The sequence below is a fragment of the Haliotis rubra genome, unplaced genomic scaffold, assembly GCF_003918875.1.
Source record: "Haliotis rubra isolate DU_JTF1 unplaced genomic scaffold, ASM391887v1 Scf462, whole genome shotgun sequence".
In the NCBI taxonomy this organism is placed as follows: Eukaryota; Metazoa; Mollusca; class Gastropoda; order Lepetellida; family Haliotidae; genus Haliotis; species Haliotis rubra.
Genome location: NW_025767149.1, coordinates 2,917 through 75,005, shown reverse-complemented (window position 1 = coordinate 75,005; position 72,089 = coordinate 2,917). Strand labels below are relative to the sequence as shown.

Here is a 72,089-nt window from a genome sequence, read left to right as displayed (position 1 = left end):
AGAAGTTCATGAAACGTCATACAGTCTTGCTGAAAACATGGTATTGCTGGAACGTTGCTAAAACGGCGTAAAATCACACTCACTCACTTAATTACCAATTTAAGTCACGTTCTTGTATGTCGTTCCGGGGAAGTGTAGCCATGGTTACTGTCTAACTTAAAATGACGCCAATACACCGATCGTGAAAATAAACAGTGATTACTATAGAATAATCACAGTGATATTACTAGAATATTGCTAAAACGGAATATAATTATACTCACTCACTCACTCACTTACACAGTTAAAGTTACATTATTTTATGTTGTCCTGGAGAAGTGTAGCCATGGTTACTGTCCAACTTTAAATATCACCAATACACCGAAAATGCAGATGATGGAAATAAACAGTGATTACCATAGAATAATCACAGTGATATTACTAGAATATTGCTAAAACGGAATATAATTATACCTACTCACTCACTCAATTACACGAGCCATTATTTTATGCTGTCCTAAGTGCCGCCATCTGTCCAACTTTAAATATCACCAATACACCGAAAATGCAGATGGTGGAAATAAACAGTGATTATTGTACATAAATATACGTTTCCGAAAGAGCCGTAAGGAGACCGTATATAATCTGACTGGCATCTCCCCTCGAGATTAAACTGATTTATTGGCATATTTTGTTGGCGGTAATAACACGATCCTGAAATATTCAGTGCCGCTGTCATTCCTTTTCTCGTGGATAGCCGGTTCCAAGAAAACATATTTTCCAGACGACTGAATGTAATGCACAGATATATTTGCCGGGCCGACGTATCATGGAAGCAATTTACCTCTCAATACCATGCTATTAACGTTGGGGTATAAATAGTTTCTGGTATGTGGTCGGAATATCGGATATTTATTCCATCACAGGCAACTGCAGGGTTGCATGTTTTCTGTGATGTTAAGAAAAACAGAAAAAGTCATGTGTTTTAAGGTGTTTAATTTAATCAGTAACGCTCACCGATTTAAACATATAGTTCCTAGGTTATGAAAAATGTGTTCGTATGTGAATCTTCGTTATGGTGAAATGTACAAAACGAAGTCGAGGTGCTCGAGACCAGAAAAGCTTGTTTGGTTGGTTATTTTGTTGTAGACGTGTCTGTGTGCATGTGTGTGTGGTGCACGTGTGTGTGGTGCATGTATGTGTGGTGCATGTATGTGTGTGTATACTCTACCAGAATGTCTGTGATAATGACATGTTTGTCTATGTATGTGTGTGTGTGTGTATGTGTGTGTGTGGTACTCTATTAGACTGACTGTGATGATGACATGTGTGTACATATGTGTATGTGTGTGTGCGTACTTGAGTGTGTGTGTGTGTGCGCGTATGTACTCTACCAGGCTTACGATGATGATGACACATATCTGTGTGCGTGTATGTGTGTCGTTTTACAAAGATGCCAGTTTAATGTTGCCATTCACTCCAAGTCAAAGTCAAGTCAAAAGATGTTATTGTATGAAAGGCCTCTGGACCATATACAGTACAACCAGAAATTATTGAGAATTTAAGATTGTAATTTTTAAAAAAAATTTCACTCATTACTCACGTATTAAATGTGAATATTAGCAGAACATAACTCCAGATTCAAAGACAGGTGAACGGTTAGTATTTTGTCAAGTCACCATGGGCAGCAATGCAGGCTTCAAGGCGGCGGGGCATACTACTGATCAAAGAAGTAGAAAGTCGTGGTCCATGCTGTCCCAATATCGGACCACCTCTTCTTTCATTTCAGCAATATTTGTCAGATTTTTTTTATTGACACTTTCCTTCATAAGTCCCCAAACCTTTTCCATTGGATTTAGGTCACGGCTATATTTTGGCCAATATAATAATGTCATATTTTGGGTCCGAAACCAGGCCTGTGAGTGCTTTGAACGATGTTTTTGGTCGTTGTCCTGCTGGAAATCCAAAATTTTCCATAGAACACGTGAGCAGATGGAAGTAAATGTCCTTCGAGAATATCTGTGTACCGCTCACTGTTCATATTCCCTTCAAATACACAGAGGGGCGTTGTCCCTAACACAGATATGCCACCCCACACGTTAAATTTCGGACTGTACTTTGGGCGCTGATACAAAGGTTTTTCAGTTTGTTTGGTCCAGAATTTCAGTGTATAAGAAAAAAGCCACACAGAACTTTCATCTGAGGAAATCACATTGTCCCAGTTAAAATTTCTATGCTGTAAGCACCAGTACAACCTTCGCTCCTTTTGTTCAGGTTTCATGATCGGTGATGGAATTCCTCGACTTTTCTGCCAACCCATTGCATGCAGCTCAGTTCTTATTGTCTCCTTACAGACAGCCACAGTTCCTCTGTCAATCATATCCAGCCTTAAGTTTTCTAAACTCCTTCGTTTGTTTTTAGAAACAAGAATACCAAACCGCCTCCTGTCACCGACAGTCAATTTTCTGGGCCTACCTGTGCCTCCATCTTCTCTAAATCATCCATACTGAGGATCACTGCAAATGTCGTCTGCTAGCAAGTACACAAAGGGGGATAACTCTTCAGAAACTAATGAAAAAGGATTAACGGAGTTGTCTCTCTTGAATGAAACCAAGCACTTGATAGCTGGTCAAAGGTTGTTTATACTAGAAATCCAATAAAACATACATGTATTCCTAAAATTCTCAATAATTTCTGGTCATACTTTGCATGAGGGTTACAGTGATAAAGGAATATTTTGGATATTTACATATATATTTAAGGGTATTCAATTCGCTTTATAAGAAGATACCATGTAGTTTATCAAGAATACCCCTCCCTCATACACAATACAATGACACCGAGCCGAACAGTCCACGTTTTACATTTAATATCCCAGTGTCAGTCAACGAAACAACAATTACCACTGTACACTTCTCTTTGTATCACGAGGCAATCTTCAGACACTCAATACAGACACTCAATCTTCCTGGTCACATAGTCGGTACACACGGTTCCAGAATAACCATGTGCTTACCACCATATGGAGACGGATATGGGATTCGACCTTAGGACTTGAGAGCACCCTTATGTGCGCCTCATACTACTCGGTCACTCATCACTCCATCAAACATGAAAACACAAGTTTTTTTTACCAGTTTCATCAATCATCACCACCACCACCAGGGCTGTCCCTGCATCTGAGCATCAGCCTATCACAAATATGTCAAACCCCACATCAGCATATTCACAGCTGATCACGATGAAAGGCAAAATCACAAGTTTGTCAGCATCCTAACCCACAGTACTTTGCAACAATTACGATATTAGAAAAGACACGAATACCGAAGATAAACACACGCCCCAGGTCACCCGAATCTCTCATCAACTGATGGCATGTGTGTGATGGTGCTGTGGTGATGCTCCCACAGAGTCGAGGCGTCCATCTCTACCAGGTTCCTAACGAGTAACGGTGTTTCAACACACGTGTGTTATCTAACTGTCGACAACGTGTGTGCCCTCGCCAGCTGAAGGCAGCAACATCACTGTGCTATACATCTCCTTATCATTCTAAAGTGGCTGATATATACTGATAATTCTCCTTATGCTGTCAGAGTTGATATACATGGCAACGGAGAGATACGTTTTACTGTGTCAGTATGTAGGTAAGGTTTAATAGACGCTCGTAGGCCCCAGGTGGGCGCTCTGATAGTCACGGGAAATTGACGTGTGTATGCGTGCGGAACAGAGAAACGAGTTAATGCATGCGTAAGAAGTAGGTATTCTTATCTGCTTGCTGCAAACTTAAATACTTGTATCCCTAATAAAATGTGTATGTGTCTGTTTTTCACAGAAATCCCGTGAAATGTTCACATTTAGTTCCTATGAAGCTGCCATGTCTAATTATCATGAGGAGACGATTATGCTGTCAACCACAGACTTAGGTGATTCGAATACAGTCAAACACCATGGTGTCGAAGTCTGATGTGTCGAAGTCTGATGTGTCGAGCTTACAGATTTCTCGAAGTAAAAGCTTGGTCTCTTCGTATTGTTTCATTATTCATTCAGTTTTCGGTTGTGACAAATAGCGTCCCGTTCACGTCCCAGGATCCGCTGATCAGCAGGTATCCGAACACCAAATTGATGTTTCATAAACGTTTAATTTAGGTTAAAAGGTTTTGATGGGAAAAGGTATCTGTCGTCCAGTGAAAACACATTCACTCATAAGTGGACAAATGAATATGAGTGCAATTATGTTGTCAAAGGAACATAAATATTTATTTGTTACTGGACGTATATCTTGTCAACTGGTCATGCGAGGTATCATTTTTATTAATCATCTCGTGGATGCACGATTTTTTGTGGCACACATCATAAAACAGGCACTGGCCACTGTAAAGTGACAATAGTGGGTGTAATTATTGTATTACCACCATCGTCAACAACAACATCATCATCATCATCATCATCATTTTGATTTGAGGTGTGCGAGGTTGCCATAGAATCTCACCTCTTAAATGAACACAACCAAGCTAAAGAAACACAGGTATTAATATATACACAGGGACTGAAGTAAGATGATATTATGTCTAGAAGAACACGACAGCCTTCAATATCAGGCGATGCAGCAATTTCCGGAAACCTTACGGGCGATAATTTCCGCCACGTCTCCTCGGCGTGCCATTCTTTCTATGGAGGTGTCTTTAGCCATTTTCACATTGTCAGTGAATGGGTTCCACTGCCCGTTGGCCTAACTATTATAGAAGCAATTTTCTTGTAAAAGTGCAATGTAATCAATAGTCTGCGTTATAATGGAATAAAAACACAAACCATTACCTAAAGAACATTCTCGTCAAGCAAAATATTGGCATGTTTGTCATTTGTTTCAGAACAGCGTGAAAACAGTTTCCGACAATGTCGATATATCGGCAATGGGTGTAATTACAACAGAGGAATTATTCAATAGATAGTTGCTAAGTTGATACCCTAAGTTGAAAATTCATACCCTGGATACAACATTTTTGTTTCGGGGAAAGTACGGCCTCATATTTGTCTGTTTGATTTATGGACCACTGAACATAAAAATTGAAATTCAGAAGACTGAAATGGGAAAAGGCTGAAGATTTGTATTTTTAAACCCATAGCGAGTAAAGTTCGCTTCGGCAATATATAAAATAATGAAATGTTGCTGCCAAATTTTAGATTATGTTTTTAAAGATTTTGTCAATTATGTCATGACGTTTTTATCACTTACCAATCGTATATATGCCACGTTTGAGGCAAATCGAAAGTGAGAGAACTGTCGAAATAACACAAGGAACTAACCACACCGTCATTGCCAGAACTTTTGGCTGCACCCGAGCAACTGTCATCACACTGATGCAACAACTAAGACAAACAGGCAATACGTCAGACAGGCTGAGGAGTTGTTGACCACGTGTGACAACGCCCGTTGATGATCGCCACGTCCGGACAATTCACCTAAGAGATCGTTTTGTAACGGCGACGTCAACGGCAGTGACGGCACTATGATACCGTATCCGTCGACATACAGTGTACCAGCGGCTAAGAGAACATGGTATTTGAGCACATCGACCCTACCGCGGAGTGCATCTGACTCTTCAAAACCGACGTCGTCGATTGACATGGACCAGGCGAGTTCGACGTGAGCGTGCTTGATTAGCGAAGTGTGATGTTCACCAACAAGAGTAGGTTTTGCCTGTATAGTAATGACGACCGGGCTCGTGTTTACAGACGAGTAGGTGAACGTTTAGCGAAGTCCGACCGTTTGAAGCCGAAGGCGTGATGGTGTGGGGTGGGACCTGTGGCGATCTCAAAACGAGGCTTGTGGTTATTCATGGCAACCTGAATGCTCAGGTACAGGGATGAAGTTTGCGACCAGCTGTGCTGCCATTTATCAAGCAACAACCACGTGGCATTGTCTACCAACACGATAACGAAAGTCCTCATACAGCAATACTGACAAATGACTTTCTGCATAACCCTAACATCGTTGTTTGGTTTGCTGTGGCCTGCATGTTCTCCCGACATGAATCCGATAGAACAGTTATGGGACTACCTAGATCGACAAATCAGAAGACTACCAGCGCCACCTGTCACCGTCCAACTGCTGGAACAATGTCTCCTACAGGAATGGCAACGGATCACGCCTGACGTCATTCGTCGACTTACGTCAACACTATTGATTCAACATTTCATGACATTTTACAGAAAAAAAACCCGCCTTGTTGATTTGTGTAAAAGTTCAGACTATGATACCACGTGTCTTTCAGTGTCAGTCGAATGGTACTTTCGACTTTGTATGAATTGAAATTATGTACATTTGCTGTAGAATTGAATCCTCTATTGAAATTAAACAGATGTTCATTTATATTATGCTTTTCTTTTCTTTTCTGTTTGGTCAAACATACTGTATATTTTCTTTTGAACGCTAGTTTATTTTTACACTGAGTAACTTTGTGATTACTTTTCTTCCGCATTTGAGCTTTTCCTTATCTATGTCTGTTCTTATTATCCAAACATCTTGTTGGTGCCATTCGTTTGACGAGCTTTATCAGTCTCTAGGGTTACTTGTCACCTTCGTATACAATGGTTCACTAAAGACGACCTCTCCCCAACAAATACACACACTGAAATAACCGAATTAGATATCAATGATAAGAAATAACCAGACAAAAGAGCCAATTATACCAAACCTTAGATCAATATATTGAAGTTAATCATTCATTCGAGATATTAAGGAATGGCAAAGAATGACGGTCGGCATTCAAAGGTAAACGTTATTAGCTTTTTGAGGGAAAGATACAAATGAGAAATTCTTGAGGTTCATCGGTCAATGCCACAAAATTATTCATTCGGCCAGATTCCCACTGTATAAAATGAAACACAAAGTCAATACTAAATAATGCAGAATTCCTTTAAAAAGAATCCAATTAACAGGTTAAATGAAAAAAGGAACCTAGTGATTCACGACTTCACACGGACGTCTCGCGAAAATCGTTGACATTGTAATTAGACAGAAAAAGTTCCAATGTGCTAGAAACGCCTTGAAGTGAATTTACCAGGAGCTAATCTGGCTAAAGTGTGTCTTCGGGATGAGAAAAGAACATTTCGGCCACACTGAATACTTCCGTCACGATCTACTCTGGAGGTGTATACCAACATATGTTTACAGAAGCTTTTTTCCTTTGAAGGACACTTTGTTTGTCTTAAGAACGGTTTCCAGTATCAAGGCAGAGTTATTATATTAGCATCTTTTTTTACAGACGTTAGAGAAGTATTATCCAGACTCAAAGTCCACTGGATATATAGGGCAAAGTAGCTATGAAAAGTATATGAGAATGGAAAACTGAACATCAACGCCTCTCGAAGCCATGACCTCAGCCATACACCTGTGAAGATCCGGGTTAGAACCGGTCTTCAATCACCGATGTCCGTAGTAACAGGACTTCTTGGTTCTTATCGTATTTCGACTGGTTACATGCTCCTGCTGTCAACCACTGGATTGTCTGGTCCAGACTCAATTTTTACAGACCGCCGCCATGTAGCTGGAATATTGCTGAGTGTGGCGTAAAACTAAACTCACTCACTCACTCAATATTGACTGATTGAGTGTTATAGCACTATTCCTGATATATCACGGTGGTTTATACAAGAAATGGGCTGGACGCATTATACATATGTGGGGAATCGAACCCAGGATTCGGTGTGACGCAAAAGCACTTTAACTACTGAGGTACCTGTCCGTACCGACTGGAATGTTGATTATGACGTAAAACAACATTCTCTTATAAACTCTAATCACTGGTCTGATTAAAACACCAGAAATATCTACAAAGTCACAAAAGTATGTGAAAAGGCATTCATTAACATGTCTTTCAACGTGAATGATTTGCCTGAAACTGTTGTTATGTTTAATTTAAAGTATTGCTTTATCCATCCCACGTAATGGGGGAAACATGTTCTATGGGGCCACGAGGGAGGATGAATGTTTCTTGGGGGAACACCATCCCTTCCATAGTCACGGTTAATGGTAAATCGTGCATGTATTAAATGTAACAGAACCAGTCTTCCAGACTAATGTGCCACTTGAACGTGAAGAATGACAGCCCAGACTAACATCTGAAATCAGACAAACCTAATCGATGAGTTTTAAACATCCTCTTGGAGTAAAGTCAAGTCATAAATTTGACCCAAAAAAGTAAAATACAACAATAAAACATTAAATTCAAAGCAATCAACTTTAACAATCTCAGACATGAAACGAACCAATTTCCAGCTTAGGATGTCCGAGAAAAAGATCAAATAAAATTTCAAATCGACGTCCACCAGTTGTGAGATCTAACTTGTCATGGGAATTCATGGCTGTGTACACGTTGTTTTAAGTTGAGGCTTGTCTCGCACCAGCGACTCTGAAGATCTGGATTTTTGTGCCCAGTTGGATGTTGGAAAGACCGCCCAACCCTGTTAGCCTCAGTGTCCAAAGAGGAGCCTCATACAGGGATGTTTAATAATACAAGAGGAATGGGTTATATTGCTGGATAACCTCATTGATTAGACAAACACGGTATCTTTCGGAGAAATATTAAGTCCTACCAATATTCAGTAGTCACTTAACATTCACAAGAACGATAAGAAGTGTGGAATATTCATTGTAATATTTTGTGTGTCATTGACTGTGGCTCAGTTTACAGGGAATGATCTTGGAGAAAATTGCCTGTCAGTGCTGGATGCTGGACGAACGTTAGTGTTAATAAAATCATCATTTTGTCCATGTTACAGTCGTATGCCACTGACTTGATTCGGATTCTTGATGTTACCCTGCATGAACCTCGTGTGAACAGCTGTAAATCGTAACCTTTCCTCTACAAATGATTCACACCTTGCACAGAAATGTTCGCTGACTGATATGCTGATTTAAGTGAGCTACAGATCATCAATATTTTGAGGAGTATTACTGCAGTGAAGACTGAGCACATACTTCTAAAGATATCCAACATGGCCCTTAACTTTTGTGTGTTCAGTATTTATCATGACTGTGTATGTTGGGCATGAATTTTGTCTGTTTCCAAACATTCCTCGCTCTATGGTAAAACCACCCTGATACAGGATTAATGTTAAACAACTCACACACAACACACAAGAAAAAAACCGTGAGGATCCTGCTTCGAATTGATCTTCAGAAACCCATGCTTGTGGTAAGAGGCGACTAACGGGATCGGGGGGTCAGGCTCGCTGACTTGGTTGTCACATGTCATCTTGTTGATGGAAGCTCATGATATCCGTCACTGGATTGTATGGTCCAGACTTAATTATTTGCAGACAGCCGTCATATATCTGGAATACTGCTGAGTCCGGCGTTGAACAACAAACAAACAACACAATTGTATGGTAAACAAAGTACATAGTAGAACCACCCAATACACATACTTTGCCACACCGTGGTGACGTGTATAAGCCTACAAGGTGTGTTAGTAATGACCCTATCCTCATCCCATCTGTCCCAGCAGTGAAAGGTCGGATGAACCTGTTGGTCATAGGTGCAATGTCACCACGTAAGGAAATCCATCTACTGCCGATTACATGTCTGGGCATTGGAGTACCGATGAATCTATAATACTAGCCACATAAAGAAACTGTGCATTGTCAAAATATTATCCTAGTTGATAAGTACGATAACAATGTCAAAGGTACATATAAACTTTAATGGAGGGATCATGAGACCATAACAAGTCGGGAGAATTTCAATTGAAAAGTCAATCACAATGACGTCACGAGTCCACAAGCGGGACAGGGGTCAAACAACCATGTCACAAGCTCAATAACGGGTATGTCCACCATTGGCATTGAGAACAGCAGTGCATCGACGACGCATAGAGCCTATCAAACGTGCAAGGAAGGCTTGTGGGATGTCACGCCAGATTCTCTCAAGTTCTGTTGCAAGGTCAAGGACGTTATCTGGCGGATGTGGAAGATGGCGTAGACGTCGATCCATTTCGTCCCAAACATGTTCCATAGGGGAGAGATCCGGTGAATTTGCAGGCCAAGGCAGTAAGTCATCGTTGTGGTGTTGCAAGAAATCCATAGCAACCCTTGCCGTATGCGGGCGGGCATTGTCCTGTTGGAAGGTTAACCCAGGGTCATGACGTTGCAGAAAAGGAATTGCCACAGGTCGAAGAATCTGATCCCTGTAGCCCACACCAGTTAAGTTGCCCTGAACAATAACCAAAGGAGTTCTTTGGCGTGCTGTTATTCCACCCCAAATCATCACGGAACCACCACCAAAGCGATTCCTCTCCAAGACACAGGCCTGTGCAAAACGTTCTCCCACGCGTCTATAGGCACGTTGACGTCCATCACTATGGGAAATGTAAAACCTGGACTCATCTGTAACAACATTTCTCCACCAAAACAAGGGTCTGCGGACATGATTTCGGCACCACATTCGGCGAGCTTGTGGATGACGTTGTGTCAGGATAGGCCGTATGGCGGGACGCCGTGGTCTGATCCTGTGATGACGTAAACGTTATCGAACTGTGTTGGGGTGGATACGGCGAAGTCCTGGGATGGTTCGGGCAGTCATCACTGCAGTCTGAAACCTGTGGCGAAGATGGGTCACCCTTATCCATAAGTCCCGTCTTGGCGTTGTTACACGTGGACGTCCAGAACGTGGCCGATGACGATGACGTCATTTGTGTTCTGGTAGCATCTTACCAGTACAGAAATGGTGTTCTGGTGGCAGTGGAAATGTGCAGCCACTTGTCTTTGAGACATTCCCCCAAGGACCATCCCAATGGCATCATGACGTTGTGCAGACGTGAGCCTTGGCATGCTATGCGTTTCAATAGCCGTTTAATTTTTGGAACGATCTCAAGGGCAGGGGTTGAGCTTTTAGTCCAGGAGGAGAATCTCAAAAGGGGCCTAGAAATAGGATTTCGTAGCCTCCCCAGTACTGATTTTGTTTGACACTATTTTCAGTTAGTATGATGTCTTGGGCTCATGAAAAGGCCGGTAATACTCTCAGATTGTGGCATCAGGTTTTTTTTACAGGCCATTATAGGTGGTGGGGGTCTGCGAGCATTTTCGTCACATTTGGTTTGCTGCCCGACAACACCTCAAAGTTAATCATTAATAGTTTTACTACTATCAATCTGATCACTTTCATTTTGGCTTCTGTGTACTGCTAAAGGATGTAGAAATCATTTGACATAATTTTGTTTTGAAAAAAAATAAAATGGCCGCCATTTGGCCGCCATTTTGTTTTGTCGTGTTTTGCCTTCCCAGCACTTAAATTTACATAAAAATGAACACTGAAAGTTTCCATTTACATCCAAAGTTGATACTTTTGATGTGTTTTGACACATTTTTCTCCTAGAGTGATGGCTTGGGCACAAAACAAGTCATCTTGTATGGCCATAGCATGGTAATTTAATGTTTTACAGCTTATTCTTTGAGACAGGGGTATTTTAGCAATTCTCCGACTTTTCATGGAAATGTGTGAGGGTGATTTATTTAATGGCAGTTGACATTATTTTTGTTACTAAAACAAGTTGTTTTTGTTTTCTCTTTACTTCTAGAGTGACGGCATGTTATTAGGAATGTTTACATATTACCCAGAATTCAAAATGGCCCCCAAAATGGCCGCCATTGTAGTTTAACTACATATACTTAGTGGAGGACTAAATTTGTACTGATATGAAATCCAAACAACTCATATGGTGTCTAATACAGTATAGTAATATAGCTAAATTTCAATGATAGGGTCAATCAAAGCTTCACACTTCTTAAAATATTTGCAGAGACTGTTTCCAAACATGGACTTGGTAGTTTACTCGTTCAATGTGATGTTTTAGACTGTTGGATGTTGGTGGGAGGTTTTCATTCAATATCTTGTGTCATGTACAGACATCACTGGATTATTTGGTACATGCATAGAGCTCACAAACTGGCCACAAGATGTAATGAAACAGTCTCTGCAACCTATCATGAACATTCCTTCACCAGTTGACCATGGTTGGAGCATTTGTGATTCTGATGTCGAGAGATTCTGCTCCCCATGGATTGGTTGAACTGACATCGTGTAAATGCAAAAAGTCAGCATGCCAGCAGAAAGAATGGTATACTGTGCACAGAGGCATGTCTATTTGTATGGCAGATGATTGTTGCCTTAACACCTTTGACTTGTTGCCAGTAGATGACTCCGATTCTGACATGAGTGAGTGAGTGAGGAGTTTAGTTTAACACTGCACTCAGTAATATTCCAGCTATATGGCGGTCTTCTGTAAATAATCGAGTCTGGACCAGACAACCCAGGGATCAACAGCATGAACATCAATCTGCGCAATTGGGATACGATGACATGTGTCAACCCAGTCAGCGAGCCTGACAACCAGATCCCGTTAGTCGCCTCTTACGACAAGCATGGGTTATTGAAGGTCAATTCTAAGCCGGATCTTCACAGGTCTGATTCTGACATGAGGTAACATATGAAATGAAAGGAAGTAAAGAGAAAAACAAACACAACTTGTTTTAGTAACAAAAATAATGTCAACTGCCATTAAATAAATCACTCTCACACATTTTCATGAAAAGTCGGAGAATTGCTAAAATACCCCTGTCTCAAAGAATAAGCTGTAAAACATTAAATTACCATGCTATGACCATACAAGATGACTTGTTTTGTGCCCAAGCCATCACTCTAGGAGAAAAATGTGTCAAAACACATCAAAAGTATCAACTTTGGATGTAAATGGAAACATTCAGTGTTCATTTTTATGTAGATTTAAGTGCTGGGAAGGCAAAACACGACAAAACAAAATGGCGGCCAAATGGCGGCCATTTTAATTTTTTTTCAAAACAAAATTATGTCAAATGATTTCTACATCCTTTAGCAGTACACAGAAGTCAAAATGAAAGTGATCAGATTGATAGTAGTAAAACTATTAATGATTAACTTTGAGGTGTTGTCGGGCAGCAAACCAAATGTGACGAAAATGCTCGCAGACCCCCACCACCTATAATGGCCTGTAAAAAAACCTGATGCCACAATCTGAGAGTATTACAGGCCTTTTCATGAGCCCAAGACATCATACTAACTGAAAATAGTGTCAAACAAAATCAGTACTGGGGAGGCTACGATTTGAAATTTTTGAGCTGCCTCCTCCTGGACTATTTCCAAAGTGACAGTATTGTGTAGTATTCATTTGCTCTGTTTCTCTTTCCCGGAATGCACGTGCAACAACGTATTGCACGTCTCAAGGACGAACCCACTGACGTCACGGAACGTGGCACGTGCGTGCACAGGACCAAAAGCCGGATAGTAAACCATTGAAATAAACGTAAATACAGTAGGAAATACATGCCATGACCGGATTTACGTATGTTTTCAGATATTTCCCAACTTCGGGCATATATTTCATATGAATCTATACCTGTTAAACATATGCTCATCGTACATTTTCGTATGCACAAGTACCTCGTTCATGTATGCCATGACCGGATTGTCAGGTATTTCCAAACATGATTTGCAAAACAGATAGCCCGGTAAATACATAATCATACAGTATTTCCGATGCATTCCTTTGAATTTTAATGGGTAGTGAAATTTCCGATTTCGTTCTAAGTTTACTCAGGTTGGAAACATGTAACTTTACTGAGGTGGGGAAACACATGTAAGTTTTCAAAAATGCAAATGTTTACACACCTTAGATATGAATGTATCATACCAGATATCAGGGGTATGTATATGAACGATTCATACACCTTTATGTTACCTGTGCTCAAGCAAGATGATCATTTGTTTTCATCATGTGAATTACTTGGTTCATGTAATTTCATTTTCACACATTTTAGTACGTTTGAAATCAACGTTCACGTGACCTCATTATTCTTATCATCAAAAGAGCCTGACTAAGAAAGCGGTATTACGCAAGCTAACATGGCTTATTAAGCTGTATCAGTATCAGTTACGCTTTGTGTGCGGTGTTGGCAAATCTTGTGAGTGATGAACCAAAGGGCGACGAGCTGCCCCTTTGTCTTTGCAATTGTTCCCAGCTGTCCCAACAGAATAGCACTTTATCTCTCTTGGAGCAAGGTCAAATACGCTACACGAACCAACTCGTAGTTTCTTCAAGTCTCTTCAGCTCGCGCATCACTACTGTAAAATAGTTTTTGGCAGTACATAATTGGAATATTATTGTGACCGTTCTTAATAGTCTCACAGTGCCTGAACCATGTTATTTCTCCTTCCGCTCAGCCTTTGCTGTAATAACGCCATACATGAACTTAAAGTTGTCCTCATTTGTTTCATTAACACAAACGTATACGATAACAAACAACGCCACATAAAATAATATATTCTGTGAGACATGAAATGAAAAATAGTTCTTATCGTGTAGCGATTATGACCGGATAGCACAGGCGGGTGCGTTCTCTGAGTATACCATAGGCATGTTGGACCTCCGTGCCTTTTGTGAAATTCGTCTTGACTGTCCTGCTTATATTGATGATTCATAAACCCAGATCCCGAAAGCAAATGTCACACAAGTAAATGTGATGTTGCATTGCTGTAATTTTCCATGTCGGAGATGTCCTTCTCACAAGATATATATTCCCTTGGTTGGAGCAGGCCTATGACTATTACGCCCCAGTGTTGCTAAACATCTTGCAGACCTTTAGCCGGACATGGAAGCAGACCTCGCATGTTCAAGTTCAGATCTGACAGGAGCCGAAAATATTGATTCTGACAAGAAAGCAATATCTCAGTGGGTTATTGTTTTCCTAAGTAAGTGGGGTGCTTTCTACAACATTGGATATAACTGTCCTTCTGATATTCCCCCGAACGGAAGCTCTACCCATTTAGGGTACAATATGTATGTTACAGATTTGTAGGGAATAGTCTTAAGACTTTTCTACTTTGACCAGGATTCTTCGAACTTGCAACAGTCGTTTGCGAAGATTAAGAGAGAAAGGGGTAGTATGCGATGTATCTGGCGGACGTATATGGACAAAGTTCGAAGAATGTTGCTTTAGAAATACAATAATAGAAATACCTGTTATGTTCGAAAAGTACCCTCAATCTGATAGATAGCAATATGTATCATCATAAACGGGCCCAGATAAAAGTACTTGTCATTCATTCCCACATTATATCCCCTTTATAGACATGGGACATGGTTGTTACAGGTAGGGCGAACACTTTCTTCTATAGGTATCTGCCGGTTTTACGCTGCATACATGTATTCAGATTATTGAGAAAAGTAGCAAGGCATGTTCTCCTCCATCACACATATAATTGAATAGATACCCAGTGATTAGGGATAGCGCTGCAGCATCTTATTGAAATTTACGATCATCTGCCGTCGTACTGCCATACCTAACATCGTATTTATTACTCTCTTACATAAGGTGAAATATCACAAGGTTGTCATGGTAACTATAATTTGGTATACTATTTATTGTCTTATTGTTTTATCTTCGATTAGAATTTAAATCAGTTTTGACGTGAGCATGTTAAGAGAAAAGAAGCTGTAAAACGAATATTAATGTGATGGAACCTATAGGCCTTTGTAAAAGCGAGTTTCAAGCCACCTACTTAAAAGAAACTTCATGATAAATATTTGCTAATCCGTAGCACGACTCCAACCATATCATGAGCATGTGTTTGTGAATCATAATCAAATAGTGATGTTACAAGGTGCCCATGCCGAGTCAACAACACATGGAAACGCACGAGAATTACAACACGGGCCCCTAAACCACTGATGCTCTGTGACCTGGAGACACAGGTGATTGATCGTATGTTGGGACCCTGAAGCAAATATATCCAAGTCCACGCAGGTCTAGAAAATGTGGCAAGCCTAGATTTCCACAGCTTCTGGAGAAAGCCTCAGGGCTCCTTTTGATTATATTTATTTATTTTTACTATGAACTCAGAGACTAGTTGTTAGTCTAGTAGGGACGGGTAGAAGACAAAAGACAAAATGGATACTCGTGCTGTTATACTTTTGAATTATAAGTAAACATTCGTTCTTGTTACGGGATAAATGTATACTTTCCAGTTTCAACCAAATGTAAATTCGAAAGATATCGAAATAAAGGCTAAGCTATTTGAATCATATTTACAATTAAAAGACCCAAACAATGGTCTGTTGTCCAAATACTTTGTTTCCCATATCTTGTCCCAATCTGTATCCAGAGACCGCATAATAGTCTATTATATGGTCTCTGCTGTATCATAGTCACAGAACGATATTATTTCCCCTTCCGTCCAGCCCTTCCTGTAATGCTTACGCCCTAAATAAAGCATATCTAGATATTCCTTGGTTCACCGTCTGTTATAATCTGCAGGAAAACTCACTGCAGGGTTCGGGTTACAGACTGAACATACCAAACACCCATGGCTGGCGGGGACCAACATCTTGAAGAAAGTCTTCTTTAGAATTTTAGTTGGTAAATATTAGTATTTCACTGACTCAATCACAGTTGAAAACACATAGCAGCCTATAATTCATTGTGACTATGATTCAGCCATCACTGTAAAACACAAGGGTTATTTCCTTTGAGTTAACTGACAGGCTTTCGGTATCTAATATTTGGAACTCTGGCCAAAGGTGATGTTATGCTGTCTGGACATATGGCGTTTTTTTAATGCTTTGGTTGCACTTAATAATAAGTGATTGTTAAATGTACATAAAATTATGATGTTTTTGAAGGATAATCTCAGTTGACTCAGATACTTTGCACGTGTTTTCCCCCACTCTTTCCACACCCACCTTTCAGTTTTTATGTTCGTGACATGATCTGCACACTGATAATTTAAAACGGGTATATAAATAATAACTGTTTGCAATCTTTACCCAATTTAGTTTTCCATTTATTTAGCAATTTTCAGTTTCTATTAATTTCTGGAAATTTTGTACGGAGGTACATGTAACAGTTTCACCCAATAACAGTAAAGCATACAAATAATACGTTTCGGTACTTTGATAGATTAATAAGTTCACATTCTATTCCTTGATATTGGGATGCCAAAATGATTAATATTATTATATAATATATAACAAATAAGACAACAAAAAGCAAAAATTAAAAACGCATGAGCAAGATAAATGATGTCAGGTAGTAAGCTTTCAATAGTTACAGAAACAGCTTAGTTATCTAACTTTATGAACTAATTGCAATCACTAGAGTTTTCTATGATCTACCCAAGAGATGGAATCAAAATGGGTGTACAGTATATTCCGTCGGGTAACTAAAATTTGGATAAAACATTCAGTATCAATGCCGGTATATTCTAATGTCACTGTGACCGTTCTGCTTGACGTGTATAAAAAGTTCGACCGTGTATCGTTTCATGTCTAATTTTATTCGTGAGGACTGATATGCCTTTCCCGAGAATATGTCATTACCTCAACGCCGTCACTGCGCGTGTGCAATTCATACGTGACGCTAACCACCCAAAGTTACATTCACTTTGAATTCTGTCTGAACCACAAGCGGACGTTAAGGTAAGCAGGTCTGTGAACCTGGAAACTTTATAGGGATTTTTTTGTGTACACACTTTGGTTTAAAGGATTTTTGAATATTTCACAGAGGTTAATGTTTACAAATTACTTGCAAGATATTTAAGTAAATTTCAGTATAATCCCGTCAGTCGGAAACCTTAGTTGCCCGGAAACCTTTCTACTCCTGGACTCTCTGTTAAGGAAGACTTATGTTCCATAGGATGTAAAACTTCGAAGTGCATTAATGTTTGTGTTGTATTTGGATCATCAAAGTGAGGGTTGAAGAGGAGAGACACATATACTCATTGAAACGAATAAGGGAACACATGAAAGTGTTCCTTTATTCTTTTCCAGGTTTCTTCACAAGGTATGTATTGCACTGTGAGTGAAATTGTGGAAATATATAAAGGAACACTTGTACTTTCAAGTGTTCCCTTAATCATTTCCATGTGTATATATTACCGGTAGGGTCTGTGTAGTGGATAAACGTTTTAATATATACTGTAAGAAGACCAAGTTGGAATGGTTTACAAAACGAACGCTGTTAGAAATTTTGTACAATGTATGCGTGTTTATAATCGCGACGTCGCCACAGAGAGGCCATGAGCGATACACACAGCCAGCTAACGGCCAGGCATCATGAGGGTTAAAACAGTAGGCTGCGAATCGAGACACAAGAACCATACACATGCAGCATTTACCCTTCAGCTTGCTGGATTAATGTCAGCATAAGGCCCTGAGGTTGATTCTAAACAATTGGGCTTTCATTAAGTAAGAGACAACTGCACGTTAATATACTGATACAAAAGTATACATTTTTATCCCAAAACATCCTCATAGTTTCAAATGTAAATAATGTTTCTTGAACATAGTTTAATTACGTTACTGAATGTGAAATGCATGTAGTACATGTATTAGGAACTAGTATAAATCGTTACATTTGTGCTAAACGATTTCAATATCATGTTTCTAATTTCTAGAGGTTAAATAGTACTTTGTAGAAGTTTCTACCGAGAAGGCAAATAATAAACCATTTCTGAAATAGACAGATTCGATCCTCAAAGTTCGTCGTAACAGATCGTAGTTTTGATGTAATGTTAGGTTTATTCTAACGTGCCATATCCTGACATTGACAGGGAAGGAATGATTTAAAAATATTCCTCATTTTAAGTATTTTTGGATCCGTGAAGGTCCAGGTTAGAACGTTGACACATGTCATCGGTTCCCAATTGCGCAGATCGATGCTCATGCTGTTGATCACTGGATTGTCTGGTCCTGACTGGATTATTTACAGACTGCCGCCATATAGCTTGAATATTGTTGACTGCGGCGTAAAACTAAACTTACTCAAGTATTTTTGTTCTGCAAGTCAAAACTTACATCCCGTGTGACACGCTGTAAGGCATACAGGCTGTATATCTGATCAAACCATTGAGCAAGAATAACGCTCTTTGAAATCTTTGAAGTAACAGCATGCACAATTGTGCTTAAAATTCTGTGAAATGTAGACACCTTGAGGTGATGCTGCTTCGGACTGTTGCTCAACATAAAGTTAAAAGAGACTTTTAGAAAGTTCATGTCATCCTTCTTCTCTGTCTCATGCGGGACGGTGGGGTAGCCTAGTGATTAAAGCGTTTGCGCGTCACGCCGAAGGCCCAGGTTCGATTCCCCACGTGGGTACAATGTGTGAAGCGCATTCCTGGTGTTCTGGTGATATTGCTGAAATATTGCTAAAAACTCAACACACTCACTAACTCTATGTGTTATACAGTCTCGTGCATGTATCATTTCTTGCACCATTTAGATAAATCAGAGGAGTGAGTGAGTTTAGTTTTACGCCGCTTTTAGCAATACTCCAACAATATCAGGACGGGTTAGGTGAAATGGGGTTTAAGGTCGTACTTAACAATATTTCACTCATATGGCGACGTGCATGCGTATGTATGTGTGGCTGCTTGTACTAGCCAAGACTGAAGCTGGTTTTATTGTGCTAGCCCACTGAGAAACCATGCCACAGTTAAGCATGAATACCCCACTCAGACACATTATACTGACTCCGAGCCGACCAGTCCTTGTTGTACCCATTAATGCCGAGCGCCAGGCAGGGACCAACAAGTACTATATTATAAAGTCTTTTGGTATGACGCTGCCGGGGATCGAACCCGCGACCTTCCGCGTCTCCGGGCGGACGCTCTATCCAATACATCACGGAGGCGGTCCTATCACGAGCGACTTTTGCGGATTTTATCTTCTTTTATTCTTATTTATTTATTCATTGATTTATTTATTTATCTCTTGTTTTTTAATTTTAGAATAAAAGGAAGATGAAATCCATAAAATTGTCCATATTCATCAAATTGCGTCTTCTAAAATGCTAATAAAGCGTCCCTTCTGAGATTTCTACGGTCAGACTGGATACGTGACTAGTTTAGAAAGCTACCCTATTTTCAATGCATCATTGTGCGACACGAAAAGACCATGTAGTCCTTTCATTTGCTCTCAAAATGTTTGAATGTGTCACTGAGCGTTTTACTTTTTTCTTGAGTCAGTAGGCTATAGAAAGTGTCACAGCCACTGAGACACTAAAATAGTGTGCCCAAACCAGACGCCCTTTATCACACTCACATTTTTAACTACAGTCCAGGTTTGAATACATATTGACAGCGTGTAATAAATTTTTTTGGATTTATTCTATCAAACAGACAGGTTTTCTAGGGATTGGTAGGCATGTCTTGTCACGCAGTTAGCTCACGCCACGTGTACAGTTTGGACTGCGGTACTTACGGCACGTGACATGAAAACAAACCAATCAGGAGACGGAGCAGAAATCTCTTTACAGGATGGTACATGCACAGATTTTGTTCAATGATGTGTTAAGTACGTGTTTTCTGTTATTGTCCGCAGAGACCCTTCTCACAAATATGAAGCACATGAAGTGCAAAGAAACCTGTTGGGTTGTACTATAAACTTTTCAATAAACATGATTTCATTTTGAAGACACTCGTGAAGACCCGGGTTAAAATTGATCTCCAGTAAGCAACGCTTGAAGCAAGAAGCCACTAACGGGATCGGGTGGTCACATGGACTTGGTTGACACATGTCATAATATTTAAGTGCAGCGGCACTGAACGAAGTAGTGATCAGCACCAGTGTTGTGCGGGAGACTCTCCCTGATGCTGTCACAGGAGAGTTACGAGCTCGAGTATGTCATCGCTGTGAGGAGCCACAATACTGCGTCGCAGAGACAGCTATATTTAGCACAGGTTTATCCGGGTACATTGAAGGTCGTCTCGAATGTGGGCTTGTCATCGTATTTCCTAAAGATAAATACAATCAGTAAGTGACGACGGATTTGGACATGTTTGTAATCTTCACTGTTATTACAATTAAATGTCGGGTTTATCTTGAGAACGACTAGGACAGAGTGTATTACAGAGGGTAGGCGACTGTGGTAACGAAAGTAGCAATAATGATTAATGTCGGGTAGTACAGCCAGAAGTATTATGTCACAGAAAGATATCAGCAGAAGAAATATATTATTGTAGGTTTGAACTGATACCAATCGCGGAATGTATTTGTAATCCTTCTCACACTTTATGCTGGTGGTGGATATACAAGTGAAATCGGGCCGGCCTAGTTCCGTGCTAACACCCCATTAATACCAAAGCCTCATATCATAGGGAATTGGGCGTGGTCGGTCTGTTAGCTCCTAAATTGAACATACGTCTTCTTTTAACCTACTATAATATCAACCGACATATTTCAACACGACTAGACTGTTGGGTGTTACAGCTCTCAACAGACCCCTCGACGTCAGCATAAGGAGAATTGCCATGCAGGAAATTGATCAAACAATGAACAAATATTCCCGAAAATCGAAGGATGGTAAATTCTGTTTTTAATCAGCAGGTGATATTTTGTCATGTAATATTTAATTGTATGTGGAGGGATTTGATTTGATTAGAGCACAAAGTACCAGAAAAAAATATATAGAGAGATAAGACTGTATTGTCCCGCAAGGGACATTTGTCTTGCATTCAAAGAGCCAATACAAAGCATATAACAACAAATAATTTAAAGTATATATACGCAATGTCAAGCTAATCAGACTATAATGATGAATCATAACATAATCAAAGTACATGATATAATAATCACTCGTGCCTAATCATAGATTTCACTATTACAATTTTGGAGGAAGATTTAGAAGTTTTATGCTGTATGGGACAAATGATTTTGAAGTTCTATTAGTTTTGTAATACATGATTTTGAAACGGCGGCCACAAGGCAGAAATTCATAACATTCATTTAAAAAGTGTGATGGATCTGATTGAATGGCCAGAGGTTTCTTCTTAACTTTGACTCATGCTGAAAAGGTAGAGGTTCGAAATTGAAACCACAAATTTTGCTGGATATGTTTACAATTTTGTCAAGTTTGTTTTTCTGTGTAAGAGGAAGATTGCCATACCAGGCATGAAAGCAGAAAGTTAAAATACTATTAATGGATGTTTGGTAGAGTAATTTTAAGATATTAGTGCCTACATTAAATGATCGCAATTTTCGCAGAAAGAAAAGCCTCTGTTGTGCTTTCCTATGTACACGATGTGAATTTGATTTCTATGAAGGTTTATTATCAATGATAGATACCCAGATATTTATACTCTTCTACTGTTTCTACTTCCTGTCCATCAATACAAACAGGTTCCAATTTGTTTATTTTTTTTTGCTTCGGAAGTCAATTATCATTTCCATCTATCTATCTATCTATATATCTATATATCTATCTATCTATCTATCTATCTATCTATATATCTATCTATCTATCTATCTATATCTATATCTCTCTCTCTATATATAACGACTACTCACTTTTTGAGTAGTTTGGCCTATATTATCCTTTATGAATACATTATGAATACATAGAGAGTGATGACACAACCTTATGGATGATGCCAAAATGGTGTGTGCAAAATGGTGTGTGCATTATGCCATTTTAACAATGTCAGTATTCATATGTTATTGTTCGTGTTATGTCATTGGACTGTTTGTTTCGTAGATACCAAGTCACTTGTACAACACATTGTGGGATGTTGTCAGCCAGCACAGGGAGAAACAACATCAGCATCACAGCAACAACAGCAACTCCAACCAGGGTCAGGTGGTGATGGTGATGGAAGAACAGATCAGGCACACCTGTCCACAAGTACAACTTGTGTAGTTCCGAAAACAAGTCCACAGGTCCTGGGAACATCAGCCCTGACACCACCGTCAACATCGTCTCTTCTGCCCCAAATACCAGGATCTCTTGTATCACAGATACAGTCCTCTGGGTTGCCTGAAGTACCAATGACTGGGGACTCTACTGGAGGTGGGTGGGTTTACCCGATATTGTTGACCGCTTTAAAGATAAACTATCATCTTATCGAACCAACCATTAGAATCCTACTTCTCAGCAGATAAGACCATATCACTTACATTTACCAATACCTCATGTTTTGTCTATTCCAAGTATCCCCCACTTTGAAGCTGTGGTATCAATGTCGCCAGTGTTTGGCAGAGTGTCCAAAAACATACACAGCCTCCATGGAAGCTTCTTTGACCTCAGTACAAGTCTTTGTCAAGCTGTGTTCAGTGATATCGAAGCAATTTTTGAACAAACGTAACTTGGCAGTCGCTTTCAAAATTATATGTTGAAGTTATCTCTGTTTTCAGAATCACTAGTGTTATCGGAGTAAAAAATGGAACACATCTGTAAAACCTTCAGTCATATGGCTTCTGTTACAGCAGAGTGATGACACAACCTTATGGATGATCAACTTCTATATTTCAACAGTGGCGACGTTTCGGTAAGAACCTATACCATCTCTATACCAGCAACTGCTAGAATGCCACTCAAACAAATACACAGAGAGTATCGCACACAATCATCTTGTATTTTGAATAATCATTGTATTGCGTAGGTCCCAGCTGATCATAACAACCACAGAGACATTTCTTCTTTATGTCTTGGTGCGTGTGTGTGGGCGGGGCGGGCGGGGAACTTTATAGGCCAACTGACAGTTATCCCTATATTGTCTCCATCTTACTGTATCTCTTTGAGATGAGAGGTTATCATACACTGTCCCCCCATACACCGGAGAGAGAGAGAGAGAGAGAGAGAGAGAGAGAGAGAGAGAGAGAGAGAGAGAGAGAGAGAGAGAGAGAGAGAGAGAGAGAGAGAGAGAGAGAGAGAGAGAGAGAGAGAGAGTAATAAGGGGAATGGTGGAGAAACGGGTTCTGAGAAAATGGGAGGGAGAGAGGGCAGAATGTCAGGTAGGGAGATGCCTACTTCCTACACACAGATAAAATGTAGGACGTTGTACTCATGGGGGCGTTTCTGTTGTAGGGTGATGTTGGTGGAGAGTTCACAGTTGAGACATTGATAACAAGTGAAAAGGGAAGGATGTTTAAAAGATTTGAATTTTCAACAATACCTGGGAGCTGAACAGAAGTAGAATGGAAGACGGTCAAAGACCGACGGATGACAGGGACACACACAGTGGGGGATGTACCCCAGCATACCGCAGAACAGACAGTGATGGAGACACGTCATCAGACGTTGAACATGTAGGTATTGCCAGGGGCAGCCCACAAGGAGCAAGTGAAGGAGCAGGCATGGAGGGTGCAGAAAACAGGGATGTTGATGAAGAGAGTGGCGGATCTAGTGATGGCACAGACGAGGAAGAAGGGGATGGGATACAAGACATGTCACAACTTGGAGCAGGTGCTGTAGCGGTCAAATTCCAGACTGTTCATAAACAGTCATATCAGCTTGTAGGTAAAAGTATGTGTGTCTTAAGGAAATAATTATAGCAAGTGATACTTTCTTGATGCAACACCAGTCACACCTAAATGAATGTTATAGTGACGTATGGCAGACTGTGTTTACCTCTCCATTATAATCACCAAGTTCTCACAACACTGTATTATGCTGGCGATGAATCCCGTTGAACCTGAGCTGAGTGTCGTGCACCAATGTTGCTTTACACATTTTCCACACTTTACACTATAAACCTACTGACAGTTATCCCTGCTATGTTGTACATATCTTTGTAGCAACTTTCTGAGAGGTAATATTCCAACTGACTTTGCTGAGAGAGGTTCAAGATTTGAGTGGTTAGACCTGCTAGGTTTGAGTTCACCAATGTTAACAGAAATTGTATAAACAATCCATGAATACGCATTTGATAAAGATAATTGTATTGTGTCAGCGGTAGATTGTGTCAAAATTAAACCACCGTGTCCCGTGAACCATTGGTCTTTTACCCACTGTAAGCCGTTATGTTATTTCGTACAATTCAGGTGAGTTATAGACATCCGTGTATCTATTTAGCTGACCACTTAGGTTTTGAAAGCCCTGTGGTATCAGGAAATACAGTCAGAAATATGAACTGCCATGAATATGAATACCCATATGAGGAACAAGTTTATAAACGCTCCACTAGGTTTAGTCAAGCAAAACGAAACAATGAATATTTGATGAAATTATACAAAAAATTGGTTACCTGTTACTCTACTGTGGTGAGTGGTGGTGAAAACCAGATTGCCTGACTGAACGTTACAATCCTGATTCCCTGCTGTGTTTATAGACAAACTTAAACTATATGGTGTGTGCATTATGCCATTTTAACAATGTCAGTATTCATATGTTATTGTTCGTGTTATGTCATTGGACTGTTTGTTTCGTAGATACCAAGTCACTAGTACAACACATTGTGGGATGTTGTCAGCCAGCACAGGGAGAAACAACATCAGCACCACAGCAACAACAGCAACTCCAACCAGGGTCAGGTGGTGATGGTGATGGAAGAACAGATCAGGCACACCTGTCCACAAGTACAACTTGTGTAGTTCCGAAAACAAGTCCACAGGTCCTGGGAACATCAGCCCTGACACCACCGTCAACATCGTCTCTTCTGCCCCAAATACCAGGATCTCTTGTATCACAGATACAGTCCTCTGGGTTGCCTGAAGTACCAATGACTGGGGACTCTACTGGAGGTGGGTGGGTTTACCCGATATTGTTGACCGCTTTAAAGATAAACTATCATCTTATCGAACCAACCATTAGAATCCTACTTCTCAGCAGATAAGACCATATCACTTACATTTACCAATACCTCATGTTTTGTCTATTCCAAGTATCTCCCACTTTGAAGCTGTGGTATCAATGTCGCCAGTGTTTGGCAGAGTGTCCATAAACATACACAGCCTCCATGGAAGCTTCTTTGACCTCAGCACAAGTCTTTGTCAAGCTGTGTTCAGTGATATCGAAGCAATTTTTGAACAAACGTAACTTGGCAGTCGCCTTTCAAAAATATATGTTGAAGTTATCTCTGTTTTCAGAATCACTAGTGTTATCGGAGTAAAAAATGGAACACATCTGTAAAACCTTCAGTCATATGGCTTCTGTTACAGCAGTTTTGTACCCGTGAATGTCCGGGTTACAATATTGGCCTTCAGTAACCCATGCTTGTCGTAAGAGGCGACCAACGGGATCGGGTGGTCAGGCTCACTGACTTGGTTGACACCTGTCATCGGTTCCCAATTGTGCAGATCATTTCCCATGGTGTTGATCACTGGATTGTCTGGTCCAGACTTGATTATTATCAGACCGCCGCCATATAGCTGGAATATTGCTGAGTGCGGCGTAAAACTAAACTCACTCACTCACTCACTCACTCACACACTCACTCACTCACTACAGCAGTTTCGAGACGTGACAGTAAATATGTGAATGTCAAATTTCATGCAATGTGCTTTACTTATTCTTTAATAATTTAACTTTTCAAATAATTTTTATCTAATGCAATTTATTTTACTGCAGTTACGTTTTTTCCGTTAGTATATTGAACCTTCACTTATATGACTTCTGTTGCAGTCAAACACTGCAACTTTTTCAAACTAGTGTTTTTGTCTGCAGATGTTATAAGCTGGTTTCAGAATCACTAGTAGAAACTAAGTTCAGATATGGAACATATCTATGTAAGCTTCAGTCATGTGGTTTCTGTTACAGTCACGCAGTACAACCTTATACAAGTACGGCAGGACTTTGGTGATGTGACAGTGAAGGGAGGCAAGAATCTGAACATTGGCGGAACTCAGAATGTCGGTACAGCTCCGACCAACAAAGAGGAAGAAGAGGAACCACTGACTGCAGCACAGAAGATCAGGAGTTAGTTATTTCACAAACTTGTTTTCACAATAATTGTCCATATGGTGGCAATGTACAAACCGGACTGATATAATCTGAGTACACAGCTGTAAAGGAAGTACAGTAATGGATAATAAATTATGCTAAAGTCCATTCAATAGATTTAACTCGGAAGATCCGCGTTAGAACCGGTCTTCAGCAACCCATGCTTGTCTCCCCCGTTAAGATCCGGGTTAGAACTGGTCTTCAGCAACCCATGCTTTTCTCCCCGTGAAGATCCGGGTTAGAACTGGTCTTCAGCAACCCATGCTTGTCTCCCCTGTGAAGATCTGGGTTAGAAATAGTCTTCAGTAACCCATGCTTGTCTCTCTCGTGAAGATCTGTGTTAGAACTGGTCTTCAGCAACCCGTGCTTGTCTTAAATGGCGACTAATGAGCCGGCCATGAATGTCATGGCCTCCCACTATTTTAGATGAATACTTCTGATATCAGTCATAGGGTTGTTCTGCTCAGTCACGCACTCACGCACGCACTCACGCACGGACGCACTCACTCACTCACTCACTCACTCACTTATATAGTATATAATTGTGATACTCCTGAGCATACTTTCTTATCTTAAATGCATCTCATATATTCACCTGAACAGTTTCACATGAAACTCCACAGTATATTTCAGAGTTATTACAGTGAGCCCTTTAGAATTAATGTGTACAAACTGGATTAACACTTGCCAGTGTAAAATGAAGTATGTTGTTTAAAATATATTCAGTTACTAAGACAGAAATTAATACTGACTAAATCAAAAAGAATAACGGGCAGAAAAAGGTTTTACTTATCAACATTATTCAGAAAACATCAACCTGATCAAACAATAGCCTGTCTGTGTAAATGTGTAGGAAAAATTATCCGGTTCAGTTCATCTTCACCTTTTCACAGCTTAGTGACAAGATGAACAGACTCGAAGGTCAACAGTTCTGAATAAGACAAATGTCCAAAGGATTGGTTACAATCAAAAGTCAATAAGAAGAGCGCACCTGGCATATGCAAATTTGTCAGAGCACAAGAGGGGGTACAGAAGCAGCATGTTTACAATGTCTGTAGCGAGTGTGTCCACCTTGTGCATTGATGCAGGCCTTGCACCATTGCCTCACTGAGATCACTAAACGTCCATGACAGTCATTCCGAGAAAGGTGTTGCCTGGACGATTCATATGACGTCGCTCCATTTCATCCCAGGCGTGTTCAGTGAGGAATAAATTAGTGGATCATGCTGGACAGGATAACATTTTAACACTGCTCTGATTAGGATACTGCTAGACAACTCGAGCAGCATGTTTAACTGGTCATCAGGCTGTTCACCTTGCACGGAGGCCGTCGGCACGTTATTATCATTAAACTGTTATCACAGATGCTCTTCTATTGCTGGGTATCGGTACAAACTAAAATGGTTGCTGGCTGGGCCCCGTGTTGGACGTGCACGGTTCAACTTCATCGGTCTTGACATGGGGGCGGCTTTTACGGGGGCAGTCTACATCTTGATTGTTTTGCTGAAAATATCGCCATAATATAGCAAATGGTGTTTCGTTGAATCGACGAGCAACGTCACCCTGCTCTATCTATAACTCTCCATCTGTCACTGTCCCCGAGGCATGACTCTGTTGATATTCGTAATTTGATGGGTGATCTGAGTGATTATTGGCCACGTCTTGTTACTGGCATTGCCTAGCACAACATCGGATTTGTGTTTATTCTGTACGCAATCTTTACGTCTTCTGCTATTTCAACAGATGCCCGAAATTTAGAGCCTTAACACAATTTCAGTAACTTTTGTATAGGGCAGTGGGGTAGCCTAGTGGTTAGAACGTATGCTTGTCCTGCCGAAGACACGGGTTCGATTCCCTTTTCTGGAGTAAGATGTTTAAATCTTAAGTTTTTGTGAACTATTGCAAATATTTCATTCATAAATGTTTTAAATCTGCCTTGTGTCCACAGAGAGGACGGCATCCAGGATACAGTCATGGACGAAAGACATGGTGGAGACAGACGCCCTCAAGAAAGTGAAAGAGAAGCTTGACAGAGGAGCGACATGGGTGACAATTAAAGGAAGACCAGGAGAGGGGAAGTCCACAACAGCCTACATGGCTCTCAAAAACCTTGATAGTCAGGGGAGACAAGTATACCAAGTGGAGTCGCCAGAAGAATACAGCGAGGTCATAATGGCCTGCAAGAACCCTGTAATCATGTTAGATGACATATTCGGTGATCTGGAATTCGATGCAGCTGAGTGGGCAAAGTGGAGACCACGTCTACGACCTATGGTGGATGTTAAACATCCTGACACATATGCAGATAAAGATGTTTTGGGCATTTCTACTAAAAGTGAGAAGGTTTCAGAGATGACAAAAGTTGATCAAACGGAGGTGAAACGAGAAACTATCATTATCCTCGTAGGTCGTGACTATGTGCTGAAATCCTCATTGGCAGACTTGGGAAGGATGGCAGATTACATTTCGAGTCCCCAATATGTGGTGGAAGTTTCCTCACAGAGAACCTCTTATGAGCGAAGGAAGATATGGCGTGTTCATTCTGAAGCAAAAAACATAGACATCGAAGAGTCAACTGTGTCTCAGATATATGAAGCAGACTGTCCACACGGCTTCCCCCATGTCTGTAAAATGTTTATCACAGCATATGAAAAGGATTGGACTCACTTTCAAATGCAAATGTTTTTTCAAGCGCCACTGGATTTCCTCAGCAAAACTTTGAATAGACATTTGACAGATAAGATAAAGCGTTCACTGTTCATGGCTATGATTAAAAGAGATGGAAAGATTAGTGGACAAGAAATGGAGGAGGATGAAAACTTCGGTTATGAATACATAGCAGCTGCTGATAATATGGTTGGATCTTACCTCAAGAAGGAAGATGACACCTACGTGTTTGATCATCCGTCTATATATGACAGTGTTTCCTTTATTCTCAGTACAAAACAACCAAAGTTTGTCATTGAAAATTGTAGTTTGCCCTTTATAAATCAGCGACTTCGTCTTACGCCCTCCAGTAAAGAGAAAAAAGAGAAAAACGTTGCTGGTGAGACAGATCTTGTTGCAAACGTCTCATGGACTTATGCTAAACTTTTGGCCAGAAGATTTGCAAGTGAAATGCAACGGAGCAATTTGTCGCATGTTTTATCACACCAGTCACTTTGTTATTCAGACTTTGTCGACTTGCTAATGGACTGCCTGAAGACCCGGTTTCACATGGGTGCATCTGACATTGTGAAACTAACTGATAACTCATCAAACAAGTCATTTAGTGAATTACTTTCCAGCAACAAGTCACATCATCTCATCAAATATATGATGGAGACAGAAAATATCTCATTCACCAAGAGTGAAGGTAGGGACATGTTACTGGGTGTGTGTACGAATGCTGCATGCGGTATACTGAAATACATCAGTGGACATATGAAACTTGAGGTAAATGCTACATACGGTCCGTTTGAAAAGACGCCGCTTATGTTGGCAGCAGAAACCAGGGACAGTGAGTTTGTCAATCAGATTTTGTCTCTAGACCCCAACCTAAATGCAACAGACATTCGAGGCCAAACTGTTTTTAGTTATCTTTGTGAAAATGGCCTTACATCAGCTGTGAAGCATGCGATTAACAAGGGAGTGGAAGTTAATCAGTATCGTGGACCCAGTGTGTACACTGTCATATTGAAAGGTCACTTAGAGGTTGTGGAACTATTGGTTAACAGAGGATATGATGTAGAAAACCAGACAGGTCTTACATGTGCTGCATGTAGCCTGAACGCGAACATGGTACGTTATTTTTTAGACAGAGGAGCAGTGGTTGACGGCAGTGCTGTGGGCAGAACTTGTGAGGTCGGGAACAGAAATATAGTTGAGATGTTGTTTGAGAAGGGTGCTACTGTTGATATGGTGTCACCTGATGGAAGATCTCCTCTTCTCAGTGCATGTAATGGAAACCCAGCAGTTGTCTCGTATTTGCTGAAGAAAGGAGCAAGTGTCAACCAAGCTTCAAATGTTACAGGTGACACGCCACTTCATATAGCAGCAGCAATATGGGGATCTACAGAGTGTGTTGATTTGTTACTGAAGGCTGGAGCTGATGTAAATGTACAGAATAATACAGGTGACACACCACTTCATGTACCAACAGGATGGGGATGTCCAGACTGTGTTGATGTGTTACTGAAGGCTGGAGCTGATGTTAATGTACAGAATAATACAGGTGACACACCACTTAATAGAGCAGCTGCACAAGATTGGGAATCTACAGAGTGTGTTGACGTGTTACTGAAGGCTGGAGCTGATGTTAATGTACAGAATAATACAGGTGACACACCACTTCATACAGCAGCAATATCCAAATCTACAGAGTTTGTTGATGTGTTACTGAAGGCTGGAGCTGTTGTTAATGTACAGAATGATACAGGTAACATACCACTTCACATAGCAGCAGTGTGGGGATCTACAGAGTGTGTTGATATGTTACTGAAGGCTGGAGCTGATGTTAATGTACAGAATAAAAGAGGTGACACACCACTTCATATAGCAGCATTAGTACGCGGATCTACAGAGTGTGTTGATGTGTTACTGAAGGCTGGAGCTGATGTTAATGTACAGAATAATACAGGTTACACACCACTTCATACAGCAGGAGCAGCAGGACGGGGATCTACAGAGTGTGTTGATGTGTTACTGAAGGCTGGAGCTGATGTTAATATACAGAATAATACAGGTGACACACTACTTCATACAGCAGTAATATGGGGATTTACTGAGTGTGTTGATGTGTTAGTGAAGGCTGGAGCAGATGTTAATGTACAAAAAAATACAGGTGACACACCACTTCATAAAGCAGCAGGACGGGGATCTACAGAGTGTGTTGATGTGTTACTGAAGGCTGGAGCTGATGTTAATGTACAGAATAAAACAGGTGACACACCACTTCATACAACAGAAGCAATATGGGGATTTACTGAGTGTGTTGATGTGTTAGTGAAGGCTGGAGCAGATGTTAATATACAGAATAATACAGGTGACACACCACTTCATATAGCAGCAGGAGAGGGATCTACTGAGTGTGTTGATGTGTTACTAAAGGCTGGAGCTGATGTTAATGTACAGAATAATACAGGTGACACACCACTTCATACAGCAGCAGCAATATGGGGATCTTCTGAGTGTTTTGATGTGTTAGTGAAGGCTGGAGCTTATGTTAATATACAGAATAATACAGGTGACACACCACTTCATACAGCAGCCGGACAGGGATCTACAGAGTGTGTTGATGTGTTACTGAAGGCTGGAGCTGATGTTAATGTACAGAATAATACAGGTGACACACAACTTCATATAGCAGCAGGAGTGAGATCTACAGAGTGTGTTGATGTGTTACTGATGGCTGGAGCTGATGTTAATGTACAGAAAAATACAGGTGACACACAACTTCATACAGCAGCAGCAATATGGAAATCTACAGAGTGTGTTATGGGGTTACTGAAGGCTGGAGCTGATGTCAATGTACAGAATAATACAGGTGACACACCACTTCATATGGCAGCAGGACTGAGATCTACAGAGTGTGTTGATGTGTTACTGATGGCTGGAGTTGATGTTAATGTACAGAAAAATACAGGTGACACACAACGTCATACATCAGCAGCAATATTGGGATCTACAGAGTGTGTTGATGTGTTACTGAAGGCTGGAGCTGATGTTAATGTACAGAATAATACAGGTGACACGCCACTTCATACAGCAGCCGGATCTACAGAGTGTGTTGATGTGTTACTGAAGGCTGGAGCTGATGGTAATGTACAGAATAATACAGGTGACACACCACTTCATATAGCAGCAGGAGTGAGATCTACAGAGTGTGTTGATGTGTTACTGATGGCTGGAGCTGATGTTAATGTACAGAATAATACAGGTGACACACCACTTCATACAGCAGCCGGACAGGGATCTACAGAGTGTGTTGATGTGTTGCTTAAGGCTGGAGCTGATGGTAATGTACAGAATAATACAGGTAACACACCACTTCATATAGCAGCAGGAGTGAGATCTACAGAGTGTGTTGATGTGTTACTGATGGCTGGAGCTGATGTTAATGTACAGACTAATACAGGTGACACACCACTTCATACAGCAGCCGGATCTACAGAGTGTGTTGATGTGTTAGTGAAGGCTGGAGCTGATGTCAATGTACAGAATAATACAGGTGACACACCACTTCATATAGCAGCAGGAGTGAGATCTACAGAGTGTGTTGATGTGTTACTGATGGCTGGAGCTGATGTTAATGTACAGACTAATACAGGTGACACACCACTTCATATAGCAGCAGGACGGGATTCTACAGAGTGTGTTGATGTGTTACTGATGGGTGGAGCTGATGTTAATAAACGGAATAATACAGGTGACACACCACTTCATATAGCAGCAGGACGGGGATGTACAGAGTGTGTTGATGTGTTACTGATGGCTGGAGCTGATGTTAATGTACAGAATAATACAGGTGACACACCACTTCATATAGCAGCAGGACGGGGATCTACAGAGTGTGTTGATGTGTTACTGATGGCTGGAGGTGATGTTAATGTACAGAATAATACAGGTGACACTCCACTTCAGATAGCAGCAGGAGTGGGATCTACAGACAGTGTTGATGTGTTACTGATGGCTGGAGCTGATCTTATTGGCTCAGAATAATACAGGTGACACACCACTTCATATAGCAGCAATACGGGGATCTACAGAGTGTGTTGATGTGTTACTGAATTTAAGAGGTGATGTTAATGTACATAATAATACAGGTGACACACCACTTCATAGTGCAGCCATTTGGGGATCTACAGAGTGTGTTGATGTGTTACTGAAGGCTGGAGCTAATGTTAATGTACAGAATAATACAGATGACACACCACTTCATATAGAAGCAATACGGGGATCTACAGAGTGTGTTGATGTGTTACTGAAGTCTAGAGGTGATGTTAATGTACACAATAATACAGGTAACACACCACTTCATAGAGCAGCCATGTGGGGATCTACAGAGTGTGTTGATGTGTTACTGAAGGCTGGAGCTAATGTTAATATACAGAATAATACAGGTGACACACCACTTCATAGATCAGCCACGTGGGGATCTACAGAGTGTGTTGATGTGTTACTGAAGGCTGGAGCTGATGTTACTATACAGAATAATACAGGTGACACACAACTTCATACAGCAGAAGCAATATGGGGATCTACAGAGTGTGTTGATGTGTTATTGATGGCTGGAGCTGATGTTAATGGCACAGAATTATACAGGTGACACACCACTTCATACAGCATCAGCAATATGGGGATCTACAGAGTGTGTTGATGTGTTACTGAAGTCTAGAGGTGATGTTAATGTACAGAATAATACAGGTGACACACGACTTCATATAGCAGCCACGTGGGGATCTACAGAGTGTGTTGATGTGTTAATGAGGTGTAGAGGTGATGTTAATGTACAGAATAATACAGGTAACACACCACTTCATAGAGTAGCCTTGTGGGGATCTACAGAGTGTGTTGATGTGTTACTTAAGGCTGGAGCTGATGGTAATGTACAGAATAATACAGGTGACACACCACTTCATAGAGCAGCCATGTGGGGATCTACAGAGTGTGTTGATGTGTTACTGAAGGCTGGAGCTGATGTTAATGTACAGAATAATACAGGTAACACACCGCTTCATATAGCAGCATTAGTACGGGGATGTACAGAGTGTGTTGATGTGTTACTGAAGGCTGGAACTGATGATAATGTACCGAAAAATACAGGTGAGACACAACGTCATACAGCAGCAGCAATATGGGGATCTACAGAGTGTGTTGATGTGTTACTGATGGCTGGAGCTGATGTTAATGTACAGAATAATACAGGTGTCACGCCACTTCATACAGCAGCCGGATCTACAGAGTGTGTTGATGTGTTACTGAAGGCTGGAGCTGATGGTAATGTACAGAATAATACAGGTGACACACCACTTCATATAGCAGCAGGAGTGAGATCTACAGAGTGTGTTGATGTGTTACTGATGGCTGGAGCTGATGTTAATGTACAGACTAATACAGGTGACACACCACTTCATATAGCAGCAGGACGGGATTCTACAGAGTGTGTTGATGTGTTACTGATGGCTGGAGCTGATATTAATAAACAGAATAATACAGGTGACACACCACTTCATATAGCAGCAGGACGGGGATCTACAGAGTGTGTTGATGTGTTACTGATGGCTGGAGCTGATGTTAATGTACAGAAAAATACAGGTGACACACCACTTCATACAGCAGCCGGACAGGGATCTACGGAGTGTGTTGATGTGTTACTTAAGGCTGGAGCTGATGGTAATGTACAGAATAATACAGGTAACACACCACTTCATACAGCAGCAGGAGTGAGATCTACAGAGTGTGTTGATGTGTTACTGATGGCTGGAGCTGATGTTAATGTACAGACTAATACAGGTGACACACCACTTCATATAGCAGCAGGACGGGATTCTACAGAGTGTGTTGATGTGTTACTGATGGCTGGAGCTGCTGTTAATAAACAGAATAATACAGGTGACACACCACTTCATATAGCAGGAGGACGGGGATCTACAGAGTGTGTTGATGTGTTACTGATGGCTGGAGCTGATGTTAATGTACAGAATAATACAGGTGACACACCACTTCATATAGCAGCAGGACGGGGATCTACAGAGTGTGTTGATGTGTTAGTGATGGCTGGAGGTGATGTTAATGTACAGAATAATACAGGTGACACTCCACTTCAGATAGCAGCAGGAGTGAGATCTACAGAGTGTGTTGATGTGTTACTGATGGCTGGAGCTGATCGTATTCGCTCAGAATAATACAGGTGACACACCACTTCATATAGCAGCAATACGGGGATCTACAGAGTGTGTTGATGTGTTACTGAAGTCAAGAGGTGATGTTAATGTTCATAATAATACAGGTGACACACCACTTCATAGTGCAGCCATTTGGGGATCTACAGAGTGTGTTGATGTGTTACTGAAGTCTAGAGGTGATGTTAATGTACAGAATAATACAGGTAACACACCACTTCATATAGTAGCAATACGGGGATCTAGAGAGTGTGTTGATGTGTTACTGAAGTCTAGAGGTGATGTTAATGTACAGAATAATACAGGTAACTCACCACTTCATAGAGCAGCCATGTGGGATCTACAGAGTGTGTTGATGTGTTACTGAAGGCTGGAGCTAATGTTAATATACGGAATAATACAGGTGACACACCACTTCATAGATCAGCCACGTGGGGATCTACAGAGTGTGTTGATGTGTTACTGAAGGCTGGAGCTGATGTTAGTATACAAAATAATACAGGTGACACACAACTTCATACAGCAGAAGCAATATGGGGATCTACAGAGTGTGTTGATGTGTTATTGATGGCTGGAGCTGATGTTAATGGCACAGAATTATACAGGTGACACACCACTTCAAACAGCATCAGTAATATGGGGATCTACAGAGTGTGTTGATGTGTTACTGAAGTCTAGAGGTGATGTTAATGTACAGAATAATACAGGTGACACACCACTTCACAGAGCAGCAGGACGGGGATCTACAGAGTGTGTTGATGTGTTACTGAAGGCTGGAGCTGATGTTAATGTACAGAATAATACAGGTAACACACCGCTTCATATAGCAGCATTAGTACGGGGATCTACAGAGCGTGTTGATGTGTTACTGAAGGCTGGAACTGATGTTAATGTACAGAATAATACAGGTGACACACCACTTCATATAGCAGCAGGAGTGAGATCTACAGAGTGTGTTGATGTGTTACTGATGGCTGGAGCTGATGTTAATGTACAGAATAATACAGGTGACACACCACTTCATATAGCAACAAACTTGGTATCTAGAGAGTGTATTCCTGTGTTACTGAAGGCTGGAGCTGATGTTATTGGTACAGAATAATACAGGTAACACGCCACTTCATACAGCAGCAACAATATGGGGACCTACAGAGTGTGTTGATGTGTTACTGTAGGCTGGAGCTGATGTTAATGGCACAGAATAATACAGGTGACACACCACTTCATACAGCAGCAGCAATATGGGGATCTACAGGGTGTGTAAATGTGTTACTGAAGGCTGGAGCTGATGTTAATGGTACAGAATAATACAGGTGACACACCGCTTCATATAGCAGCAGGACGGGGATCTACAGAGTGTGTTGATGTGTTACTGAAGGCTGGAGCTGATGTTAATGTACAGAATAATACAGGTGACACACAACATCATACAACAGCAGCAATATGGGGATCTACAGAGTGTGTTGATGTGTTCCTGAAGGCTGGAGCTGATGTTAATGGTACAGAATAATACAGGTGACACACCACTTCATAGAGCAGCCATGTGGGGATCTACAGAGTGTGTTGATGTGTTACTGAAGGCTGGAGCTAATATTTATATACAGAATAATACAGGGGACACACCACTTCATAGAGCAGCCATGTGGGGATCTACAGAGTGTGTTGATGTGTTACTGAAGTCTAGAGGTGATGTTAATGTACAGAATAATACAGGTAACACACCACTTCATAGAGCAGCCATGTGGGGATCTACAGAGTGTGTTGATGTGTTACTGAAGTCTAGAGGTGATGTTAATGTACAGAATAATACAGGTGACACACCACTTCATACAGCGGCAATATGGGGACCTACAGAGTGTGTTGATGTGTTACTGAAGGCTGCAGCTGATGTTAATGGCACAGAAAAATACAGGTGACACTCCACTTCAGATAGCAGCAGGAGTGAGATCTACAGAGTGTGTTGATGTGTTACTGAAGGCTGGAGCTGATGTTAACGTACAGAATAATACAGGTGACACACCACTTCATACAGCAGCAGCAATATGGGGATCTACAGAGTGTGTTGATGTGTTACTGAAGGCTGGAGCTGATGTTAATGGTACAGAATAATACAGGTGACACACCGCTTCATATAGCAGCAGGACGGGGATCTACAGAGTGTGTTGATGTGTTACTGAAGGCTGGACCTGATGTCAATATACAGAATAATACAGGTGACACACAACATCATACAGCAGCAGCAATATGGGGATGTACAGAGTGTGTTGATGTGTTACTGAAGTCTAGAGGTGATGTTAATTTACAGAATAATACAGGTGACACACCACTTCATAGAGCAGCCATTTGGGGATCTACAGAGTGTGTTGATGTGTTACTGAAGTCTAGAGGTGATGTTAATGGTACAGAATAATACAGGTGCAACACCACTTCATATAGCAACAGGGCGGGGATCTACAGAGTGTGTTGATGTGTTACTGATGGCTGGAGCTTATGTTAATGTACAGAATAATACAGGTGACATTCCACTTCATATAGCAGCAGGAGTGAGATCTACAGAGTGTGTTGATGTGTTACGGATGGCTGGAGATGATGTTAATGTACAGAATAATACAGGTGACACACCACTTCATATAGCAACAAACTTGGTATCTAGAGAGTGTATTGCTGTGTTACTGAAGCCTGGAGCTGATGTTAATGTCACAGAATAATACAGGTGACACACCACTTCATACAGCAGCAGCTATAAGGCGATCTACAGAGTGTGTTGATGTGTTACTGAAGGCTGGAGCTGATGTTAATGGTACAGAATAATACAGGTGACACACCGCTTCATAGAGCGGCAGGACGGGGATCTACAGAGTGTGTTGATGTGTTACTGAAGGCTGGAGCTGATGTTAATGTACAGAATAATACAGGTGACACACAACATCATACAACAGCAGCAATATCGGGATCTACAGAGTGTGTTGATGTGTTACTGAAGGCTGGAGCTGATGTTAATGGTACAGAATAATACAGGTGACACTCCACTTCAGATAGCAGCAGGAGTGGGATCTACAGAGTGTGTTGATGTGTTACTGAATGCTGGAGCTGATGTTAATGGTACAGAATAATACAGGTGACACACCACTTCATAGAGCAGCCATGTGGGGATCTACAGAGTGTGTTGATGTGTTACTGAAGGCTGGAGCTAATATTTATATACAGAATAATACAGGTGACACACCACTTCATAGAGCAGCCATGTGGGGATCTACAGTGTGTGTTGATGTGTTACTGAAGTCTAGAGGTGATGTTAATGTACAGAATAATACAGGTGACACACCACTTTATAGAGCAGCCATGTGGGGATCTACAGAGTGTGTTGATGTGTTACTGAAGTCTAGAGGTGATGTTAATGTACAGAATAATACAGGTGACACACCACTTCATACAGCAGCAATATGGGTGACCTACAGAGTGTGTTGATGTGTTACTGAAGGCTGGAGCTGATGTTAATGGTACAGAATAATACAGGTGACACACCGCATCATATAGCGGCAGGACGGGGATCTACAGAGTGTGTTGATGTTTTACTGAAGGCTGGAGCTGATGTTAATGTACAGAATAATACAGGTGACACACAACATCATACAGCAGCAGCAATATGGGGATCTACAGAGTGTGTTGATGTGTTACTGAAGGCTGGAGCTGATGTTAATGGTACAGAATAATACAGGTGACACACCGCTTCATATAGCAGCAGGACGGGGATCTACAGAGTGTGTTGATGTGTTACTGAAGGCTGGAGGTGATGTCAATATACAGAATAGTACAGGTGACACACAACTTCATACAGCAGCAGCAATATGGGGATGTACAGAGTGTGTTGATGTGTTACTGAAGTCTAGAGGTGATGTTAATGTACAGAATAATACAGGTGACACACCACTTCATAGAGCAGCCATTTGGGGATCTACAGAGTGTGTTGATATGTTACTGAAGTCTAGAGGTGATGTTAATGTACAGAATAATACAGGTGACACACCACTTCATACAGCAGCAATATGGGTGACCTACAGAGTGTGTTGATGTGTTACTGTAGGCTGGAGCTGATGTTAATGGCACAGAATAATACAGGTGACACACCACTTCATACAGCAGCAGCAATATGGGGATCTACAGAGTGTGTTGATGTGTTACTGAAGGCTGGAGCTGATGTTAATGTACAGAATAATACAGGTGACACACAACATCATACAGCAGCAGCAATATGGGGATGTACAGAGTGTGTTGATGTGTTACTGAAGACTAGAGGTGATGTTAATTTACAGAATAATACAGGTGACACACCACTTCATAGAGCAGCCATTTGGGGATCTACAGAGTGTGTTGATGTGTTACTGAAGTCTAGAGGTGATGTTAATGTACAGAATAATACAGGTGCAACACCACTTCATATAGCAACAGGGCGGGGATCTACAGAGTGTGTTGATGTGTTACTGATGGCTGGAGCTTATGTTAATGTACAGAATAATACAGGTGACCCTCCACTTCATATAGCAGCAGGAGTGAGATCTACAGAGTGTGTTGATGTGTTACTGAAGGCTGGAGCTAATGTTAATATACGGAATAATACAGGTGACACACCACTTCATAGATCAGCCACGTGGGGATCTACTGAGTGTGTTGATGTGTTACTGAAGGCTGGAGCTGATGTTACTATACAGAATAACACAGGTGACACACAACTTCATACAGCAGAAGCAATATGGGGATCTACAGAGTGTGTTGATGTGTTATTGATGGCTGGAGCTGATGTTAATGTACAGAATAATACAGGTGACACACCACTTCATATAGCAACAAACTTGGTATCTAGAGGGTGTATTGCTGTGTTACTGAAGGCTGGAGCTGATATTATTGGTACAGAATAATACAGGTAACACGCCACTTCATACAGCAGCAACAATATGGGGACCTACAGAGTGTGTTGATGTGTTACTGTAGGCTGGAGCTGATGTTAATGGCACAGAATAATACAGGTGACACACCACTTCATACAGCAGCAGCAATATGGGGATCTACAGAGTGTGTTGATGTGTTACTGAAGGCTGGAGCTGATGTTAATGGTACAGAATAATACAGGTGACACACCGCTTCATATAGCGGCAGGACGGGGATCTACAGAGTGTGTTGATGTGTTACTGAAGGCTGGAGCTGATGTTAATGTACAGAATAATACAGGTGACACACAACATCATACAACAGCAGCAATATGGGGATCTACAGAGTGTGTTGATGTGTTACTGAAGGCTGGAGCTAATGTTAACGTACAGAATAATACAGGTGACACACCACTTCATATAGCAACAAACTTGGAATCTACAGAGTGTATTGCTGTGTTACTGAAGGCTGGAGCTGATGTTAATGGTACAGAATAATACAGGTGACACACCGCTTCATATAGCAGCAGGACGGGGATCTACAGAGTGTGTTGATGTGTTACTGAAGGCTGGAGGTGATGTCAATATACAGAATAGTACAGGTGACACACAACTTCATACAGCAGCAGCAATATGGGGATGTACAGAGTGTGTTGATGTGTTACTGAAGTCTAGAGGTGATGTTAATGTACAGAATAAGACAGGTGACACACCACTTCATAGAGCAGCCATTTGGGGATCTACAGAGTGTGTTGATGTGTTACTGAAGTCTAGAGGTGATGTTAATGTACAGAATAACACCACTTCATATAGCAACAGGGCGGGAATCTACAGAGTGTGTTGATGTGTTACTGATGGCTGGAGCTTATGTTAATGTACAGAATAATACAGGTGACACACCACTTCATATAGCAGCAGGAGTGAGATCTACAGAGTGTGTTGATGTGTTACTGATGGCTGGAGCTGATGTTAATGTACAGAATAATACAGGTGACACACCACTTCATATAGCAACAAACTTGGTATCTAGAGAGTGTATTGCTGTGTTACTGAAGGCTGGAGCTGATGTTATTGGTACAGAATAATACAGGTAACACGCCACTTCATACGGCAGCAACAATATGGGGACCTACAGAGTGTGTTGATGTGTTACTGTAGGCTGGAGCTGATGTTAATGGCACAGAATAATACAGGTGACACACCACTTCATAGAGGAGCCATGTGGGGATCTACAGATTGTGTTGATGTGTTACTGAACTCTAGAGGTGATGTTAATGTACAAAATAATACAGGTGACACACCACTTCATACAGCAGCAATATGGGGATCTACAGAGTGTGTTGATGTGTTACTCAAGGCTGGAGCTGATGTTAATGGTACAGAACAATACAGGTGACACACCGCTTCATATAGCGGCAAGACGGGGATCTACAGAGTGTGTTGATGTGTTACTGAAGGCTGGAGGTGATGTCAATATACAGAATAATACAGGTGACACACAACTGTATACAGCAGCAGCAATATGGGGATGTACAGAGTGTGTTGATGTGTTACTGAAGTGTAGAGGTGATGTTAATGTACAGAATAATACAGGTGACACACAACATCATACAGCAGCAGCAATATGGGGATCTACAGAGTGTGTTGATGTGTTACTGAAGGCTGGAGCTGATGTTAAGGTACAGAATAATACAGGTGACACACCACTTCTTATAGCAACACACTTGGAATCTACAGAGTGTATTGCTGTGTTATTGAAGGCTGGAGCTGATGTTAATGGTACAGAATAATACAGGTGACACACCACTTCATACAGCAGCAATATGGGGACCTACAGAGTGTGTTGATGTGTTACTGAAGGCTGGAGCTGATGTTAATGGTAGAGAACAATACAGGTGACACACCGCTTCATATAGCAGCAGGACGGGGATCTACAGAGTGTGTTGATGTGTTACTGAAGGCTGGAGCTGATGTTAACGTACAGAATAATACAGGTGACACACCACTTCATAGAGCAGCCATGTGGGGATCTACAGAGTGTGTTGATGTGTTACTGAAGGCTGGAGCTGATGTTAATGTACAGAATAATACAGGTAACACACCGCTTCATATAGCAGCATTAGTACGGGGATCTATAGAGTGTGTTGATGTGTTACTGAATGCTGGAGCTGATGTTAATGTACAGAATAATACAGGTGACACACCACTTCATACAGCAGCAATATGGGGACCTACAGAGTGTGTTGATGTGTTACTGAAGGCTGGAGCTGATGTTAATGGTACAGAATAATACAGGTGACACTCCACTTCAGATAACAGCAGGAGAGATCTACAGAGTGTGTTGATGTGTTACTGAAGGCTGGAGCTGATGTTAATGGTACAGAATAATACAGGTGACACACCACTTCATAGAACAGCCATGTGGGGATCTACAGAGTGTGTTGATGTGTTACTGATGGCTGGAGCTGATGTTAATGTACAGAATAATACAGGTGACACACCACTTCATATAGCAACAAACTTGGTATCTAGAGAGTGTATTGCTGTGTTACTGAAGGCTGGAGCTGATGTTATTGGTACAGAATAATACAGGTAACACGCCACTTCATACGGCAGCAACAATATGGGGACCTACAGAGTGTGTTGATGTGTTACTGTAGGCTGGAGCTGATGTTAATGGCACAGAATAATACAGGTGACACACCACTTCATAGAGGAGCCATGTGGGGATCTACAGATTGTGTTGATGTGTTACTGAACTCTAGAGGTGATGTTAATGTACAAAATAATACAGGTGACACACCACTTCATACAGCAGCAATATGGGGATCTACAGAGTGTGTTGATGTGTTACTCAAGGCTGGAGCTGATGTTAATGGTACAGAACAATACAGGTGACACACCGCTTCATATAGCGGCAAGACGGGGATCTACAGAGTGTGTTGATGTGTTACTGAAGGCTGGAGGTGATGTCAATATACAGAATAATACAGGTGACACACAACTGTATACAGCAGCAGCAATATGGGGATGTACAGAGTGTGTTGATGTGTTACTGAAGTGTAGAGGTGATGTTAATGTACAGAATAATACAGGTGACACACAACATCATACAGCAGCAGCAATATGGGGATCTACAGAGTGTGTTGATGTGTTACTGAAGGCTGGAGCTGATGTTAAGGTACAGAATAATACAGGTGACACACCACTTCTTATAGCAACACACTTGGAATCTACAGAGTGTATTGCTGTGTTATTGAAGGCTGGAGCTGATGTTAATGGTACAGAATAATACAGGTGACACACCACTTCATACAGCAGCAATATGGGGACCTACAGAGTGTGTTGATGTGTTACTGAAGGCTGGAGCTGATGTTAATGGTAGAGAACAATACAGGTGACACACCGCTTCATATAGCAGCAGGACGGGGATCTACAGAGTGTGTTGATGTGTTACTGAAGGCTGGAGCTGATGTTAACGTACAGAATAATACAGGTGACACACCACTTCATAGAGCAGCCATGTGGGGATCTACAGAGTGTGTTGATGTGTTACTGAAGGCTGGAGCTGATGTTAATGTACAGAATAATACAGGTAACACACCGCTTCATATAGCAGCATTAGTACGGGGATCTATAGAGTGTGTTGATGTGTTACTGAATGCTGGAGCTGATGTTAATGTACAGAATAATACAGGTGACACACCACTTCATACAGCAGCAATATGGGGACCTACAGAGTGTGTTGATGTGTTACTGAAGGCTGGAGCTGATGTTAATGGTACAGAATAATACAGGTGACACTCCACTTCAGATAACAGCAGGAGAGATCTACAGAGTGTGTTGATGTGTTACTGAAGGCTGGAGCTGATGTTAATGGTACAGAATAATACAGGTGACACACCACTTCATAGAACAGCCATGTGGGGATCTACAGAGTGTGTTGATGTTTTACTGAAGGCTGGAGCTAATATTTATATACAGAATAATACAGGTGACACACCACTTCATAGAGCAGCCATGTGGGGATCTACAGTGTGTGTTGATGTGTTACTGAAGTCTAGAGGTGATGTTAATGTACAGAATAATACAGGTGACACACCACTTCATAGAGCAGCCATGTGGGGATCTACAGAGTGTGTTGATGTGTTACTGAAGTCTAGAGGTGATGTTAAAGTACAGAATAATACAGGTGACACACCACTTGATACAGCAGCAATATGGGGATGTACAGAGTGTGTTGATGTGTTACTGTAGGCTGGAGCTGATGTTAATGACACAGAATAATACAGGTGACACACAACTTTATACAGCAGCAGCAATATGGGGATGTACAGAATGTGTTGATGTGTTACTGAAGTGTAGAGGTGATGTTAATGTAAAGAATAATACAGGTGACACACCACTTCATAGAGGAGCCATTTGGGGATCTACAGAGTGTGTTGATGTGTTACTGAAGGCTGGAGCTGATGTTAATGGTACAGAATAATACAGGTGACACACCGCTTCATATAGCGGCATGACGGGGATCTACAGAGTGTGTTGATGTGTTACTGAAGGCTGGAGCTGATGTTAATGTACAGAATAATACAGGTGACACACAACATCATACAGCAGCAGCAATATGGGGATGTACAGAGTGTGTTGATGTGTTACTGAAGGCTGGAGCTGATGTTAACGTACAGAATAATACAGGTGACACACCACTTAATATAGCAACACACTTGGAATCTACAGAGTGTATTGCTGTGTTACTGAAGGCTGGAGCTGATGTTAATGGTACAGAATAATACAGGTGACACACCACTTCATACAGCAGCAATATGGGGATCTACAGAGTGTGTTGATGTGTTACTGAAGGCTGGAGCTGATGTTAATGGTACAGAACAATACAGGTGACACACCGCTTCATATAGCAGCAGGACGGGGATCTACAGAGTGTGTTGATGTGTTACTGAAGGCTGGAACTGATGTTAATGTACAGAATAATACAGGTAACACACCACTTCATATAGCAGCATTAGAACGGGGATCTACAGAGTGTGTTGATGTGTTACTGAAGGCTGGAGCTGATGTTAATGTACAGAATAATACAGGTGACACACCACTTCATACAGCAGCAGCAATATGGGGATCTACAGTGTGTGTTGACGTGTTACTGAAGGCTGGAGCTGATGTTAATGGTAAAAAATAATACAGGTGACACACCACTTCATATAGCAACACACTTGGAATCTACAGAGTGTATTGCTGTGTTACTGAAGGCTGGAGCTGATGTTAATGGTACAGAATAATACAGGTGACACACCACTTCATAGAACAGCCATGTGGGGATTTACAGAGTGTGTTGATGTGTTACTGAAGGCTGGAGCTAATATTTATATACAGAATAATACAGGTGACACACCACTTCATAGAGCAGCCATGTGGGAATCTACAGTGTGTGTTGATGTGTTACTGAAGTCTAGAGGTGATGTTAATGTACAGAATAATACAGGTGACACACCACTTCATAGAGCAGCCATGTGGGGATCTACAGAGTGTGTTGATGTGTTACTGAAGTCTAAAGGTGATGTTAATGTACAGTATAATACAGGTGACACACCACTTGATACAGCAGCAATATGGGGACCTACAGAGTGTGTTGATGTGTTACTGTAGGCTGGAGCTGATGTTAATGGCACAGAATAATACAGGTGACACACCACTTCATACAGCAGCAGCAATATGGGGATCTACAGTGTGTGTTGACGTGTTACTGAAGGCTGGAGCTGATGTTAATGGTAAAAAATAATACAGGTGACACACCACTTCATATAGCAACACACTTGGAATCTACAGAGTGTATTGCTGTGTTACTGAAGGCTGGAGCTGATGTTAATGGTACAGAATAATACAGGTGACACACCACTTCATACAGCAGCAATATGGGGACCTACAGAGTGTATTGCTGTGTTACTGAAGGCTGGAGCTGATGTTAATGGTACAGAATAATACAGGTGACACACCACTTCATACAGCAGCAATATGGGGACCTACAGAGTGTGTTGATGTGTTACTGAAGGCTGGAACTGATGTTAATGTACAGAATAATACAGGTAACACACCGCTTCATATAGCAGCAGCAATATGGGGATCTACAGTGTGTGTTGACGTGTTACTGAAGGCTGGAGCTGATGTTAATGGTAAAAAATAATACAGGTGACACACCACTTCATATAGCAGCAGGACGGGGATCTACAGAGTGTGTTGATGTGTTACTGAAGGCTAAAGGTGATGTTAATGTACAGAAAAATACAGGTAACACACCACTTCATAGAGCAGCATGAGTGAGATCTACTGAGTGTGTTAAGGGGTTACTGAAGGCTGGAGCTGATGTTAATGGTACAGAATAATACAGGTGACACTCCACTTCAGATAGCAGCAGGAGTGAGATCTACAGAGTGTGTTGATGTGTTACTGAAGGCTGGAGCTGATGTTAATGGTAAAAAATAATACAGGTGACACACCACTTCATATAGCAACACACTTGGAATCTACAGAGTGTATTGCTGTGTTACTGAAGGCTGGAGCTGATGTTAATGGTACAGAATAATACAGGTGACACACCACTTCATACAGCAGCAATATGGGGACCTACAGAGTGTATTGCTGTGTTACTGAAGGCTGGAGCTGATGTTAATGGTACAGAATAATACAGGTGACACACCACTTCATACAGCAGCAATATGGGGACCTACAGAGTGTGTTGATGTGTTACTGAAGGCTGGAACTGATGTTAATGTACAGAATAATACAGGTAACACACCGCTTCATATAGCTGCAGCAATATGGGGATCTACAGTGTGTGTTGACGTGTTACTGAAGGCTGGAGCTGATGTTAATGGTAAAAAATAATACAGGTGACACACCACTTCATATAGCAGCAGGACGGGGATCTACAGAGTGTGTTGATGTGTTACTGAAGGCTAAAGGTGATGTTAATGTACAGAAAAATACAGGTAACACACCACTTCATAGAGCAGCATGAGTGAGATCTACTGAGTGTGTTAAGGGGTTACTGAAGGCTGGAGCTGATGTTAATGGTACAGAATAATACAGGTGACACTCCACTTCAGATAGCAGCAGGAGTGAGATCTACAGAGTGTGTTGATGTGTTACTGAAGGCTGGAGCTGATGTTAATGGTACAGAATAATACAGGTGACACACCACTTCATAGAACAGCCATGTGGGGATCTACAGAGTGTGTTGATGTGTTACTGAAGGCTGGAGCTAATATTTATATACAGAATAATACAGGTGACACACCACTTCATAGAGCAGCCATGTGGGAATCTACAGTGTGTGTTGATGTGTTACTGAAGTCTAGAGGTGATGTTAATGTACAGAATAATACAGGTGACACACCACTTCATAGAGCAGCCATGTGGGGATCTACAGAGTGTGTTGATGTGTTACTGAAGTCTAAAGGTGATGTTAATGTACAGTATAATACAGGTGACACACCACTTGATACAGCAGCAATATGGGGACCTACAGAGTGTGTTGATGTCTTACTGTAGGCTGGAGCTGATGTTAATGGCACAGAATAATACAGGTGACACACCACTTCATACAGCAGCAGCAATATGGGGATCTACAGTGTGTGTTGACGTGTTACTGAAGGCTGGAGCTGATGTTAATGGTAAAAAATAATACAGGTGACACACCACTTCATATAGCAACACACTTGGAATCTACAGAGTGTATTGCTGTGTTACTGAAGGCTGGAGCTGATGTTAATGGTACAGAATAATACAGGTGACACACCACTTCATACAGCAGCAATATTGGGACCTACAGAGTGTATTGCTGTGTTACTGAAGGCTGGAGCTGATGTTAATGGTACAGAATAATACAGGTGACACACCACTTCATACAGCAGCAATATGGGGACCTACAGAGTGTGTTGATGTGTTACTGAAGGCTGGAGCTGATGTTAATGGTACAGAACAATACAGGTGACACACCGCTTCATATAGCAGCAGGACGGGGATCTACAGAGTGTGTTGATGTGTTACTGAAGGCTGGAACTGATGTTAATGTACAGAATAATACAGGTAACACACCGCTTCATATAGCAGCAGCAATATGGGGATCTACAGTGTGTGTTGACGTGTTACTGAAGGCTGGAGCTGATGTTAATGGTAAAAAATAATACAGGTGACACACCACTTCATATAGCAGCAGGACGGGGATCTACAGAGTGTGTTGATGTGTTACTGAAGGCTAAAGGTGATGTTAATGTACAGAAAAATACAGGTAACACACCACTTCATAGAGCAGCATGAGTGAGATCTACTGAGTGTGTTAAGGGGTTACTGAAGGCTGGAGCTGATGTTAATGGTACAGAATAATACAGGTGACACTCCACTTCAGATAGCAGCAGAAGTGAGATCTACAGAGTGTGTGTTGATGTGTTACTGAAGGCTGGAGCTGATGTTAATGGTACAGAATAATACAGGTGACACACCACTTCATAGAACAGCCATGTGGGGATCTACAGAGTGTGTTGATGTGTTACTGAAGGCTGGAGCAAATATTTATATACAGAATAATACAGGTGACACACCACTTCATAGAGCAGCCATGTGGGAATCTACAGTGTGTGTTGATGTGTTACTGAAGTCTAGAGGTGATGTTAATGTACAGAATAATACAGGTGACACACCACTTCATAGAGCAGCCATGTGGGGATCTACAGAGTGTGTTGATGTGTTACTGAAGTCTAAAGGTGATGTTAATGTACAGTATAATACAGGTGACACACCACTTGATACAGCAGCAATATGGGGACCTACAGAGTGTGTTGATGTGTTACTGTAGGCTGGAGCTGATGTTAATGGCACAGAATAATACAGGTGACACACCACTTCATACAGCAGCAGCAATATGGGGATCTACAGAGTGTGTTGATGTGTTACTGAAGGCTGGAGCTGATGTTAATGGTACAGAATAATACAGGTGACACACCACTTCATAGAGCAGCAATATGGGGATCTACAGAGTGTGTTGATGTGTTACTGAAGGCTGGAGCTGATGTTAATGTACAGAATAATACAAGTGACACACTACTAGTAGTATATACAATGGGGGTACGAAATCACTTTCAACAAAAGCCTCTGCAAAGCCTTATTTCCCAAATAAGGCTTTTGTTCAGGCCCTTAGATATCGCCCCATTACCCCTACTATAAAAAAGTTTGAGACGCTAGCGGGATACGAACTCCCGGGTATACCTAACAGCCGCACCACTTAACTACCGGGGACTCAGCTGAAGTATCTCTGTTTAGCGGGTCTATCCTGGGATTTCATCATCGCTCCGTCTCCATGTGCCGCTATGTCACGTTGATCTCAATAAAACAGTTTAATGTGAATCGCCTATGATCTCTTTGGTGTTCGTAATAAAGGCTTGCCGGGCTTTTTGTACTACCTGTTCTATGTACTTTTTTTGCTCATCCTCGCTGATAGCTGACTTACGAGACTTGGATCGAATCTCTTGTTTCATTTTGTTATATTTTTCGAGTTCAGAGAGGATTGAACGAAACTCCTCCTCCGAGATCTTGTTTTCAGTAAGTACCGTGGAAATACGCTCACTTACTGTGTTAAGCTTTGCTTCTGCTAGAACCCTGATCTCGTCGTGTTTCAACGCCTTACGATGCAGTCTGCGTGATGCAAACTTAAGCGCCAACCCTAACACCCCTGCCACCCCAGCTGTTATTTCAATGCCTAGCACTACGGGGGTAGCCACGATGGTAGCTAACAACCCAACACCTGCCGCTCCTAGCCCCATGCTGGTTGCCATAAGGGCAGTATCAGTCCCATCCACGATATTGAAAGCTCTATGGTACTTCTTACATGGTGCTTTCCGCGTGTCGCGGTCTTGTTCTAGTTGGCGTTTTACATCACATAACTGTCTCAAACGGAACCCGTCTACAGTTTCCAGGGTCTTCGCTACTTCCTCTACGACTGGGTACAGACCCATCCTGTGTGCCTATAATATATCTTATTAGATATTTTTTAATTGGGCTTCAGGTAATAACCGATCAATGTTCTTGAGCCTTATAAGGCTTATATTCTCGTATGTGGAGATATCGGAAGGATCAATAGGTAAAAACTGAGATATATCAACATTCTGGTCGTCTATTAAGGGAGGCAGTAATCTCAGTGGATGGGCCCCCAATCGTATAACGATACGGCAACGTGTGTAGGTGTCTTTGGGGAAAGTTATTCTCACCCCACGTAAAAGTTCCAGGTTTGAACCATCAAACTCGCCCTTATAAGCAATTTCTATGATGAGTGTGGAGTCTGGGGCCATAGTCTTAAACCCTGCTATGGCATCGGATCTGCTGGCTGTGAACTGTGACCGCCCGGGTGAAACTAACATGTTGCCCGAGTAAAATGGTATTTTAGAAACTATAATTTCGTGAGTTGGAAGGAAAGACGTGAGGATGAAGCCATTGTTATTAATTTCGGAGACATAGCCATCTTTGTCTAATGAGATATAAGGTGCGGTGAGGGTTATGTTGATCAACCATTCGGGTTCTTTATAGTCTGCTAGGGGCACCCGCCTATACACATTGCCTTTCAAGTGTAGGACATATGAGCCACCTTCCCCACCAAGCTGATCGAATCCCTCTAGGTCCCTGAGTGTGATTTTTGGTAGATGATCGGCCATTGCTGCCCGCCTATACACGTTGTCTTTCAAGTGTAGGACGTATGAGCCTTCCTCACCAGGCTGATCGAATCCCTCCATGTCCCCTAGATTGTTAAGCGTGGCGTTGGGACGATGACTGGTCATTGCTATAATAATATTACGATATAGTTTCCAACTGGTTTTCTGATAATAGCTCAGGGGTTAATTTCACCCCCATGAAGTGTATGTTGTCGGGTAGGAAGATCTTGGTTAGTGATATTGTGTTTTCCACGATCACGGTCACTCCCTGCAGACTGGTGTTGGAGCCGACACCCACCCGTACGTAAACTGTGCAAACGTGATACTGGTGTTGTTTCGCCCACCCGAGTTTGATCCCCTTCACGATCTCGACATCACCCCGCGATGGTTCTCCTAGGTAGACTTTGATGATCAGTGTTGAGTTCACCGGTAGACTCTCCAGGATGGTGACCACGCCTTCGAATTCAGACACCAACTGCAATGTCACGTTTTGCATTCCCGGTTTACTCGATAGCATGTGGGCTGCCATACTGGCGACTGGGCTGATGATTACGCTACGTCTCTGAGTCGGGACGTAAGACACTAGCAGGGTTCCATTGTTCACGACTTTGTTTAGGTGGTTGTCTTTGTTATCCGTGAACACATAGGGGGAGCCGAGCCTAATATTGAGAAACCAGTCGTCTTTATCGGGTAACAACACCCACTTGTCATCTTCATTGAAGACGAGCGTATATTGCTTGTTTCGGGCGACAGTAGTGCTCTCAACATCGTCTAAGTCGAACAGTTTGCCCCCGAACGATGGGTATATTATCCGTTTATCATCACCGGTGTTGACTAGGGTGTACTTAGTGTTGACGACCGCTCTTGAGGTATCTACTATATCACCTAGGGCTCCACCGGAGGGGACTTCAACGCGTTTGTAAATGTTGTTTTTCAGTTGCAAGGCGTACAATTTACCATCTACTCCGGGAACGTCGAAACCACGTGTGTCCCCGAGGTCGGAGATCCCCACATTGATGCATTTTTTCAACCCGGGTCCTTGTGCGCTGGTCATTTTATGTGAAGCGTTATACTGAGGTATCCTATATTCACGGGATTATGATTTATATCTAACACCGATATCATCAGCTCATGGATGTTGCCCTGAGTCAACCTCTTATACTGCCGCGGTGAAAACGACTCGGTTCTACTGTCGTTGTATTTCTCCATTTTCACCGGCACTGCTCTCAGTATAGTGGAATGGTGACCCCCTTGAATGTTGTACGTTGTGCTCACCTGGCCGAGATGAATGTACAGCTCTCGGTACAGTACTAGGTCGGGTAACTTCATGCCTGTGACGGTAGTTGTTGGTTTTATCTCGTCAGGCGACATACCAAGTGTCCTCGCCAATGTCCGGCCGAGTCTCAAGGAGTTTCTTCCGTTGTTGATTAACACCACTGTGCCGTTTGAGTCGTTCATCTTGAGTTCGGCTCCCAGGGGCTTGAAGACCTCGTCGCTTAGTGAGCACACGCTGTAGTAGCCATCAGTTATCTGGCTGCGAGCTCCACTGACGAACAGCTTATTGTTGCTGGCGTTGATATTAGTCTATTGCGGTAGGTAGGTGATATCGCAGAGTGCGACTTCGAGTTGACCCAACGTGTTATCGACCGCGTGCGTCAGCTGAACAGCCTCACCGCTCGTTATTCCTGGAAGTGTCATGTACATGTTAGAGTATATATACTCATTATATAATATTTTTAAAATGTACTCCCCTGGAGTGTTTTACCGTAAATTGGACGTAGATTTCTCACCCATGAAGATCGTACTCGCTGATGGGATGCATTTCGACTACCAGCTTTTAGAGGTGTTCAGCCTGTATAAGCTTTTGGTGACTAACGTCAAGGCAGTCCACACTTGGTTCAACAACCCGATGCAGTTCTGGCCGAATCAACTCAACTTCGCCGTGTGGTGCGCTACAACGGGGTGTGGTGTGACATTGACCGACACTCGGTGCGGACCGCTGAGTCAGTCTGTATTCACGTTCCACGTGTACTACCAGGTCAGGCGTATCCTTAAAGAGATCAGCGCCCCGCTCCCACAGGACAAGGCGTGGAACGCAGTAAACAACCAGTACGATAGACGGGCCTACGAACGTATTTGCAACGAATTCGAACTAAACCCGAAGACGGATTGGCGTTTGCCGGGGCCGAACCATGGGTTGGGTATTCCATATGATGGGGGGGGACCCGTGAAAGAAGTCAGTGATGATTTACTGAAACGAGATGTACTACGCCAGGACTTTGCTTTGTCGAGTAATGAATGGAGGGATGACCGTATGAATTTTAAAGGTGGTGTTGCTTTCACCGTCCAGAAAGTGGAGCAGTCAACCGCAGACGGTTGGAAAAAGTTTATGTTGGACACGTCGAAAGGGTTTACTCGTGCCGGGTAATCAGGTTGAACGACTCGATTCGAACGTACGTGTGGGCGCTGTTGGGTGCGCAGACGCAAACGCGTTCCAACATCCTGGGTAAGGGGACTGCTTACGACGCTCAGAAACAGTTCGTTGTCAACGTTGAGGATGCTATCAATGCTCCAGTTGATCTCCCGAGTGCCATCACCGTGTTGGAATACGCCAGGTCGAAAGTCGACTACGTGTTCGACGTGGGACTGTACATGGCTCCGAGTGATATGCAACTGAGAGTAAAAAAAGTGACGGGATACAACAACGAAATAGTCAAAGCCACGGCGGACCAAAAGTTGGGCGTCAACCCCGATGTTAACACCCCTCACGTCCCGCCACCCACGACGGTTGAAACGGATATAGTGGCGCCACCCCCGGAGCCTAGGGTTCAACACACACACCCTGTGGGGTCACACACACCTGCACAGCAGCAGCACATCGATAGTAAAACAGCCCTGGTGGTTGGTGGGGTAGCTTTGGGACATATTTGGTTAAAAATTCCTTAGCCGCTACGTACAACAGACCCACCATGGCGACGATGGCTGCCCACAGGTTTTGGCTAAGCCACGTGGCAGTTTTAGCCAGAACGCTCAGCAACCACGAGACGATGCTACCCAGGATGCTGGGTAGGGCTTCGGCGGCCTTACCAGCCAGTTTAGCCAGGTCCTCCCCGAGTTTTTTCATCCAGGATTTGACGCCCCCACCACTTGGTGGTGTGCCAGCAGGCGTGGGGGTACCCCCTGTCAACGACACCACCAGGGTTGATATGATGAAGCCCAATGCAGTCAGAATGCTGGCGATGGTGATGCCTTGCTCTCGGAAGAGGATCCAAATCCTGTCAGCTAGCGTGGTGTCTTCATTTAGGACTCGATCGATGGTTTCCCGTACTCTACTGATCTGTGATCGGAGGGCTTCCCGGTTAGAGGAAGCGGATTCCCACCGAGTCCCTCTCTCGTCTTCCAAGTTTTTTATTCTCTCCTCAATACGCCGTTTCATATCACCATCCGCTTCGGCGAGTTTTATTTTCTCGCGAGCGATGTGCTCCTCGATTTCATTCAGTTTCCCCATGTTGTTCACTAGTTCTCCGCGTACATGTTTCAAGGCTTCGTCTAGACCGTACAGTTCCCTCAGGGGAAATTCGAGCCCCGGCAAGGGGTTGTCATGGTACGTAGCCAATATTTTTTCGATACTGTCCGACGTTTCTTTAGCACGTTGGGGTATATCACCTTCATCACCTTTGGGGCTGGCTGCTTGCAGATCTTGGACGACCTTCGGGGGAAGCTTAGGCCGCGCGCCACCTTAATCTATGAAGCTTAGTTCATAGTTCATCACGGATCAGCTGACCCCCACCAGGGCGACTGGTGAGTGTTGACAAAGCATACGGCTTCCCGTCTTTTTTTATGATATCGAACCCCGGGTGAGCCTTCAATCGCAGCGTGCCCTTCTTATCGACGGTAAACTTAGCATAATCCCTTCCCAACGGCTGGATGTTGTCTCTATTTTCAACTGCGTCGTAATAATCATCGACAGCCGGCTGTACAAGTTCAGTACTTAAGGGGAGTGAGGTTTCATCCTCGAATGAGGTTTCATCCTCCAGGGCACTCATATCATCCATAGGTATGTATTCAGCCATTATTTAGTATTAAAACTTATATATTTCATTTATATAACAATGTATGGTAGAAAACTAGATCCTTTTTCAGAAGATCAAGAGAGCCTCTAGGCGTCAGAGCCGTGCGCCAGTCGGTGACCATCACCAACAATCCCAGCAAGATAGATCAAAACCAAACGCTGCTGGTTAGATTCCCAAACCTTGGAGAGAATGACCTCATTGTACCAGGCACGGTTCGACTGGCGTTCAACCTCACGATGACCTCCACCAACGACAAACGCGAGCTAGTGCGGAACGTAGGTCGAGCCATCATCAAGAAAACCACGATCAAGATCAGCGGTAATGAGGTGTTGAGCATCGATGACAGCGACGTGTTTCACTGCTACGGGGACCTCTGGAAAAGCGAGGGAGAACGCGTCAATGACGTGTACCAAGGTATCAGCAAATCGACTCGGTTGCACATAGGGTATGGCTTCACGCAAGAACAGCTAGACAAGATATCGGACGGTGAAAAGGCCATCGCCCAAGCGTACGGGAACAGGTTCTGCGTGCCGCTCGACTTCGAGTTGCTCACGGGACACGCGCCGTTTTACCAGGCCGCACTGGGTGATAGGCTTGAATACGAGCTAACGTTTAACGACTACAGCAAGGTAGTGCGTACGCCGAACGGTGATGAGGCCAGTTACGTCATCGACAACATCTCTCTGGAGTTCGACATGGTCACTAGACCGGAGCTGGAAAGGCAGGTACGAAGTCAGTACTCGGGGAAGGTGGCCATCCTGTACGATCGTATACTTCGGCATTGATTGGTCGTGCGAGATAAGAGCGACACTGTGTGGAATATCAACCTGAACATGCCGGCGCGATCGATGAAAGGCATCCTGGTCGTCCCCGTGGAGGATTATGAGCCGTTCCGGAGGGACAGCGAGAAGATTTTTCAACCCCGAGATTGAAAAGGTGGAAGTGACCATCGAGGGCGTGCCCAACCAGCTGTTCAGTCATGGTATGAGGGCATACCAGCTGTGGGATGAGATAAAAAAGCTACCGGCCATCAAACAACACCCATACATTACCAAAGACCTGGACCTATCCTCCGTGCATATCGGTGAATACTTGACCAACAAGTACGTGCTGTGGTTGGACATGCGATCCACGGATGACGATAAACTGCACGGTAGCGGTCGCCGCATAGACAACGGCAGTGAGGGGATAACAATCCAGATTACCAAGAAGGCTCAACCCGCGGGCAAGTTGAAATTATATCTGTACGTGATTATGGACGCGCAACTTAACATAGACAATGGGAGATTCGTGCAAGCCATCTATTGACGGCCGCAAGCCATTTTTGATTTGCCCCGCGACCCACACTGCGCCATAGTGTGCGGGCAGACTGGTTGTGGGAAGACCGTTTTCGTGTTGGATATGTTGGAGGGGTACTACAGGGATGTGTTCGACGACATCGTTATCATGTGCCCTACTCTGAGCATGAATAAAACGTACACGGAAAGACCTTGGTTGATGACGGACCCGGACGTACACAGAGTCGACCCGGGAACACGTCTGCAGGACTGGTTGAAAGCTCTTCACGGGAAATTTAAAGGGGAGTGACACTGCTCATACTGGACGACTGCAGCGCTAATCGTGAGATAACAAAAAAGAGAGATATGCTATCGTACCTGGCCTTCTCCGGCCGGCACACAATACACAGCGTCTGGGTGCTAACGCAGAAGTTCAACTCGGTGTTGAAAGACCTCAGGGAGCAGACGCGATGGGTGGCCCCATTTCACTGCAAGGGCAGGGATTCGTTCGACGAGTGTTTGAGAGAGAACGATGTGATGAGTAAATTAGAACGGGAACGGGTGAAGAAACAGCTCGCTGAAACTAAACATGCTAAGCTAGTGCTCAAGACCGACCAACCAGTGGCCTATAGGGTGTTTTAGCTAAGCAAAGCTAAGCAAAGCTTAGCAATGCTAAGTAAAAGCTAAGCAAAGCTTAGCAATGCTAAGCAAATGCTAAGTAAAACTTAGCTTTTAGCATGAGTAGCTATGGTATTTGAAGTGTTCGTCGTGTGCAACTTAACCTTCATTTCTCTGTGTTTTGCCTGCATAGGGTATTATATTGTTAAAACTAAAACTTACTTGTTACATTATAAGATGGAGTGTGATGAATTGCTAGAGCAACTGTTGGTGCCACAATCACCACAGGTGAGTGACGACAAGCGAGAGAAACTGGTGGCGTTGGCTGTTGGTGGCAAAGCCAAACATTACTTTGGGGAGTACACTCCCGATAAAATTCACAAAATGTCAGCCGAAGAAATCGATAAGCTGTACGCGAGATACGAAGCTAGACTCGGTGCCGAGATGACGAAGACAATAGGATCAGCTATGACCCAGATATACACTGGTATTGCGTCATTCTTCCTTCCCATCCCCCCGGAGCGTCGACTTTACCTGTGGGAGGACCTCGAGAAAGACCCTTTTATTGAACACGCCTTGAGCTCCATCAGCTGCGAGCTGTACCACAAATACGGTATGTTGTTAGCCCCGGTGACAGCGGCGATTAATTTCTTCTTCTCGAAACTACGAGAGTCACACGCGGCTGAAATACAGGCAGAGAGAAAGCGGCATGACCTCGCTATTGAGAAATTACAGACGGCACAGACCGAGTACGCTAAAAAACGTTTCCAGAGGATCGATTACATTAAAGAACAACTCAGGCGTGAGAGCCATGCCGTTAAAACATTCCATGATGTCGACGACGCAGCAAGAGAATACTACCTACTAACAGGTAAACAGCTGAAACCCCTACATAAGCCCACACTCGCTCAGTACTACACACCATCCAAGGGGCAAATGGACCGTGAACTGGTCTTCATCACGGTGGGTATAGCAGCGACTGCGTTGGTTGCAAAACAATTAGACTAAATACTCGTATAAATATGCTAAAGATGAGACCTGCTCCCTACATATGCAAATACATACTTATGGGGAAGAAAGAAGCCTGTGGTAGGAAATGCAGGACTGAGGGGTACTGTTGTTTCCACATGGGAAGCCCTAACTACACGTGTTCTGTGTGTGGTATAGGGGTTAAAGGGCACTACTGCCTATGTAAAGCTCACGGGGCGAACATAGTCAGACATCACCTCATCTACGAGAATATAAAGGCCTACATAAAAGAACGTAGGCGACTTCTCAGGATAAGTCCCCAATTAGAGACTGTGCACACCTAAGGATAACTATGTTTGAGGAAATTGAGATCGAATCTCTGGTCAAAAACATACTCAAAGATGAACTGAACTTATGGGGACGCTTCAGATTTCAGGTCATATTGGAAGTGGCATGGATTGAGGAGGGTGTTAAGTATACTCGCCCCTTCACATGTGGGCGGGACATCACGACTCAATACCAAATAAATTGTTTTACAAGTATACAGGAATACCTGTTCAACTTCAAGGAATACTATATCCAACAGTGTAAGTACTGGATTGAAACGGCCCATCTAAGTATAGAGGTGCCTCAATATTTTTTACCTTTACGGTGGCCCAATTAGAGATTGATATTCTTAGGTGTGTATGCAACTATGACTACTATCCGTGAGCTCAAGCAGATCGCGAGACAGAGAGGGGTGATCGGTTACTCTAGAATGAGGAAGCCAGCCTTGTTGAGATTACTTAACATACAAGCCCCTCCTACGGTAAAACAATTAAAAGTCCAAGCAAAACAGCTTGGGCTCACGGGTTATTCCAACCTGGGGAGAGCTGGGTTAGTCGCATTGTTATCACATGCCCCCGTAGCGCAACCTCCCACTGTAAAACAATTAAAAGCTGAGGTACGCAATTTGGGTTTGGGTGGTTATTCCCGTATGAGGAAACCACAGCTTGTAGAACTATTACGGCAGAATAGAGCTATTGACCTACAGTTCATGCGCACTGAGCGTGCTGTAGGCAACTATTTGAGAGGCTGGCGCATGCATGTTGATAGGAACATAGACATAACAGATATCAAGCCTCTGATAGCTGATAAAGTCAACCAGGAACTAAACAATCTGGGAAGTATCAAATTTCAGATCACAGTGAAAATGTCACTCGATAAGCAGGTGGGAGCGGGGGGAACCCCCACTGCGGTCACTGAGTACGTTCAGCCTTACTTCCGAGGTAAACAAGAAATCGCCACGCATACAGAGACCATAGACGCATCAATCGATACCAGTTTTCAGCAGATACGAGAATACCTAGAATGCTACACACACTTGGGGTCCGGGTCGGCTGTAGATTAAATTGATAATGTCTATCTAGACATAGCTAACTACGTGCCGTTCAGAGGCGGGTCATACCTAGACTTGCCCCCCTACTATAAGAAAAAACAGGCCATGGTCAACGTCAAGAATAGAGGAGACGATTGCTTGAGGTTAGCTATCAGGTCAGCCTTGTTTCCAGCTGACACTAATTCGAACAGGCCTTCTAGTTATCCCCAAGACGATGGGCTCAACTGGGATGGATTAGATGAACCCACCCCCATATCTCAGATCACTAAAATAGAAAAACAGAATAATATAGCCATAAACGTCTTTAGGCACGAAGGCAACACAACAATAGTACACAGGGTCAGCCCAGCATTCGGGGAACCCCAACTGGGGGGACCCCACCGCGTTATCAATATATTCATGATCCAACGACGCGACAAGTACCACTATGTGTGGATAAAACACTTTAGCAGGCTGTTGTATGACCAATCGGCACACAGAGAAAAGAGCCACTTCTGCGAACGGTGCCTACATGGCTTCACACGAGCTGATTTATTAGAATCCCACAGGGAGGATTGCCAAGGTGTGGGGCAGACGGCCATACGAGTCGACATGCCTAAGGAAGGTGACAATATCCTAAAATTCGGCAACCACAAGAACCAAATGTCTGTGCCTTATGTCATATACGCCGACTTTGAAGCCTTGGTCAAACCTGTTGAGACTGCCGGGGGTACTCCCACCACACAGAAAACACAGGAGCATGAGGCTTGTGGGTTTGGATACATTGTCGTCCGTTGTGATGGGGAAACGAAAGCTCCCGTAGTGTATAGGGGTCCCGACACGGCTGAAAGGTTTTTAAAGTGTTTGCAGGAGGAAGAAAAAATTATTAGGAATGCACTGTATACAGTCGCTCCCATGCGTATGACTAAAGCCGACCGGCTAGCTCACGCCTGTAGCACTAATTGTCACGTGTGTGACTCACCACTTAACGGTGATTCGGTGAGAGATCACTGCCACATAACCTGTAAGTAAAGAGGCGCCACTCACAGCGCGTGTAACCTCAAGCTTAGAATCACCCCTAAGACAATAAACATCCCCGTGGTCTTTCACAACTTGAGAGGGTACGACTCTCACTTAATCATGCAGGCCATCGCGAAAGTCGATGGCAACCTGACGTGCATCCCCAACAACATGGAGAGATACATTTCCTTCAGCTTAAACGGCCTGAGGTTCATCGACTCGGTTCAGTTCCTCCTGTCGTCACTCGACAGTCTGGTCAAGGCCAACGATACCTTCCCTATTACCGATCGATACACAGACGCCGAGACTAAACCCCTGCTGATGAGGAAGGGTGTGTACCCCTATGAGTACATGGATAGTTGGGCCAAGTTCGCTGAGACCAGACTACCCCCCATCAGAGAATTTTACAGCAATCTGACAGACTCGGCAATATCCCAAGACGATTACTCGCAAGCGATTAACGTATGGAATAAACTGGGTTGTAAGAATCTGGGTGACTATCACGACCTGTACTTGAGGACAGATGTACTGCTGTTAGCTGACGTGTTTGAGACCTTTAGGCGGACGTGTTTCAAACAGTATAAACTCGACCCCGCATGGTATTACACCAGCCCAGGTCTGTCGTGGGATGCCTTGCTGAAAAAGACCGAAGTTAAGTTGGAATTGCTCACAGATTATGACATGCACCTATTCATTGAGAAAGGCTTGCGAAAAGCGGGATTTCCATGGCAACTAAACGATACGCGAAAGCAAATAATCAATACGTGAAAGGCTACGACCCGAGCAAGCCAACCAATCATATTCTCTACCTCGATGCCTACAACCTGTACGGCTGGGCCATGAGCCAGTATCTACCCACAGGGGGATTCGAATGGGCATCACATGAGGTCGATGTTATGAGCATCGCACCAGATTCGAACAAAGGTTATATCCTCGAGGTTGACTTGGAATACCCCAAGGCATTACACACATCACACAACAGCTACCCCCTGGCCCCCGAACGTATGAGGGTTAACCTAGACTGGATGTCTGAGTACCAACATAACTTGTTAGGTGGGCGGGTGGCAGACGTTGAAAAACTCGTGCCCAACTTAATGAATAAGACCAAGCACATCGTTCACTATCGCAACCTACAGCTGTACCTGTCGTTGGGTATGAGGCTGACCAAAATACACAGGGTGCTCGTGTTCAACCAGAGCCCATGGATGGAACCTTTACATCAGAATGAACACAGACCTCCGAAAGCTTGCCACCAGTGACTTTGAGAAAAATCTCTACAAGCTCATGAACAACTCGGTGTTTGGTAAGACTATGGAGAACCTGAGGAAACGCGTGACCGTGAAGCTGGTTCGGTTGAATGAGGAAGACAAGCTCAGGAGACTGATAGCCAGTCCGGCATTCAACCGTAGAAAGATATTCACAGATGACCTAGTTGCCCTACACAAGATGAAAAGCCACATGGGGATGAGCATCCTCGATTTATCCAAACACCTGATGTACGACTTTTACTACAACGAGCTGAAGAAACAGTACGACGACAGGTGTGAAGTGCTGTACACTGACACGGATTCCCTGCTGATGGAAATTCGAACCGAGGACGTGTACGAGGACATGAAAAAACACCTCGATTTGTACAACACCAGTGACTACCCCAAGGACCATGCCATACACAGCATGGTAAATAAAAAGGTCCTAGGTAAGATGAAGGACGAGTGTGCTGGCACGCCCATAGCCGAGTACATAGGTTTGAGGCCTAAGATGTACTCCATCCTGAAGGCCGACAATGGTGAGATCCGGAAGGCTAAGGGTGTTAAGAAGTACGTGGTTGAACAACACATCAAACACGCCAGAGTCAAGGAAGCCCTGTTCAAGACCCGTACCTTTAGACATAAAATGAACACACTTAGAAGTGATGGGCATAGGATATACAGACTTACTATAAACAAGACGTCCCTGTCGCCGATGGACACTAAACGTTGGATAGCTATTGATGGGATAAACAAGTACGCGTACAGGCATGAGAAAATTGAACCAAGAACATAGATGTATATAAACAGGATACCCTGTCTAGGTGACATGTCACGGAACCAGAGAAAGTTTGAGGCTATTTACTACAGCCCGCGTGGGTACTGGAAAGGAGCTAGCGCTGTAGATAAGCTGGCTAAAATGGCGCGAGTACCCCCGGAGGAGGCCAAAGCGTGGCTTGAAAAACAAGCCCTTTGGCAGATCTATTTACCGCCACCACGCTACGTGCCTAGAAGGAAGTTTGGTATTAACATACCCAATAGCGTTCACCAGGCCGACCTCCTATTCCTACCCCATGACAAGAGGTACAAGTATGCCTTAATCGTAGTGGACGTAGCCAGTCGCTACAAGGAAGCCGAACCCTTGACTGCGAAAGATTCTGCCCAGGTAGCCAGAGGATTCGAACGCATATACAAACGCAGTCCACTGACGTGGCCAACAGAGCTGCAAGTTGACCCCGGGCGGGAGTTCATGGGTGTCGTGTCACACCTGTTAGACAAACACGATACAAAGGTCAGTCGTGGCACGGCAGGAGCCCATCGCAGCCAAGCCATAGTTGAGAGATTCAATAGAACTTTGGCTGAGCGCTTATTCGGGCATCAGTATGCGAGGGAGATGGCCAACCCAGGGAAGCGATCGACTGAATGGGTCGCGAGGTTACCTAAGGTGGTGTCGGCAATCAACCATGAAGCCACCAGTCTCACCGACAAGAAACCGGCAGACGCTATCAAACTAAAATCAATAGTGGCAGAGTCTGCTGCTCCATTGCATGGGAAAGAGAAACAGATACCAGATAGGGCCCTAGTGAGGTATCTATACCAGCCGGGGGAACACGAGGGTGATAGCCGTAAGCGAGCCACTGACCCAATATGGTCAGTCAAAACTTACAACATAGATAAAGTGGACATGAAAGCTGACGAGCTGAACTTGTACTATTTGAGAGATGGGCCAGGGAGAGGGCTCGTTAGACAGGAATTATTGATCGTACCGTATGGCACAATGTTACCCCCCAAGCAAAATATTTAACACTTACCAAGTAATCCCAATATAGTATCCTGTCAACACTACATGTCACATGATCAGGAAAGTGCTAGTTCGCTATCTAAGGATAGACCCGTTAAACCGACATACTTCACCCATGTCCCCGGTAGTTAAGTGGTGCGGCTGTGAGGTATACATGTGGAGTTCGTATCCCGCTAGCGTCTCAAACTTTTTTATAGTAGGGGTAATGGGGCGATATCTAAGGGCCTGAACAAAAGCCTTATTTGGGAAGTAAGGCTTTGCAGAGACTTTTGCTGAAAGTGATTTCGTACCCCCATTGTATATACTACCCTACTTCATACAGCAGCAATATGGGAATCTACAGAGTGTGTTGATGTGTTACTGAAGGCTGGAGCTGATGTTAATGTACAGAGTAATACAGGTGACACACAACTTCATACAGCAGCAGCAGTATGGGGATCTACAGAGTGTGTTGATGTGTTACTGAAGGCTGGAGCTGATGTTAATGTACAGAATAATACAGGTAACACACCACTTCATACAGCAGGAGCAGCAGGACGGGGATCTACAGAGTGTGTTGATGTGTTACTGAAGGCTGGAGCTAATGTTAATATACAGAATAATACAGGTGACACACCACTTCATACAGCAGCAGCAATATGGGGATCTACAGAGTGTGTTGATGTGTTACTGAAGGCTGGAGCTGATGTTAATGTACAGAATAATACAGGTGACACACCACTTCATATAGCAGCATTAGTGGAGGGATCTACAGAGTGTGTTGATGTGTTACTGAAGGCTGGAGCTGATGTTAATGTACAGAAAAATACAGGTAACACACCACTTCATACAGCAGGAGCAGCAGGACGGGGATCTACAGAGTGTGTTGATGTGTTACTGAAGGCTGGAGCTAATGTTAATATACAGAATAATACATGTGACACACAACTTCATACAGCAGCAGCAATATGGGGATCTACAGAGTGTGTTGATGTGTTACTGAAGGCTGGAGGTGATGTTAATGTACAGAGTAATACAGGTGACACACAACGTCATACAGCAGCAGCAATACGGGAATCTACAGAGTGTGTTGATGTGTTACTGAAGGCTGAAGCTGATGTTAATGTACAGAATAATACAGGTGACACACTACTTCATACAGCAGCAATATGGGAATCTACAGAGTGTGTTGATGTGTTACTGAAGGCTGGAGCTGATGTTAATGTACAGAATAATACAGGTAACACACCACTTCACATAGTAACAGGTTGGGGATGTGCAGACTGTGTTGATGTGTTACTGAAGGCTGGAGCTGATGTTAATGTACAGAGTAATACAGGTGACACACAACTTCATACAGCAGCAGCAATATGGGAATCTACAGAGTGTGTTGATGTGTTACTGAAGGCTGGAGCTGATGTTAATGTACAGAGTAATACAGGTGACACACAACTTCATACAGCAGCAGCAATATGGGGATCTACAGAGTGTGTTGATGTGTTACTGAAGGATGGAGCTGATGTTAATGTACAGAAAAATACAGGTAACACACAACTTCATACAGCAGGAGCAGCAGGACGGGGATCTACAGAGTGTGTGTTACTGAAAGCTGGAGCTGATGTTAATGGTACAGAATAATACAGGTGACACACCACTTCATATAGCAGCAGGACGGGGATCTTCAGAGTGTGTTGATGTGTTACTGAAGGCTGGAGCTGATGTTAATGTACAGAATAATACACTGACTGACTGACTGACTGAGTTTGGTTTTGCGACGCTTTTAGCAATATTCCAGCAACATCACGGCGGGGGACACCAGAAATGGGCTTCACACATCGTGTCCATGTGGGGATTCGATCCCGGGTCTTCGGCGTGACGAGCCAAACAGAATAATACAGGTGACACGCCACTTCATATAGCAGCAGCAGTATGGGGATCTACAGAGTGTGTTGATGTGTTACTGAAGGCTGGAGCTGATGTTAATGTACAGAATAATACAGGTGACACACTACTTCATACAGCAGCAATATAGGAATCTACAGAATGTGTTGATGTGTTACTGAAGGCTGGAGGTGATGTTAATGTACAGAATAATACAGGTAACACACCACTTCACATAGCAACAGGTTGGGGATGTGCAGACTGTGTTGATGTGTTACTGAAGGCTGGAGCTGATGTTAATGTACAGAGTAATACAGGTGACACACAACTTCATACAGCAGGAGCAGCAGGACGGGGATCTACAGAGTGTGTTGATGTGTTACTGAAGGCTGGAGCTGATGTTAATGTACAGAAAAATACAGGTGACACACCACTTCATATAGCAGCATTAGTAAGGGGATCTACAGAGTGTGTTGATGTGTTACTGAAGGCTGGAGGTGATGTTAATGTACAGAAAAATACAGGTAACACACCACTTCATACAGCAGGAGCAGCAGGACGGGGATCTACAGAGTGTGTTGATGTGTTACTGAAGGCTGGAGCTAATGTTAATGTACAAAATAATACAGGTGACACACAACTTCATACAGCAGCAGCAATATGGGGATCTACAGAGTGTGTTGATGTGTTACTGAAGGCTAGAGGTGATGTTAATGTACAGAGTAATACAGGTGACACACAACGTCATACAGCAGCAGCAATACGGCAATCTACTGAGTGTGTTGATGTGTTACTGAAGGCTGAAGCTGATGTTAATGTACAGAAAAATACAGGTGACACACCACTTCATATAGCAGCATTAGTAAGGGGATCTACAGAGTGTGTTGATGTGTTACTGAAGGCTGGAGCTGATGTTAATGTACAGAATAATACAGGTGACACACTACTTCATACAGCAGCAATATAGGAATCTACAGAATGTGTTGATGTGTTACTGAAGGCTGGAGCTGATGTTAATGTACAGAATAATACAGGTAACACACCACTTCATACAGCATAGCAACAGGTTGGGGATGTGCAGACTGTGTTGATGTGTTACTGAAGGCTGGAGCTGATGTTAATGTACAGAGTAATACAGGTGACACACAACTTCATACAGCAGGAGCAGCAGGACGGGGATCTACAGAGTGTGTTGATGTGTTACTGAAGGCTGGAGGTAATGTTAATATACAGAATAATACAGGTGACACACTACTTCATAGAGCAGCAATATGGGGATCTACAGAGTGTGTTGATGTGTTACTGAAGGCTGGAGCTGATGTTAATGTACAGAATAATACACTGACTGACTGAGTTTGGTTTTGCGACGCTTTTAGCAATATTCCAGCAACATCACGGTGGGGGACACCAGAAATGGGCTTCACACATTGTGTCCATGTAGGGATTTGATCCCGGGTCTTCGGCGTGACGAGCCAAACAGAATAATACAGGTGACACGCCACTTCATATAGCAGCAGCAGTATGGGGATCTACAGAGTGTGTTGATGTGTTACTGAAGGCTGGAGCTGATGTTAGTGTACAGAATAATACAGGTGACACACCACTTCATATAGCAGCAGTAGTGAGATCTACTGAGTGTGTTGATGTGTTACTGAAGGCTGGAGGTGATGTTAATGTACAGAAAAATACAGGTGACACACAACTTCATACAGCAGCAGCAATATGGGGATCTACAGAGTGTGTTGTCGTGTTACTGAAGGCTGGAGCTGATGTTAATGTATAGAATAATACAGGTGACACACCACTTCATACAGCAGCAATATGGGAATCTACTGAGTCTGTTGATGTGTTACTGAAGGCTGGAGCTGATGTTAATGTACAGAATAATACAGGTGACACACTACTTCATACAGCAGCAGCAATATGGGAATCTACAGAGTGTGTTGATGTGTTACTGAAGGCTGGAGCTGATGTTAATGTACAGAATAATACAGGTGACACACTACTTCATAGAGCAGCAATATGGGAATCTACTGAGTGTGTTGATGTGTTACTGAAGGCTGGAGCTGATGTTAATGTACAGAATAATACACTGACTGACTGAGTGAGTTTGGTTTTGCGACGCTTTTAGCAATATTCCAGCAACATCACGGCGGGGGACACCAGAAAAATGGGCTTCACACATTGTGTCCATGTGGGGATTCGATCCCGGGTCTTCGGCGTGACGAGCCAAACAGAATAATACAGGTGACACGCCACTTCATACAGCAGCAGCAGTATGGGGATCTACAGAGTGTGTTGATGTGTTACTGAAGGCTGGAGCTGATGTTAGTGTACAGAATAATACAGGTGACACACCACTTCATACAGCAGCAGTAGTGAGATCTACTGAGTGTGTTGATGTGTTACTGAAGGCTGGAGCTGATGTTAATGTACAGAATAATACAGGTGACACACCACTTACATATAGCAGCAGCAGGATGGGGATCTACAGAGTGTGTTGATGTGTTACTGAAGGCTGGAGCTAATGTTAATATACAGAATAATACAGGTGACACACCACTTCATACAGCAGCAGCAATATGGGGATCTACAGAGTGTGTTGATGTGTTACTGAAGGCTGGAGCTGATGTTAATGTACAGAGTAATACAGGTGACACACAACTTCATACAGCAGCAGCAATACGGGAATCTACAGAGTGTGTTGATGTGTTACTGAAGGCTGGAGCTGATGTTAATGTACAGAATAATACAGGTGACACACTACTTCATAGAGCAGCAATATGGGAATCTACAGAGTGTGTTGATGTGTTACTGAAGGCTGGAGCTGATGTTAATGTACAGAATAATACAGGTAACACACCACTTCATATAGCAACAGTAGGGATCTACAGACTGTGTTGATGTGTTACTGAAGGCTGGAGGTGATGTTAATGTACAGAGTAATACAGGTGACACAATGTACAACTTCATACAGCAGCAGCAATATGGGGATCTACAGAGTGTGTTGATGTGTTACTGAAGGCTGGAGCTGATGTTAATGTACAGAATAATACAGGTGACACACTACTTCATAGCAGCAGCAATATGGGGAATCTACAGAGTGTGTTGATGTGTTACTGAAGGCTGGAGCTGATGTTAATGTACAGAATAATACAGGTGACACACAACTTCATACAGCAGCAGCAATATGGGGATCTACAGAGTGTGTTGATGTGTTACTGAAGGCTGGAGCTGATGTTAATGTACAGAATAATACAGGTGACACACCACTTCACATACAGCAGCAACAATATTGAAATCTACAGAGTGTGTTATGGGGTTACTGAAGGCTGGAGCTGATGTTAATGTACAGAATAATACAGGTAACACACCACTTCATATAGCAGCAACAGGACGGGGATCTACAGAGTGTGTTGATGTGTTACTGAAGGCTGGAGCTGATGTTAATGTACAGAATAATACAGGTGACACACCACTTCATACAGCAGGAGCAGCAGGACGAGGATCTACTGAGTGTGTTGATGTGTTACTGAAGGCTGGAGCTGATGTTAATGTACAGAATAATACAGGTGACACACAACTTCATACAGCAGCAGCAATATGGAATCTACAGAGTGTGTTGATGTGTTACTGAAGGCTGGAGCTGATGTTAATGTACAGAATAATACAGGTAACACACTACTTCATAGAGCAGCAATATGGGAATCTACTGAGTGTGTTGATGTGTTACTGAAGGCTGGAGCTGATGTTAATGTACAGAATAATACACTGATTGACTGACTGAGTTTGGTTTTGCGACGCTTTTAGCAATATTCCAGCAACATCACGGCGGGGGACACCAGAAAAATGGGCTTCACACATTGTGCCCATGTGGGGATTCGATCCCGGCTCTTCGGCGTGACGAGCCAAACAGAATAATACAGGTGACACGCCACTTCATACAGCAGCAGCAATATGGGGATCTACAGAGTGTGTTGATGTGTTACTGAAGGCTGGAGCTGATGTTAATGTACAGAATAATACAGGTGACACACTACTTCATAGAGCAGCAATATGGGAATCTACTGAGTGTGTTGATGTGTTACTGAAGGCTGGAGCTGATGTTAATGTACAGAATAATACAGGTAACACACCGCTTTTAGCAATATTTTAGCAACAGGCGGGGGATGGGCTTCACACATTGTGCCCATGTGGGCTGGAGCTGATGTTATTTGATGTGTTACTGAAGGCTGAGCTAATGTTGATATAAACAGAATAATACAGGTGACACACAACTTCATACAGCAGCAGCAATATGGGGATCTACAGAGTGTTTTGATGTGTTACTGAAGGCAGGAGCTGATGTTAATGTACAGAATAATACAGGTGACACACTACTTCATACAGCAGCAGCAATATGGGAATCTACAGAGTGTGTTGATGTGTTACTGAAGGCTGGAGCTGATGTTAATGTACAGAATAATACAGGTGACACACTACTTCATACAGCAGCAATATAGGAATCTACAGAGTGTGTTGATGTGTTACTGAAGGCTGGAGCTGATGTTAATGTACAGAATAATACAGGTAACACACCACTTCACATAGCAACAGGTTTGGGATGTGCAGACTGTGTTGATGTGTTACTGAAGGCTGGAGCTGATGTTAATGTACAGAGTAATACAGGTGACACACAACTTCATACAGCAGCAGCAATATGGGGATCTACAGAGTGTGTTGATGTGTTACTGAAGGCTGGAGCTGATGTTAATGTACAGAATAATACAGGTGACACACTACTTCATACAGCAGCAATATGGGAATCTACAGAGTGTGTTGATGTGTTACTGAAGGCTGGAGCTGATGTTAATGTACAGAGTAATACAGGTGACACACAACTTCATACAGCAGCAGCAATATGGGGATCTACAGAGTGTGTTGATGTGTTACTGAAGGCTGGAGCTGATGTTAATGTACAGAATAATACAGGTGACACACTACGTCATATAGCAGCAGCAATATGGGAATCTACAGAATCTGTTGATGTGTTACTGAAGGCTGGAGCTGATGTTAATGGTACAGAATAATACAGGTGACACACCACTTCATAGAGCAGCAATATGGGGATCTACAGAGTGTTTTGATGTGTTACTGAAGGCTGGAGCTGATGTTAATGTACAGAATAATACAGGTGACACACCACTTCATACAGCAGCAGTAGTGAGATCTACTGAGTGTGTTGATGTGTTACTGAAGGCTGGAGCTGATGTTAATGTACAGAATAATACAGGTGACACACCACTTCATAGCAGCAGCAGCAATATGGGGATCTGTTACAGAGGCTGTTGATGTGTTACTGACAGGTGACACACTGGAGCTGATGTTAATGTACAGAATAATACAGGTAACACACCACTTCATATAGCAACAGGTTTGGGATGTGCAGACTGTGTTGATGTGTTACTGAAGGCTGGAGCTGATGTTAATGTACAGAGTAATACAGGTGACACACAACTTCATACAGCAGCAGCAATATGGGGATCTACAGAGTGTGTTGGTGTGTTACTGAAGGCTGGAGCTGATGTTAATGTACAGAATAATACAGGTGACACACTACTTCATATAGCAGCAGCAATATGGGAATCTACAGAGTGTGTTGATGTGTTACTGAAGGCTGGAGCTGATGTTAATGGTACAGAATAATACAGGTGACACACCACTTCATACAGCAGCAATATTGGAATCTACAGAGTGTGTTGATGTGTTACTGAAGGCTGGAGCTGATGTTAATGTACAGAATAATACAGGTAACACACCACTTCACATAGCAACAGGATTGGGATGTGCAGACTGTGTTGATGTGTTACTGAAGGCTGGAGCTGATGTTAATGTACAGAGTAATACAGGTGACACACAACTTCATACAGCAGCAGCAATATGGGGATCTACAGAGTGTGTTGATGTGTTACTGAAGGCTGGAGCTGATGTTAATGTACAGAATAATACAGGTGACACACCACTTCATAGCAGCAGCAATATGGGAATCTACAGAGTGTGTTGATGTGTTACTGAAGGCTGGAGCTGATGTTAATGGTACAGAATAATACAGGTGACACACCACTTCATATAGCAGCAGCATATGGGGATCTACAGAGTGTGTTGATGTGTTACTGAAGGCTGGAGCTGATGTTAATGTACAGAATAATACAGGTGACACACCACTTCATACAGCAGCAGCAGCAATACGGGATCTACAGAGTGTGTTGATGTGTTACTGAAGGCTGGAGCTGATGTTAATGTACAGAATAATACAGGTGACACACCACTTCATACAGCAGCAGCAATATGGGGATCTACAGAGTGTGTTGATGTGTTACTGAAGGCTGGAGCTGATGTTAATGTACAGAATAATACAGGTGACACACTACTTCATATAGCAGCAGCAGGATATGGAATCTACAGAGTGTGTTGATGTGTTACTGAAGGCTGGAGCTGATGTTAATGTACAGAGTAATACAGGTGACACAACAACTTCATACAGCAGCAGCAATATGGGGATCTACAGAGTGTGTTGATGTGTTACTGAAGGCTGGAGCTGATGTTAATGTACAGAATAATACAGGTGACACACCACTTCATACAGCA

The 72,089-nt window shown here is 42.8% G+C and overlaps 2 protein-coding genes and 1 long non-coding RNA gene across 3 annotated transcripts; all 3 read left to right on the top strand.

The window, feature by feature from the left end:
* Positions 1 to 20,660: 20,660 nt before the first annotated feature.
* On the top strand, positions 20,661 to 31,159 carry LOC124290327. Its single transcript, XM_046727037.1, has 6 exons — positions 20,661 to 20,819; positions 23,869 to 24,306; positions 25,212 to 25,523; positions 26,539 to 26,697; positions 28,670 to 30,983; positions 31,129 to 31,159. Exons 2-6 carry the CDS (start codon positions 23,979 to 23,981, stop codon positions 31,157 to 31,159), a joined length of 3,144 nt encoding a protein of 1,047 aa, XP_046582993.1. The 5' UTR covers positions 20,661 to 20,819; positions 23,869 to 23,978.
* Positions 31,160 to 33,781: 2,622 nt separating this feature from the next.
* On the top strand, positions 33,782 to 68,879 carry LOC124290354 (ankyrin repeat, PH and SEC7 domain containing protein secG-like; the record flags this gene model as incomplete). Its single annotated transcript, XM_046727062.1, has 4 exons — positions 33,782 to 33,864; positions 37,481 to 37,544; positions 42,483 to 42,577; positions 68,784 to 68,879. Coding segments are annotated over 4 exons (338 nt in total), but the record flags the coding sequence as incomplete, so codon positions are not given.
* On the top strand, positions 47,282 to 47,707 carry LOC124290345. The gene is made up of 3 exons (XR_006901900.1): positions 47,282 to 47,327; positions 47,431 to 47,483; positions 47,583 to 47,707. It is a non-coding gene; the product is annotated as an uncharacterized LOC124290345 (long non-coding RNA).
* Positions 68,880 to 72,089: the final 3,210 nt, after the last annotated feature.

Coding starts and splice junctions, on each gene's coding strand:
- LOC124290327 (XM_046727037.1), top strand. CDS start 23,979: ATGGAAGACGGTCAAAGACCGACGGATGACAGGGACACACACAGTGGG. Junction 24,307..25,211: donor ATATCAGCTTGTAGGTAAAA/GTATGTGTGTCT, acceptor TTTGTTTCGTAG/ATACCAAGTCACTAGTACAA. Junction 30,984..31,128: donor CAAGATTGGGAATCTACAGA/GTGTGTTGACGT, acceptor GTTAATGTACAG/AATGATACAGGTAACATACC.